Raw genomic sequence first — 71,656 nt, 5'->3', positions numbered from 1 at the left:
TGTGGACAACTTCTCAACTAACAGATAAGCTAGTTATATGTAGCCGGACGACAAATACAGCCTGGCTATTTGAAAAACCCTTAATATCAAATACCTCTTATTCAGTAAAGGACTAGATGTTACAATCCCTGACAATGCATTGCTTTAATGCATCGTCTCATAAAGAACTTGATGAGAAGCGTGTTAGCATACACAGCACAGTAAGACTGTAGCCAGAAGCTGGTTAGCTTGGTTACTCCACCAAAAACAGACTCACACACATAACTTCACTTAAAGCCTATTTGCCTAGATTAAAGAAAATAAATTAATAGTGTTGAATGAGTTTAAGTTTCTTCCTGTTTTTCCAATCTTTATGCTAAGCTAAGCTAGCCAGATTCTCCGTTTAGCTTGTTATTTACCTCCAGTCACGTAGCTCTCAGCAGTGATCTCTACTACCCAGATTGTTTGCAAGGATTTGATCCTGAAAAACGAGTGACCCTTTTTAACCCACATTCAGCAGTGAGATCACAAAGCAGCTTGAACTCACTGCCTGCCAAACATCTGCTCTGAGACCAGACAGACACCGGATGTTACTGTGAGGGTAATGCAAACTAGTGAACCGTGTGAAATTGCAGAAAGTGCCTCTACAGTATACTGGATAATGTGCTGACTCATGCCATCTCTTTTTTTCCTCTTTGGCACAAACACTGAGTAACCTGAGAGAGAGATAGTGATGAGTAATTTACTTTTGACACAAAGTACCATCAACAGAAATTCAGAAACGAGGTTCCCCAGAAGAACATTGCCTCAAACCTCCTCTCTCTCCTTCTGTTGCTCCATTGTCCAGTTCTGAGACTCGTGTGGCCGCTGTAGGCACTTTCAGTGATGGATGCTACAGTATCTGTTGTCAGTTTGCCCCTCAGCAAACTGTGATGCACTGTGTGTTCTGGCACCTGCACTATAAGGACAAAAGTATCTTAATTTTTGAATTCAAGGGCTTTTAGTCCCCACTTCTCACAAGTGGATAAAATCAAGCACCTAGTCACGCAGCTTGCCTTTGCAAATATTTATGAAAGAATGCATCATTCTAAAGAACTTGTGAATTTAACTCTGGTGTTGTAATAAGATGTTTGAAAAACGTCTCATCTTCTTCATAATCCAAGTGGTATTATTGCAGAGTGGAAGTTAGTGAGCTCCCAGTTTGGATTTGGGAGACAGACACCCTCTCTCATTTTATGATTAGGCTTAAAACTTTCCTTTTTGATAAAGTGAATAGATAGGGCTGAATCAGGTGAGCCTGGATTGACCCTGGCTATAGGCTGCTCCTTACTCACTATGTGTTTATACACCGCTCTGCAATTAATCATTAGCTATTATTAACCATTTTTTGCATGAATTATGACAACCTCAATCATTCTTTTCTTAAGTATTTTTCATCTTTAGGCATAAAAAAAGATTTTTGAACATCATTTTTTTAAACTTACTTTTCAAAGAGTTTTTTACATGTCCACTTAGGTGGACAACACTGGCTGACCAGTGGATGGCATGGTATTTAGTGACACATGAGTGTCCAATGTAGTGGTTTATGTTCAAGTACCATCAACACTGACAAAAATACAAGAAAACAGCCTTTGAATAGCTGTCCACTGTAGTGACCACTATGCATGAAGGCTTACTTCCACAGTATGTCTTTGGTCTGGAGAGTTCTTCCTGTTAAAAGGGAGTTTTTCATATCCACTTTTGCCAAGTGCTTGCTCAAAAGGGGTCATCTGATTGTTGGGATTTTCTCTCTATTATGTAGGATCTTTACCTTACAATATAAAGCACCTAGAGGCGAATGTTATTCTGATATAAATAATATTGAATCTGCTCTTTCTAACAGTCCATGTTTTGACCGTCACCTACGAACAGCTGCAGAATTAAGGCACTTTGAAATCGGGTGATTTGCCTTCTCAGCTTGGGCACCTCACTCACTCACTGGAGTCAACATTACACTTCAGTTAACATCACTGATGCAAACTGTGCTGCGTTTAACTAGTAGCATAAAATGACATATGTGTCACCATTTAAATCTTTTCATGATATCCAGATCTTTGTCCTAACAAGGATAAAAACGACGGCAGATGTAATGACGGTAAACGAGTAGTAAAGGAGTGATTACACTGATCCATCAGCAATATAAATGCAGGGCCATCTGTTATTTTGCGGCCACGATAAAATACCATTTGCTGCTTCTAATGTGAAATCTTTGGCACAGACATTTTGGACTGTTGTTGCTGATGTTGGGCTGATGATTATAAGCATTATTAACTGTCTTGGCTTCACATGCTCATGCAGCAAGGTACTAATTTTGTGAAGCTAGGCTCTCGTGGAAGACTATGATTACCGCCCAGACCTTAAGAAGGCATAATACGAGTGCTAATAATCGAAGAGAGCAGTGTCAGTAGAGCAGAGTGTCATTATAAATGAAAAAAAAAAAAACATACAAAAGAAATCTCCCTCCTAGTCCTTTTCATTAGTTGACAGTTTATTCTCCAGTGAGAGGACTAAATAAGGACTGTGTCATTGGCTGCTGAGGCTAAATAGTTTGTGGGCCCAGCTGGTCAGTCACAAGGGAGAGAATTAAAGGCTAAAAATGGAAGCAATTTTCTTGCAAGATTAGCCTGCGAGGAAACTGAGAAAGATGAGTTTAATGAAGCTTTATGTCACAAAATTTACCCATTCAGTTATTTGGTGGTGGATTTCATCTTAATTTTAATTTGGTATTAAAGTCTTACGTTGTGATTAACATACAGCATTGTAATTACTTTGCAACACAGCAGAAAAAGAAATCAGGAGGAAGAGTTGGAAGCATAATAAACTTCCTGCACTCTGCATAAACGATTCAGAGCGAAGAGATTTTTATTGTGCTGATAAAAAGATTTCTATAAGTCAGTTATGTAAAAGTTTCTCTGGAACTGTATTTGTAAAATGAAAACCGTGCCCTCAATAGAGGCTTTCATTGTTTACTAAAGAGAGCCATCTACTGGAGAATAGCCTATAATGAACTGTATTCAAACAGATGTAAATTGCATAGTTTTGGGCTTTAATTTGGTGTTTTTTGTCAGATTCCACATAGAAAAATAAGAACAAACACACACGGTTATACTTGCTCCAAAATAAAAGACAAAACATATTATCCTTTCATCTGTGGTTCTTGTCCCAAACATCTGTGGCCCTTGTTTAGTCATTACTGTGACACAAACCAGTGATTAACTTGCTTTATAGTCATGCCAGTTCCTTTCCCAACCCATAACATCCTTGGCTCCTGTTTTTTCCACTAAAATGGAAATTAAGGATTGGCACTTTGCAGTAGATGATGTGACAGCGGCAACAGTTGTATGAAGGTCAGTGTGATAGAAATGCGTTTTACGACGCTTGCAACCTGAAAACCATGCATGGAACACACCATCCAGTAAAACGTAATGGGCTATATCATGTGATATTTCAGGTTCTCAGGCTGTTCAAGTCAGCAGCATCCAGCGTGTGTCTATGTGGCTCTACATGTATTTGATCCCTGTGTTCTGTCTTTATACATAAAGTCCAGTACTGGATGCAAGTAAGCATCTAAATAAATGTGTAATAATAAAAAATATGACAACAAAAAAATAGCTATTCAGACGGTGCACTAGCTCCCCGAGCTTTTCTCTCAATTCAATTGTGAAGCTTGTGACAAAAACCAATTCATCACACATACCATTGCCCCTCTTTTCCCCTCTGGCTCATTTCCCCAAATAATTTAGGATCTACTGCCAAAGATGTTGGCGATGTGTTTGGAAAAATAAGCATCTTTTCAAGGTGATGATGACCCTCTCTGAGAAAAGGAAGGGAAGCCTCTGAAAATCCAATTATCCAAAGGCCTGCCTTTTTTTTATTGCCATCAGCAATGCTGGCCCATCAGCAGCATAGCAACTGTTTCCAACAATTGCCCCCACACTAATTCTATCGCTGTAGCCAGACTTGCCCAGGGTGTGGACATTAAGCTCAATTTTCATCTAAAAGTGATTGCATAATGTCTGACAATGCAGTTGAGAAAATTGGGTGTTAAGGTATAAATGGGATGATAAAAGGAGGCAAAACTTGATTTGAGAAACAAAAAATGGGAAAACTTTTATTTTATTCATGCATGTAAAGCAAATGTTTTCACTTCCATTTAGTAAAATCTCAGACTGTTAACTAAGGAGTGGGTGCATTCGAATGTTGACATCACTACAGTAATTAATGAACAAGAATAATTAATGACAATGTTAGTAATTTAGATACTTTAAGCAATAAGGGACCAGCAAACTGATGAAGGCAAAGAATAGACAAATACAGGACTACAGGCTATGAAACCATCACTGGTGGATGTACATTTGACAGAACTTACTCCTTATAGGACATATATCATAGATTATATACTATAACTTAATCACTATTCCTCCAACGCGAACATAGAGCAATTTATTTAAACATATCCAAGTATACATGGAAATACAGTATATAAGGCAAAAACAGAACTTTTGAAGGGCAATATTTGCATGACTATCTTTATTCTTTAACACAGCCTGAACTCCCTTTGGCAGTTTCTTTAAGTAGTCTTCAACAATAGTTCTGCAGGGTTCTGGAGGACAGTGGCTTTGGGGTCATGTTGAAAATTGAAGCCATTGCCAATCAGATGGTGCTTCATGGTGAATCCAAACCTGACAGCGTTATCCTGTGGTCATAATACCATAAATTTTAACAAGATTTCCAACACCACTGGCGGAAATGCAACCCCAAACCATGACAGAGCCTCCGCCGTGTTTTATAGATGACTGTCGACACTGTCATACCTCTCTCCTGACCTCCTCTGTACATACTGATGATAATTTGAATCAGAAATTTTGATTCACCACTCCATAAACTCTTGCTACTGATTTTCAGTGATGTTTTTGTGCAATTTGGCATCGATCACTATTTTCTCTCTGTTTGAATAGCTTATTGAAAGCCACCCTTCCACTGAGACCACTTCTGATAAGGTTTCAGTGAATAATAAATGGATCAACTGAGGAGCCAGATGCATGTTTTGGGTCCTGTGTCAGGTCTTTGCTGGATTTTTGCCTGGTTTCCTTAGGTTTTTAAAGGATATGCTGTATGTAGATTCAAATGCAACTTGTTGGTGCAAAAATACTATTTTACATGCATCAAACTGTGTTACTGTTGGTATTTTTCATAGATTCAAGTAAAGAAATGAAAACAAATGTGTTTTTGTGACAGGCTGCCTGAAGATACAATTTAAAATATATTTTGTTCTTTTGTTGTATTTTATGTGTAGACACAACACTGATTCACACCTCGAGTTGTCTTTTTATGCTCGAATGATTCACAGGTCAGTGTTAAGTGCTTAACAACAAAAGAGAAGAAGCATTCCTCTGAAAATGGTACATTTCAAGGACTTTACTATTTTGTCAAAGGCAAAGTGACAAGAACAGGGGAAGGATTAAGCTTAACGAATCCAAAGAAAAGAAATAACTCAGAAATTAAGTAGAGAGTAAAGAAGTTTTTTTTAAGAAATCAGATCCATTCAAACTGAATTCATTCATTAAACACTTGAAGGCAAAATAATAGTAAAACGAGCAGTCATTGCACTACAACATTTACTGAATGAATGAACAACCTGTTATCTTGGTCTTATGGAGCGAGCAAATATCAAATATGAAACCAGTTTTCTGTGGGAAATCCAGAACAATCAGTAATCTCTACTGAAATACTTGTTTACATAGCAAACACTCACATAGACAACTAAACTGATGAGAATAAACTGCTTCTGTTCATTCATCTTCACAAGCCTCATCTTCACCTGGATGTCAGAATCCTGATAGTGGATCAGGTAGTGCTCACCGTCATAGTCGTAGCACACAGGCGTCCTTTCCAGCTCCGCTGAAACGGGCGAGGTGACACACTTGAAGGGCTTCTTAAATTCATCTAGCAGAGTCAGACTCATAATGCAGCAATTCTACAAGAAGTTGAAAAGTAAATAAGTGCCAGTGTGTATATTTCCTGCCTGCCACACCACTGCTGGGAATTTTATGCTCGTGTAATACCTCCACTGTGCCTTGCAGGGCCTCACAACACCAGGGCAGGGTGATGTCACCAGACAGAGATGTGTGCTGGGACAGGTTTGTGCTGCTAATGACTGTTAGCTGGATCAGCCCATCAGAGATCTGAGCTAGACAGAGAAAACACCGCGTGTAGACATTTATACCCAATTTAAGACAGCTAAGCAGTTTAAGTCTACAAGCGCTGTAACCATCAAACACAAATAAACACACATTTTTTATTGAATTTAGCTAAAATTTAACAAATTCAGAGGCTGTATCATATCAGTAGATTATTATATATAGCAGTTCTTACACCTAAAGAATGAAAGTTAGACTATGTGGATTAACGCTTTAAAATACTGAATGAAGACTTGAGTAAAGAAAGTGTTTTTGTGTCCCTTTTTTCTACAATGATCAACATTTTCTCTGCATTTTTGTTTCGTTGAATGAATTACTCTTAATGTATAACAATAATGGAAATCCTTAGAGTGAAGTAGCCTCTAAACTGATTGTATTGTCTGGTGTATGACTAGCTGTTAATAAAAAGTAAGTACTAAGCTGAAATATTCCAAACAGCAATTCAGAAGTCTCTTTTTTTATGACAAGAGTATAGATCGCAGGCTCACAAAAGTATTCAGTATTCTGAAATACCTTTCTGTATAACCTCCCTTTTATTCCACATATCCAAGTTTCCTGCCATATAGCTGAGGTTTAATTAGTTTGAAAAAGCAAGCCTGTAAGTGTTTGTCACACATGTGAAACAAACTATGGAGGCACATAAAAATAGTGCTGTACATGCCTAAATACAAATCGATTGGTCTTAGGAAATAAATACAGTCATAAATTTGCAGAAAAAAATGGGAGGAAAAAATCACAGCAAATGAATTCTTGATATTTAGGACTCTGTTTTGTATCCCTCTTAAAGTTACTATACATGTAAAACATAGGTATACTGTGGTTTTTTTTTATATTACCCACACAGTACAGAAGATTATTCATATTTCCTTGGCATAACTCACAGTGCTACTTAATGAATGTGGGTACAAAATGTGGGTATGAATGGATTACTTCTGCGGCAGAAGAGCTGGGAAAAGCTTCCGGACATGAGCTCGCATACAGTGTTGTGGAGAACAATGTGTAGCTGGTAACCATGGAGACCGTATTCAGGGTCTATATCACAGAAAGGGGGTTGGACCACCGGCTCCACATAAGAACTGAAAGGGGAAAAAGGGAAAGAGTTGATAAAACCAGAAAGTGTAAACTCTGTCTAGTGGGGGGGGGGGGGGGGGGGGGGGGGGGTATCATGACAAAAGCATTTTCCTAAAAAAAGGCAAAGATCTATTAATTTTGTGGAGCATAATAAATAAAAGTGCTGTACTCCCACAGGAAACCAGGAGAGGGTGCTATATCCTTACTATGCTGAAGTACGGTATCATTAACACTGTGTGGTCCTGAAAATGTTTTTGTTTTCACGTGGATGGAAAGTAAATTACTGTTGGGTAATAACTCATAAGCCTCTGGAGCACCTGCGAGTCTGAGTGTAGACAAGAGCTGTGAGCAATTCCACCAGACAGCAGAGTTTGTACAATTCTAATCCTGAAAACTAATTAAATTGTTAGTTCTCCAGGCTTCTTAACCCTTCGATGCACAACCTACCAATACGTACACTCTTCCACGAGTGGGGTCAAAAATGACCCCAAATAGAAACAATGCATTTTGCTATAAACTCGGTTGTTATTCTTCAAAATCTTTAAAACAAAGAGTTGTAACATTCTCATATTTGAGGTATTCCTCATAAAACATGTTTGTGACATGAGGCCTTTTGCATTTTTATTTATTTTTTCATTAATTTTAAGAAAGTGCAGTTTTTGTATCACTTGTACCACTTCTGTATGCTTGCTCTGCATATACTGCAGAAGCTGGGCCTTCCCTCTGAAAGGCACAAGTTGTTCATCCACTGTAACACAATCACTGAGGATGAATTTCTGCCTGCAGTTGACCAGGAACAGGCCCCATATGTAGCAGAAAACTGCCATGTGGTTTGTTTTCAGTCGGTAGGCTCTGGTCCTCTTGTCATCAAAGTGCAAGAAATGGCGAATATCTTTAAATCTTTGAATTGACATAGTGGCCTTGTACAATGGGTTATGCAGAGGACTCCCAAAAACACACCAACTGGTACATCCCAGTTCTTCTCACTTCCTACAAGAATGGTCAATCAAATGAAGGCCAGGAGCTTTTGTTTGATTACAGTACTAGACCCAGGTGCAAGCCCTGGCCGACTAATTCAGAATATTGTGGCTAGAGCAGTAAGAGGGGCTCATACTGTTGGACTCAATATCCATTTCCTCTTCAGAGGACTCATCAGAGGACTCCTCTGTATCTGACTGGCCTTGTTCAGTGTGGGGGACAGTAGTCTGGATACTCTATATGTTAGATGTCAGATTCTGAGTCAGTGCCTCTGATGGGCTCTTCATCCCATCCGTCCTGGATCATTTGTAGGGCCACAGGGATCCTAGCTGGCCTCATAGCAGCCATGTTAAATATTTTTAAAAAATCAGAAAGGACAATGTTTGAAATGCACAGGAAACTATAAACAGGGGTGTACATAAGTGGTCCTCAGGTGCGCATTTGCTGTCAAAATAAAAGACGCATACCAGATAAGAAGTTGGAGCGCTAGTTTGCGTACATTAGATGTTCTGGAGGAGGATAGACATTTGTTCAGAACTCTTAAAGATGTTGAAGAAGCAAGCTCCGTAAGCAATTACTTTGGTATTCCTCCACCGCAAAAGAAGCGTGTATTCTCAGAATTTCTGGGAATACTTTTATTTTGACAGCGAATGCACACCTGCGGACCACTTATGTGTAGCCCTGACTATAAATCGTGTATGTTACTGTGTAAAAATTAATTCTTGATCCATCAGAAGTTTAAGTGGGACAGACAGAGTTGCTAAGAATGAAAGTTTCATAGAAGATTCCACAGGAACTGCTTCTTGACCCCACTTGTGGAAGAGTGGGGTAGTGATACAAAAACTGCATTTTTTATAAATGAATGAAAAAATAAATAAAAATGCAAATGGCCTCATGTTACAAACATATTTTATGAGAAATACCTGGAATATGAATATATTACAACTTTGCATTTTAAAGATTTTGAAGAAAAACAAAACACGTGTGCATCTAAGGGTTAAAGGACATTCAAAGCTCTTCTTTGGAAGCCAGCTGACCTCTTACTGACGTACTGACAATGACTTGAACTACAAATTTCTAATCTGAATTCATCACCCCATAAAACCTGTTTCCAATGAGTTTCACTCCAGTTCTTGTGTAATTCTCATACTTCAGCATTTTCTCCCTCTTTCCCTTTGTTAAGAATTGCTTCTTGACAGCCAGCCTCCCACTGAGACCATTCTTTCTACCATGTCTTTGCTGAATGTTTTGCTATTTCTTAAGCACATGACTTTGAGGTACTGTTCATCTGCTGTCATGATTTTAGGTCTAACACTTCTTCTTCTTTTGTCCTTGTTGAGAATTTTCATCTAATAGCTCAATTAGCCCAATTTAAAATTGGTTCTTTGCTAAGCTGTCTGTTATGTGGAGAAATCACACTGAATCGTCCCCTGAGTTGTGGGCCCTTTCTGTGCTCGATTGATTCGGTCAGTGTTAAATGGCTTAACAAACAAATAAAGAAAAACAGTTTTCTGAAATTGGACTGCAAATAATTCCAAAGAAAAACTATTTCAGAAAATCAAATCCCACTGTATAGTGCATCACTGCAGGAGCAATACTGTCAGTCTATACATCCCTTAAATTTGAGACGCAGCACACCTTGTATGGATGTTCATAAGAGGGGGTGGTTATAGTCCAACCTACCAAACAGAAGATCCCTGAGTGCTTCTTTCCACCAGCTTGTGGAAGTGGAGGGTGAACATGATAAAGGCAACTGAGCACTGGTCCTAGAAAAAAAAGATGCTTAAAGATGTCACTTCTCCCTGTGATAAATACTGTGTATCTTGTTCTGCTACTCTAAGCCAGTGAATAATAATCAAAACATGGGATGAATGCCTGAAGTAATTACCCTCCAGACACCGATGATGATGCCAGGCTGTAGCAACTTAAGCTGCACCAATCTGTCCTGGCCAATGACTTGCATGTTCTTAGTTAGAGTCTGCATGTCTAACTTCTCCATGAGGGACCTACAAACAGGGCTGACAGAGGAAGCAAAGACAGCAGTTGGTTTTACTGAGACAAGAGGCGAAACAAAGGGTGTAGATGGATGTCAGCTGCCTTTACCTCTTTGGGCTGACGCAGGCTAGCCTCCTGACACCGTACAGCTGAAGGGTGGAAATCTGCCGGTAGTCGGGCAAGCGGTCTCCTCCGCTCCAGCACAGTGTCACTGAAGTCTCAGTGAACTGGGACCGGCTCTGCTCCAAAGTGCTCTTACGCCCTGACTTATCCATGACTGTCAGTTCCCAGGTGACGTTCAAGTTTCTAGAGTTAGAAAACAGAATGTAGAATTGTAGGAACAGGACTTTTTGCAGTTTTGCAATAAAAGCAAGAGAGAGAGAAGAAGAGAGCAGGTGAGAGTGAAGCTAAGCATGGCAGAAGTGAACAGGTTCTTTAATACCAAATACCACATAAATAGTCCAAATGAATCATTGAACAAAAATGTAATCCATCCATTTGTCTTCTAATTTATTACAGTGAAAATAACCGGGCAGTGTTTGGCAGCGTTGCTCTTTAAATCAGAAAAATTACAAGTTTATTTGCTGTTACATCTCATTTGTCAGCAGAGGGAAGTAGTAGGACTCCAGTTAAAGCTGTTCTTGCTAATGAAATGATATGCAACGAATGAAATTAAAACTGCAGCTGTTGTGACGAATCTCTTGATCCAGTGCTGTCTAAACTGTGATTCAGGGCTGCCCCTACTGTGATGCAGCCGGCGCCTCGCTGAGACACCATCCAATATCAATTAGGTGGGGGAACAAAGTTAAAAACTGGAGCAGCCCAGGGGGCTCCAGCAGCTGACCCCAGGGATTTCACTCTGCACTGCCTGTATGCTTGACGTCTTGTGAAATGATTATTACCAAGGTAAATCGCATGCTCCTCATGGTCTCTAACAGACAAAAAAAAGCCCTATAGGGAGTTGTCTGAGTCGGTGGGAGGAAGGCTGAGGTGTGCGTGCATGCATATGTCTTCTGTGGATGAGGGGTTGGGGGGCTAAGTAATTTATTTCAACAATTCAGACAGCCCCTGCAAGGAACACAATTATTTCTATTTCCCCTCTGTACCACAGCGACTGCCACAGAACTCAATATTGAGTGCAGCACAGCCTCTAATCAGAGGTTATAAAAACACAGCAGAATCTGCGGTGGAGGTGGCGAGGGAGCTCTCCCCTGCGTGCTGGCATCCCCCTGAGCAGACATCACGTTCAGAAAGAGACCTCCTTCCTCACCTTTAATAAGAAAGTGTCATTAAGTGTGACATCAAAAACAAACCATACTTTTTGTTTTTGATTACCAGCAGCTTGAACTATCCTCTTGTTGTGTTCTCCCCCCACCTCTCCAACCTTGAACTTTCTCAACAGCGAGGGTAGATCTCCAAAGTTTTGCTATTTGCTAACAGCAAACAATGAACAAAGGCTTCATACAGCTGCTTCCAAACAAATACCAAATCCCCGTTAGAGCACAGACACAGCACGGATCAACACACCTCCTTTCAACTAAAAGGATATAAAATTCACTATAAAAGTAGTTAACATGAGCATTTAGAGAAAGAATAATGACATATTTTTCTTTCAAAATGTGTTTGAGTAGGTGATACATAAAGTAAATGGAAAACCTAATTCCTTTGAACTAAACTTGGGTTTTCTCTCTTTATCTGTCTCACACTTCACCTGAGGACCCACTCTGTTTGGCTGGGTAGCCCTGTGTGAATACTGATGAGTCCAAGCCGCCTCGTCCACTTGATCATGTCACATTCGGCTACAGTCTTGAAGTACAGCCTCTTATAGTAACCTTCGGGTCGATCCTGCACCTCCATCGTGGCCATCCTCAACAGAGATTTGTCCATACACTTTTTATTCTTGCTGAAATCCGCAATGTAAAGCTTTCTCCACAGAGCACTGCAATGACAGCATCAGGAGAGTGACCGACTCGGTCAGAAAGGTTACAAACCAGTACAGTATGTCTAGTGTGATCATTTCTTACAGGGTGGCCAAGAAAAAAGAAGTTTAAGTTTTATTCATCAGAATGACAATATCAAAACATCAGCAGTGAAATTTCACGTTTGAATAAGTTCAATAGTGAATTCTTCCATTATAGGAATAATCTTTTCTACTAAGAGGAAACTATTTAACCCTGTGATGCCTGAAGCATGAAATCATTCCAGAAAGTTCTGATATTTTGGAAAACACGACTGTTTATTGAACCTTTTGAAAAAAAATTAAAGAAAGAAATTCATGTCAATTTGCATATAGTATAAGCTTCAGTTTGTATCATTTTTGCCACACTGCAAAAAAGAATCACACTGATGACCTGGAGCTCTCAAATACTCATGTATTAAATATGACACACTTGGCATTGCAGACAACACTGATCACCGAGTTCTTGGTATTCTTTGGTAGTTACTGGAGGACATTTGGATTCTGATTGTGGTTCTGACCAACAACAAAAAAATCAATGTGTCAAGACTGTTGAATTGACCATAGGCTGCAATCTGGCTGGCTTTTTTACATTTCAGAATATGTCCTAAATGATATATAAATATATATTTTGATTTGTAGGACATGTTTTTCACTAACGTGAAATGTGTTAATGAACTAGACCTTTAATAAAACAAGTTTGTGCATCCACAGAGTGTCATGATCCTTGCCAAATCATGCAATCACAAAATCACAATTTTGAAATGTAAACTTTGTGCATTTGGATTGCCTCCAAAAGGTGGAGAGCTAGATGCTTCAGTACATAAGCTCAGTGAGGATCTCTAGATATGTGGCTTGAATTTCAGGCCAGATATCCAGAGATATGTGGCAGGATTAAAATTGGAGTAAAAGACCAGTGGAGCATAGCAGGTAATTTTTTCTAAATATCTAAAAAGAAACATGAACCTGAATATCAATGCACCACATATGGGTGCCGAAGCTTTTATGTTTAAGCAGTTGAGGAACTTGGGACCATGCTGTAAAGTTTCCTCTTTCAAGGTCTAATGCTTTTTCTCAGAAAAACAGAAGAAGAATTGGGGCAAAAACCACAGAGCTCCCGTGCCTTGGACTTAAAGGTTCTGCTGTAAGATTTGGAGGCATACTGTCCCTTTGCTATTGGATTAATTAACATAATCGTGTATTTAATAAACTGTGGAAGATGCACTGACAAGATGGTACTTACTTGCTGTTGGCAAGCTGATAGAAGATCTTATTGATGTGGTTTATGCAGCAAAGTGTAGAAGCATCCAGGTATGACAAAATCTTAATCAGGATCTCAGATGGCAGTCTATGGAAAAGGTAATTAGACGTGACTACAAGGATGTGACAGTGTGCCTTCATGCCTCCTACTGTTCAGATTTCAGTCTATGAGATAAATGTGTTCTGAAAACACTGCTTGGAAATCGTGTCATACACTTCTGGCAATAAAGTGAAACTACTTATCTCTATGTTCTGTTTTAGTAGATATGGTGAAAAAACATAAATATGTAAAGAACTCAGCTGAGATTTTTAGATCTAAAGGTCTAATGAAAGCCATACAACCATCCATCCATGCCTGCTAATTACAAATACTGCTAGGTTTGTTGGCTCACAGCTGTCCTGGTTAATGATGCCATTGCTGTCCAATTAAATCACTTGAGTGAGCAATAAATTCATCTTCCTATCACCTGCCCGCTCAGTCACTGTCATTTCACTACATATCAACAACCAGATTAAATTACTTCAAGAATAAATTAATTAAGAAACCAGATTGGGCGTTGTTTTAACAAGGCGAATGATTTCATACGACAGCTTTAAAGTTCAGATTATCCAAACAGCCATCCTCTCACTGACTAAATTCTTGCAGCTGTAATAATAGTTAGCAAAAATAGATGTAACATGTGATATTAGAGCTCAAAAGTTCAGCTTAAGTCTACAACCATGGCAGTACAGAGCAGTGCTTTGAGCTGCATACGACTGTTACCTACATGCTTACTTTACAATGGGCTTGCATCATCTCACAGTGCTAACATGCTCAGATTTTGTCATATGTTAGTATTTCTGTATTGACTGATTCATGCTAAATACAAATACACTGAGGCTAAAGGGAATGAAAATTTATTTTTCAGTTATTTAGTTAGAAATTAGAAGGAGCAGAAAAGGAGACATGAGCATTTCTGCACCTCCCTTTTCTTCTTTGCATGGTAGAGTTTTAACTTGAAAGTGTGATGATGATTTTCAGTGATGTGGTGCTTTCAAGGCCAGTCTCCAATATCCGATACAAATAGTTTAACACAAATGATTGAAATAATTCAATTGTTTGATATTTTTTTCTTAAAATGTTACAATCAGATTTAAGATGTGCATATAGTTAAAATAAATAAATAAACAAAGGGATCTGAAAAATATAATGTCTTTAGACCAACTGAATTTGGTCACAACCGTGATTGGTATTTTTATTTTATTTTATTTTTCTGTATATTTGAATCAGTGAAAAGATTATGAAAATAAATCCGGGCTGCACTCCAAACCTCTAAGACTCTAACCATTGTTGAGTGAAACAATTATTTCTGCTCGTTGAGGCGTTCAGACTAAAACAAATATTAAAAACAACGCTGTTGCTAAATATGAACGATTAGCTGTTTTAACAGAATCATTTTGGTAGTAGAGGCAGCAACCGTCTACTAACTGACCTGTTTTTCTGTGTTGTAACTGCCTACATTTAATGGGAAAGAATCCAACTGCTTAATTCATGTAGTAAAGTGTTTTCCACTTGAATTGATTTACGCTGTGCTGTTATTGTATTTGTTGCTACAAATCCTTTTACTTTGAAGTCTATAAACAGCAGATCCACTGTTTGAGCGCTGAATGCCACAAAGATTAAGAAGAAGAAATGGCATGAACCGTGTATAGTCTCTGCATGCACTGACAGATTACCTTTCCATAAAGCTCTGAGTGGACGCTGGGGATGATTTGTCAGTTCTTTTGGACGTCCTTAATGTTCGCCCGGGAACGACTCCTTTCGAAGCTGCCATTTGTTCCGCTGGTCTTGACAACTTTGTGACAGTTACAAGATAATTTATATTTGCAAGGTTTTAAGGTCGTGAAACTTTAAAAGAGCGTTTATTTGACAGCTTTTTTACTTAAAGACCGTGAAGATAACATCCGGGATCCAAAATGAACAGCTGGTACTGTGTTAAATCCATGAGTAGGCTACATTAAATGACTTAATTCTCCTTGTGTGCTAACGAAATTCCGTGAAAGCATCCGGTCACCTTGGTGACATCGGGTCCAACGTCTTCCGGTGGGAAGAAGCACAAATGCCTTCAAAATAAAAGCAGAATTTAGATAGATAGATAGATAGATAGATAGATAGATAGATAGATAGATAGATAGATAGATAGATAGATAGATAGATAGATAGTCAATTAAACTTGATCTGGTCATTTAAGTAGCAGAGGGGTTTTATAATCAGTTTTAACTGCTTCGCATTGATTACATTAACAGCAGATCCACTAGAGAGGCAACAATGAGACAACAAAACAAAACAGGATTAGTTTAACAGATGGAGGCCAATGACATTTTCACCATCTTCATCCTTTTAGCTGATACTATCAGCTTATTAATTTAAGGTAAATACAACCATGTTGACATATTCAAATAGGCACACATCTTAACATACTATAGTACAACATCAAATAATATTATGTAACTCTCACTGTTAATGTGTTAGCTAGATTAACAGTTAGCACCCACAATGTGTTAGAGAGTTGTTAGCGAGTTTACAGTTTTACACAAGTTTGGCTCTCATTTTCAACATGTTTGAATCGATAATTAGTCACCCTTTAGTTTTTGTTAGCCTCACAGACCAAGAAATGCTATCAGCTGTACACACTCCACAGAGGCCCAGAGTTATTGTAGATGAACATTTAAACAGTTTTACAACCATTACACATGTACAAAGAACTCTGCAGACTGTAAACATTGAAATATAATAGAAAACTTTAAGATGTTATACGTAAAACATTGGGAGAAGGTTTCATGTAAATGTAATTTGTTCTTCTCATTTAAAGCATGACGCAAAATCTACATTATTATCAATGACTACATTTACAGTGGGCAAAAATGTGTGAGGAGGAGACCATCGGGGCCAAGCTGGATCTGGATTTCTGGATCCAGTGGTTTTTAGAAATCTCCTCCTCTTCTTTCATCACAGCTGTCCTGTCCCAGATGTGCTGTTGATCCACTGAGGTAGATGTCTTTTTAGAAACATCAGGAGGACTGAAGCTTAACTCAGTAATAAAGGAGGACATTTAATCTTCACCAGCAATCTTCAGCCGACTGTGCAAAATATATGGATTTATTGTTAACAGTGTTTTGATCAGCTGCCCTGGGCGTCTTCTATTAATGCTTCATTTTATGTTTCTCAAAGGATGTAGGCTACAGAGCATACAGTCATTTAGTCTTTCATATAACTCTAATAATAATTCAGAATGCTTTTTAACCTGAATATTTGAAATAAAAACTCTCACTTCCAAATCTAGACCTATAAAGAGCTGGTGAAAGTCAGAAATGTAGGCATAAATTTTAGTTTCAGCTCATATGTATTAAGCTTTGCCATTTTCTTTTGACATATTTCGCTGAGTAAAAGCAGCTGTAGTCACTTCATAAATGCAATAAGAGCTCACTGGAAAGTATCTAAAATACAACTAATGATATTTTAATATCTGAATACTGACTGAAGGTGAAGTTGTATTTACATGCAAAGAAAGGATGGACCCTCCCTCTCAGACTGAATTTATGAAACTTAAATTAGTTTTAATGTTTGCTACAAATGGGGGAAAACACCTCAGCCAGACAGCTGTGGTTAAACCCTGTTCACTTTAATTGTGTGTTAAACATCTGTGTTTTCAGTATTTAGAACACATTTCTGTGAATCACCATCAACAAACTGAGATATCAGGTAGAAACTAGAATTACAGGCAATTTGTGAATGTGAAAATTTCCAATCTTCTTAGTAATCCATCTTTGCTTAATGCTGTCTTAATGTTATCGAAGTGCTCTTTTTTTAAAGGCAGCAGTGTTATTGATTACTTAATTTATTGTACTGTTACTGTCCATTCAGATGTGGAAAGAAACAGAAACATGCTGCTGTTTGCAGATAGTTAATAATCAGCTCTAAACAGGAGCTGAAGAAGAGTCCAGCCTGTTACTCTTACAGTACATAATGAATGACTTTTCTCTGTTTCTCATATAAACCGTTTCAGTGCCTCATCTTTGGCAGCCTGCTGCATGAATTAACATCCTTCTGTTCGGTAAGTCAGAGCAGCAGAACTAATGTCTGAACTACAGCGCTGACTTTTAATTAACATTCAAGCTCAACAGAGTGATTTCTTTAGTCGGGGTGAATTCATTCATGTGCACAGATTAGCCACCGAACACCGGCTTAGCTTACTCCTCGTCGTAGCTAGTTATAGCTAAGGATGCTAATTTACTAGTTAGCTTAAAATCACACATTTTACTCATAGAAAAGGTACAACAGTGCCTCTGATCACTTATGTTGGTTAGTTCAGTTTACTGCAGAATACAGCATGCTGTTAGCTTTAAACAGAGAGTCGTGGTTATGGGAAGTAAAGGTTGGATCTTCTCTCAGTCTTCATCTGCAATTCACAACAGAGATATGAGAGTTTCTCCTGACAGGAGCTGTCAATCAAAGACATCACCGTGATATCACACCCTAATTTTACAGCTTTGGGTGAGTAATTTGAAGCATAATCATGAGAAAAGTGACCACCCTTGAACCCAAATCAGCATGATGAGAACTACTCATCTTTGGGAAAACCTTTTTTTTTTGTTTAGTTTGACAGCTCTGTGTTTGACAGCGAGTGTCTGTGGTCATCTGTTAAACACAGTGGAGGCTCTGTCATGGTTTAGGGCTGCATTTCAACCATTGATGTTGGTGTTTTTTGCAATTATGAATGCAGAAAAGTACTTTCAAATATTAATCCATCATCCAATGCCATCTGGAAAGAGCCTGATTGTCAGCAGCTTCAACTTTCATCCTAAACACACTGGTAATGCAGTAAAAGCATACCTGGGTAGAAAAACACACAGGGGAACCTTATGAGTCATGGATTGGCCTCCCCAGATTCGGGACCTCAACATTATTGAAGCGGTGTGGAATCACCTTGACACAGAACACAACAAAAGGCAGCCAACGTCCAAAGAAGAGCTTTGAGTGTCCTTCAAGAAGCCTGGAGAACTATTCCTGAAGACTACTTAAAGAAATGACAAGAAAGCTGCCTGGGTTCAGGCTGTGTTATAGAATAAAGATGGTCATAACAAATATTGAATAGCAAGCTGATTAGAATTGTACGAACTCTGTTTTTGATTTATATGCTATATTCCAATGTATATTTTCATTTTTCAATAAATAGCTGGAAGGAACCCTTCCACACCGCAGGTATGAGACATAGTTCAGTGTTTGTGTGGTCAAGAATAGTGTTAAGGTCTAACAATGTGCCACTGTGATCTGAGTCTTCTGTAACAGTTAATGGCTTCTAGCCAGAGTCCATGTTCAGGTTGTTTGAAAGCAGTTTAGGATTTATGCGATGTTTGGAAAACAAGAATTACAATAAATGTGCATTTTTGTCTTATAACACAGCTCACCCAACTAATCTACCCCAAAACACATTTTCCAACTTTCCAGTAACTGTTTCTCTCATTTATGAGGTAATTTAAATTAAGGTATATTGCATATTACAGAAATTAAGTTGACTTCTCCTTTATGATAGTGATGCTGCGTCTAAATTTTCTGAAGCAATGAGTTTGCACACTTAAGTAAAGCCAACTTGTAAGATTTTACCTTGTAGTTCCCACAGGGCCGTAAAGTAAACTGTTGACGCATGTAGATGTACAGAGTACATATTTACACATACTGCACAGATTTACTTTCATTTCCTGGGGGGCTGAACACATTTGACCTTTACCCCTAAACCACGATTCAAACTGCACTCCTAAAATTTCTTAGTTTACCTGAGAGAAAGCTACCTTTATCCTGCTATTGAGATTCCAGTCTCTACAGTGTGATTAATACAACTGTGGACACACACACACCACACACACAAATTAATAGCTGTCACTGTAAGCTTTAGCAGGCACAGTACCGCCTGCTGTAACCTTTCCCTGGATTACCAATATAACTCCTCATCAGGGTGTTAGCTCAGCACTAGCAGGGGAGGAAAAGGCAAGATTGATGCTATTTGTCTCCTCACACATGCTAAGATAGAGGTCACATCTTACTGAACTAAGACAAGAGAGACAAAACACAGTCTCTTTCTCCACATTCATTCATTCTCCAGCAGTGAGAGAGAGGACTCAAAAATGAAGCAGTTTGAGAGCCTGACCTCATTTCAAAGATGAAGATACAGAGTCATTTATAGCTGCACATAGACAGATGGACTGGCAGAAGGATGGACTGGCAGATATAGTGGGTATTTTAGATCTGATGAAGCATATAGTGGCATGAGCACATGGAGTGGATCTTGTTTAATTTAATTCGTTATATGCCTAATATTTATAATATTTGTGACAGAGGTATTGATATGTAGTTGTGCACAAAAAGGGACACTAAAAGTATACATGCATGTGTGTTATGTACAGAGAAAACATGCAGAAAGATGATAAGTCATTTTCTTTGCAAAAACAGATGGCTCACTTTAAGACCCATCCCATAATTGACCTCCCCCTTTTCCTAGAAGCCAGTAGGCTCTGCTAGCTGTCAGGGAAAATCACCATAACCCTGTTGTCACTCTAGCTGATCAGCTTGCCTGATGAAAGTGAAGTCCCTTTCAGGGCAACAGCAGCCCCTGGTATAGTAATGGCATGTAGGCCACATCCTTTTTGCTTGCTTGTCCCCCGTACTTGACATTTGATGATTTCTGTAGCTATGTGTCCTTCTAAAGGCCCGAGGACAGCTGTGGCTCTTGGATACCTGATGTCACTCTTCCGCATGGTTTGTCAGTCGGCTGTGACAGTGCAGTGTTTGTCAAATGGGAATGAAGGGAGCAAAGGATTAACCATGATTAAGCCTAAAATAATGTATTTTTAGTAGAGGACTTAGCATGTACAAAGGCATGTGAAACACACTGCACAAGTCACATATTCTTCAGCTGTGTCTGAGCTTTCAACACTTATTAACAGTGATATATTCTCTACCTGCTCATCTTATCCAATCGCTTACTTGCGTGAAACCCTAAAACAAATTCCAGCTCTGATAAATCAAAAGTAACACAGTCTGTTCCTTTACTTGAGTGGATAAAACAGCTGGCCTACAGTATCTGCTGTGTACATGTATAATGCAGCCACTTAGCACTTGGTAGGAAGTGTGAAAACGACAGCTCATTAAAGGTCCAGCGTGAGGTTCGATACTTGTGAAGCCCATCCTCAAACCATTCAGAAGTGTGGAGCACTGATAGGAACCCTCTACAGCTCTTCAAAGGATGATGGCATGTCAGAAGTTGAAAAGAAGAAGGCTAAGGGTGGAACAGAGAAGTGCGGGTCATACTCGGTGAAGTGAGCTTTGTTGAAGCTTTACCTGCTTTGAACCTGGTTGTGAGATCTTTGTTTTATTTGTGATGTGATGGAAGACTGTTGACAACCATGTGTCAGTGGAGCATGCAGGTGAGATGCCACACAAGTTTATTGTCTTAATCTCTTAGATTCTTTGATTTTTTTTTTTTTACCCCCCTTGTGTATCTCTAATAACCTGACAGCCCTTATGCACAATTTAGATCCGCCACTGGGTGGCGCACGAGTATCTGTATTTGATTCATAAAAAAATTGCTTTAAGTCCCAAATTAGTAACATATACATGCATGCTGAATGTACCATGTAACTGCAAGGTTACCCGCTGCATTCCCCCTTCATTTCGGATTAATCAGACAGAGATATGACAAAACCAGAGCATATAAATGATAGTCCCTAAGAGCGAGTGATCTTTGCCAACCTCAGGGGCCCCCAAGCTCCCAGCATAGCACGTATGACTGTGCAAACAAACCTATTAGTCCACGCAATGTGTCTTAATTGTGGGGCACTTCTGAGAAGTCTCGTTGCAGTGGCCACACACAAAGAATGGGCGTGAGTACTCCCTCGAAAGGCAGCCCAGAGACTCATGCTTTTTTCTGCAGCAGTAGCAGCAGCAGCAGCGATCTGAGCGCTCAATTTACAGTCTTGGAGGGTGGGACAGAAAGCACACCAGCGGGATGGATAACGCAGGTAGGTCGTGGTTTATCGTTCCTTTATAGAAATGCCAGAAAAGTGCTTGTTTCATCACAATTATCAGCCAGAACGAGGATAGAGGAAGGGAACATCTTTTTTTGGACATTTTAATTTGGTACAAAGTGCTGCAGCGCGCATTCCCATCAGCAAACACGCAGCTGAAGCACAAATAATTGCTTTGATAGGATAATTATAAAGGATGATCAATTTCTACACCATGCTTATTAGGATTGTGGTATTTAACGATCAGTCTCTTTTCCCTTTACGCACAAGTCCTTTTACGCACGCTGGTTACAAGTTTATTAAGTAAACTATATACGATCTCATTGATGTTATTGTCTTACAAGAGAACTATTTTTCTCTTATATCAGGAATTGCAACCGCAGATGTCTGAATACTCTCCCAAAATCAACTAAGACGTGCAGGAGGGAGGGGAGTCTCAGTCGGAGAGAGTCTGAGTGCGTCTGTGTGTCAGAAGGTGTTTGAGAGAGTGAGGGAGCATCACATATTGAGGAAGAGAGAGGGGACGATAGAAGGGACCGACTCTGGACCAGGTGATCGAGAGCTAACAAACCTCCAAGGGGCTACCGGGCTGTATCAGTGTGCACGGGATCAGCGATCCAACCATGGTGCCAGCGCGCTGCCCGGGACGCTGTGCCATACTGGCACTGACCCTCCTCTTGGGATGCGGCGTGGCTTTCTGCCTTGGCCAGAACGACACGGAACCCATAGTTCTCGAGGGGAAGTGTCTAGTGGTGTGCGACTCGAACCCTTCTTCGGACGGCGCAGTCACCTCCTCACTTGGCATTTCAGTCCGCTCCGCTGGGGCAAAGGTGGCTTTTTCAGCCGTGCGTGGAACCAACCATGAGCCGTCAGAGATGAGCAACACGTCCATGACCATCTATTTTGACCAGGTCAGATGTCCACTGAATTTAGCGTCAACACACCCATATCCAATACAAGTCCGATTTTATTCTAAAATATAATTTTCTCTTCGTACAATCTGTTGGGTGGGTAAAACTTATGATCTTGCTCGATATTGATTTTCTATTACTTCTAACGCTCTGTGCGATCCGAGCCAGGAGGTTTTCTAAAGACTTCGGCGTTATTTTATGTTTCAGAAGGATTCGTGTGCGTAATTGGCGTGATCTGGAGATGCGCCGCCAGACGATCACCCATGCACGATCATTTACCGCATGCGTCTTAGGCCTCGGCCGCATTTAGATATGCAATGTGTTGCTTTTGATTAGATATTCCAATAAGTTTTCACGGCTGAGGTCTTTGGACAGCGGCCTGTTATACGCCTCAAATTGGGATCCTTCCCAAAGTGCGACTGAAGTGCTGCCTGAAACATTTGGCAAAGCAGCACCAGGCTTACTGGCTTATACGCCTCTTTTTTAGTCACTGCGCACAGCAGACACAAGCAATACGTTTCCACAAAACCAGCTGTTGTGTTGAATTAAGCATGCACATAAAAAATAATCATACTAATAAAGCACTGTCTTATTGTGCTCCCTTTCTTATCACAGGTTTTAGTGAACATCGGCAACCATTTCGATCTCAAAACGAGTGTTTTCCAGGCTCCAAGAAGGGGAATCTATAGTTTCAGCTTTCACGTGGTGAAGGTCTACAACAGACAAACTATACAGGTGAGAAATTACGAAAAACGTGGGGCGCATTTTTGCATTTCCTGGGTACAAGACTCAGCTCCAAGTTTCTCGTTGCTCTTAATTGCAGGTGAACCTGATGCAGAATGATTATCCGGTTATATCAGCATTCGCCGGTGACCAGGACGTTACGAGAGAGGCGGCCAGCAACGGAGTACTGCTGATGGTTGAACGGGAGGACCGTGTCTATCTGAAGCTGGAACGGGGCACCCTAATGGGCGGATGGAAATACTCCACCTTCTCAGGCTTTCTAGTCTTTCCTCTATAATCTAATCTGCGATGACTCACGTCGCATGGGACTCTGCTTAGGTTGAGGAACCAAAAAAGAAAAAATAGAAAAAAACGAAAAAAACATGCCATTTATTTTTAACTAAAATAACTGTCAGCCAAGGAAGCCGACGAATATCTGTATACCTACACTCGTCCACTATCTAGTCAAATCTGAACGTTTCCTTGGAGTTTCATATATTCAAATCCATCAGCCAACTCTAACGCAATCTGGATGATTCAACGTGGCCCGTACTTGTCGGGTACGTGGATTTTTTTCCCCCCTTGCTTGGAAAACAAACTTTGCCGACAGACAAACGGGTGTACCTGAGAGGAAATGGACAAAGGAGAAGATGGGGGGAGTGGAGGAACTGACACCTTGGACAGGCCGAGTGTGTTATGCTCTATTTTATGTTTGTATAGCCTTAAACAATTTATGGTTTCCGTCCAAGTGAAGTATATGGAATTATATGGACAAACAACAGAAGAAGTGCTTTCACGCCCAAGGCATTTTTTTTGCACGAATGGAAGTTTTATCTTTATGTTTTGTGCTGTCAATGGTGTTGCGTTTGGATGCTGAACATATTGAAAATACGCCAAATGTAGGCCGCCGACGAGTTTATTTAAAAGAGAAAAAAAAGGCGACATATTTCAGCCACCGAAGACGACTTAGAGCCCTTTTATTTAAAAAAAAAAAATAGTAACAATGATATAATTTATAAAGTACATATTCACATTATTGTGTGTTCTACATTTCGGAATCTGCGTAGCTTTGACTGATTTAATGTTCAGTGACGTTGCTCACCAAATGTACATTGTGGAAATTATAGAAGAATCCCTATGTCCCGCTTAATAAAAGGTATTGTATTGTATAGGCTAAGTGCATTTATCAGTTTTTGTTTGCATATAGCTTTTCAACGAAAGGGGATCTATCTGTGTATACAGACTGTAGGAAAAATACATGTTTGCAAATGAAGCTCAAAGGCCTCAAGAGGGAGCAGAGGTTGAACTGTGAGCAGCTCACTCTGGTCGCTGTCCGAGGTGCTGAACCTATGGGCTTTTTTAAAAAAAAGGAAAAAAAAAGTCAGGCAACAGCTTCTTAAGTCAAACACTTCAGTGAAAACACTTGTTGTTGCCGGCTGGAAACTGCGATTCAATAACTGGGAAATAAGAAATATCTGAAATGCGCATTTATGAATGCACTGCTGAGGAGAGCCAGGGCAGCTCCTGAGCGTGAAGTTTCAGCACAGCACGACCGCACACCGCGGAAACGTCCTTCTTTGTGGCAGAGCCGAAGCTCACGTAAAGTAGACATATATTTGGAAGCGTTAGCGAGGTGGTTTGCAAATGTGGGTTAAAAAGAGAGCGAGAGAGGTCGTAGTATAGACTGTGTGCAAAGTTTGTTTCTTTTCCTTTCTTTCTTTCTTTTTTTAAATCACGTGACTGGATGCCATCTTGTTTGAAAAAGGACGTTTTGGGGATATTTCAGCCCACACACTAAAATATCCCCCCCCCCCCACTTACACGCAGTCAAAGTTATACCACATACCCCCAAACCCACCACCCCCACAACCCCTCCCTTCCCAGTCTAGGAAGGCCACACCTGAGTCAAGATGAACTGCATGACTCATACAAATTAAAGAAGAAGAAAAAGAGCAGTGCCAAGAGCAAATATTTGCTCATTTTTTAAATTAATATTTTTTTGTTTTGTTTAAAGCTATCCCCTTATCAGATACTACACTTAAGAAAAAAAAATATCACGCTTTTCCCCGGGCCAGTGATAATGTATTCAACAAACACAGAAATATTTTACCATGCATATAGTCTGAAAAAGACTAAAAAAACATCCTGTGGGAAAACATATGGCAAATGCACAAAAACACGAGAGGAAACTTGCTGTTTCTGTGGTTTACAGTAAATGAGGTGGACCAAGGTGAAAGCCTGATGTTTCCTTGTTAAGTCTGTGCCACTTAGAGATAACACTTTGGGGACAATACAGATGTGAATTGAGCAAAAGCAAAAGCGCTACAGAGAAACTCATCCCTGTTTTAACAATGTGGGAATCTGCAAGTTTTCTTGAGTCTTTAATATTCAAAGTCCAGCAATGTTTTTCCTCTAAAGTCTTTAACATAAAAGTCTCTAAACCTAATGGCTAATTTGGCAAATGTGGCCCTCTTTTTAAGTTCTGAGGGCCTTTTTTGCATTATAGACTTTGGAGTGTTAACTCTGTGGATGCAGCCCAGCACAGAGTAAATACACACCTTTGATTATGGAAGCTGTGACTTGGTGTGCTTGGATACAGTATGTCTGTAGAGAAGGAGTGTTGGAGGAGATTTGTAAAGAAAAACACAAAGGACAATCACAGCATAGTTACTTAACCTAACTAAATGTCACACCTGTTGACATCTAAAGAAGTCTTTTATTTCTTGTCCTAGGTAAAGGTCGGTAAAGTTGGTTATGCCAGAAACTACTCTAGCAAAAATTCCGATATTTGTAGGACAAATCTGCATTGCTTTTTTCCAGTCAAGCATAAAGTGCTCTCAATTTAGGTTGCAAAGCTTAATAAATCTCTCATTCGCCGCTATTTTTTCTAGACTTTAGAATAAACAAAGTTCTTACGAGCCTCGGTGAAGACTGTCTGATTGGTTGAGCATCATAAATCTGATCCTCACCCTTACGGTGAAAGTCATTGTGCTGAGGAAATGTCAATTTAGCACAAAGCCAGCATGACATTGGCAGAAAAAACAGTTACGAGTACTGTACAAAACCTGCCAGAAGAGTTGTGAGCCAATTTGTAGCAGTTTAAGATCATCCTGGGCTCGTAGAAACATATTAACACAACACCATTGTTCTCTGTCAAACACACAGAGAAGAAAACATAAAACTAACTGTTTGTGCAGCTGAGGGTTAAAAATGAACACCAACAGCTGCTGGAAAACATTTGCATGTATAATTGACAATATCGTACACGTGAGCAGCTGGGAACCTTTTTTTGTTCACTTGGTTGCTTCTACCGCACGGATATCTGCTTTGGTCTTATTTTTTTAATATACCTTCATTGTGTTTATAACAGAACACAACAGCTGAGAACAAAGATAAAGACCTGCTGATGAGCAGCTGATGCCAGCAATAGGACTGCACAAACGGCAGAAAGTGCCAGCAAATCATTGTGATTTTGGAGAGTGTATTAAACTGGCCTATAAAGTACTAATTGTGCCCATACTGGAATGAGAAATCTGCATCCAAATGATCCCCTTAGATAATTAAGATAGCCATTGAGCACGTAGCAAACAAGACATGAAAAATAAAACCTTTTCAAGATTATTGCACGCAATCAAATAAGTTAGACTAAATCACTTCTTTCATGTAAATAACACAACTTCCATAGATGGGATTATTAAAGCGTGGATATATTTGTTGAACTCCTTGGCGAGTAAAGCTGTTTGCAACTTATTAGGCACAACAGAGTGTAAATGATACCATAATGCTGCCGTTATTGCTAAATATTAGTCATCCTAACAGGATTTTTTTTGTGTTTGTTTGTTTGTAGCAGTAAATACAGAGTCACCCACACTGTCAAAGCTCACAATTCGTCCACTCTAATTGTAAAACAGACTTGAGAATGTTTTTATTGAGGCACAGATGGCATTTTACTGTGCTTAGCAGCTATACACGGATAAATAAATAAAAAATTATAGATAAATGCAAAAGCCAAGAACTCATAGGAACTTTTTTTTAAAACTTTTTCATCTATAGTCTCCTAAAAAAATCCTCCTCATGAGGGCTGGTCCTCTCATTTGTATGACTCTGAGATACATGCATCTGCAGTAAGATCATAGGCGGGCTGCACCGCGGGCCCATCGACGTGAGGGAGGTGCAGCCGTACATGCATTTGAATTTAAATTATGTAATAGACTCATGTCAGTTATTCCTTAATGAGGTTGTTTTAGAGAACTCCCACTTACAAAACACACATTTACACTTATAACCATTCTGAACATGCATCCACACCGACACACGCACACACATGCACGCGTGTCACTGCTCATTCAGCCTTGAACAAAGTGGCTTCCTATTTGGAAACATCTAAACAAATCTTCAATCCACTGTAGGGAAAACAACATTAAAATCGTTTTAGAAATAAGAATTAAAGTTGTTTGGGGGCTGATTTGAAAGCTGTCCTCTGAAGATCAAGACGGCTTTCATTTCAGCTCCTCTTGTAGTCTCTAAACATTTAATTACACTGCCTTTGCATATCTTCAGTGGGTGATTTGTTCAGTCTTAACAAGGATGATAGTTGGCAGGTAAAATGTCATCTTCTCTCTATTTTGTATTTATTTATTTATTTTTACCGAGGTAACAAGAAAATAATTACGCGTCATTTGAGCAAACAAAACGAAGGCCAACCTCTTCCTTTTCTCGTTGCACGAAAGCTCCACCGATTAAAACTCTTGAAGTGTTTCACTGAAAATTTTGTAAATATTAGACCTTGCTCTTGCTTGATGGAAAAAAAAATCCTGCCCTAACCTTGCGTGTAGCACAAGCTGATGTCGGCTCTTTATTTATTGATATCATGATACTGATATGTTTCCTTGTGCATCAACAACAGCATATAATACAGCAGTTTTCATACTAAATTAACTAAACTGTTACACATACATGTATGCTTTTACCTCCATAAGTATTTTCACTTGTGCATTCACAATCTGATAAAAGCACATATTGGAAACTAAGTTTAACCTCAACTGAAGCGTCTTCTTTTCCACTGCTGAGCAAAGCTTTCTTTTTCAGATCCAACATCTCCTTTTCCTTTTCTGAGAACCGAAGTCAAGAAAACATTTTGATGCTGTTGGCCCACAGTGAGACCTTTAAGAAATGTCTTCCTGACCCATCTTGAATTCCAACCTATGGTTAAGCAGCACTGGAGTTCACCACTTTGATTCACTTCTGTTATGAGAAAGCCAAAGAGAGCAGCACAACAAAACAGATATCAGCCAAGAAGTCAGTATTTTTTACCAATGAAGCCAAGTGTTTGTGTTTTGGGCGTTTCCTGAATTTCTATATCTCATTCTTCTATTCTCCTCCAATGGCCGCCTGTGCGTGGACGTGCTTTGTACCTTCTTCTAGACTCCCAATGCCAAAGGAGAGAGACCCTAACAAGATTTTTAACCTTTCCTTTTGATTGCAGATGAGTTAAATACATTGGTATGCATGAGAGGGGAAAAAAACCTTCAGAAAAGGTGTCTTTTGCCTTAGACTCATTTTCTCCCAGTCCTAGTCCCTGTTATGGGTGAAATTGCCTTAAGTGTGATTGTGAGTGCGAATAAGCCTTTCACAGCATTATTTTTATTCAAGCTGTTCCCAGGCAAACCTACAGGCAGTTCCTTTTGGGTCTGAAATGACGCTTAGGGGCCCACTCAATCTAATATCTAATGTGACTGCGAGTTAAAAGGAAATGCATACTGAATGTCAGGATTTATCACCAGTTTTAATGGTCCATACCTCTTTAGATCATATTAAAATGCTCTTTTCATAGGTTCCCCCCTTCAAATGAGCCCTTCTAATTTCATGGGCCACAGTAACGGACACATTTTGTCATTCCAAGCATGGAGACATAAACCACCATGAAACATAAGACCACCTGTGTGCTCTGCAACAGAGGAGCACTTTCACCTATTGCATTATGTCCCGTCCCCCCCCCCCCCTCAAATATTTAACTTTAAACCGCAAAACGACATCAAATCTATGTATGTATATAAGTCGCACATCCTGTTGAGTCAGACGTTTCACTTAGGCTTTGGTATTACAATCGTGCAGTGACCTAGCTAATTTGCACTTGAATAGAGCGACACTGATGCAAACGGAGAATACACTGAGAGGATAACATGTGGCAGTGGCTTGTTAATAATGCATTTGTTTGCCAAACAAATAAATAGACGCATAACACAGGCAAACATCAGTCACAGAACCGCTTCTGTGAACAGGCCCATCCCTGAAGAAAATGGGGGTTGAGGGGGTGGGGGGGTGGAAGAGAAAGTCTGTTTATTCCTTCTGCCACTGCCTGCAATATCCATACTGCTGAAACACGCAATTCCCCAAAGAAAATACAGCCTCGTCCAAGCCCACCCCTTCAGCACTCCCCCCTGCCAACCCCCACCATCACAAGAGACAGTAGGCAACGCCGAGCTCGGCATCCCCAGCTCATATGAGCGACTCCTTGATGTGATGGTTCCAATACATCATCTGTCTATGCACTGCATTCAGGCACAGCAAGCCCAAGAAAGCATCCTGGACCCAGCACCTAACCAGCTAAACTACATTCATTAGAATAGGAAAAACTGCCTCAGCACAACCAGCTGCAGTGGAGGACAAAACACACACACACATACACACTGTGAGTTGTTGATCCTGTGGATGATCAGGGGCGCACACACACACACACACACACACACACACACACACACACACACACACACACACACACACACACACACACACAAATGCATACAGATGTGCAATGTGCGTGTGCAAAGTGACAAACGTAACAGCACAGCAGAGGAAGTAAGACTATTTTTACCAGAGGTGTGGACTCGAGTCACATGACTTGGACTCGAGTCAGACTCGAGTCATTAATTTTATGACTCTAGACTTGACTTGAAAAAATGTTGTAAGACTTGTGACTTGACTTGGACTTTTACACCAATGACTTGGGACTTGAATTGGACTTGAACCGGTTTACTTGAAAAGACTTGATATTTTACCCCAAATATAAAATTTAACATGCATATTATATAGAGATTGAAAATGTGACGTCATTCACGGGTAGAACCGCAAAGGATTCTGGGAACTCGTGACAAGAGTTACTAGCGCACGCAGGCTTTCAATTGAAATCAGTCACACAGCGATAAAAAGAAACACAAAAATGTCAAGAAGCTGTTGTATTATTAACTGCAATAGCCGGTCGCATGACAGCCACGGGAAGCCGACAGGTAAAGAGATCGGTTGTTATCGGATTACGTCGTTGAAGAGAAATTGTTCGAGCCGTGTTTGCGAAGTAACAAAGACGCGACGGATGGCCTGGATTGCAGCCATTCAAAGACCAAATATAACGTCCCAGAACCCTCCAGCTCACAGGTTAGTCTGCTCCAAGCATTTACACGAAGGTCAGTCTGCTGTTGTAGTTAATGCGTCATTTTCATAACATAACTGGTGATATAGGTTACAAGCAAGTCTGGCGCTGAACAGAAATTGTCGCGCTATGCTCCTTTATTTATTGTGCATAAATAGTGAATTGTCCTGACACAATATTGCGTTTCGCTTCTGTTATTATGGTACATTGACAAAAACATATACTTTTATTCACAGGGTAAAACAGTTGTTTTGTATCACTAATTGCCCAGTGCGATTACAGCATACAGTATTATTGTCACTGCTACATTTCTGTGATGGCTACCAGAAATCATTTCCACTACTAATTAATTACCGTTGAGCTCAAAGGTCCTATTAATAAACGGTTAAGGAATGTGTATTTATGACGACGATTTGTGAGACTGGTAAACTTACCTTTGTTCGTACGATGGTCTTTACTTTCTACACGGTGCATTTCAAGGTCGTGCACCCATCCGTCGGTAAACTGTACCTGGGCTTGTTGCAGTGACCGTAAGTTACTAAACTTCACGAGTGTATGCACTCACTCCAAGAACCGTATAATTATAAATATGCATATAAATATGCTACGATGAGATAGCTGACTTCATCTAACTAGCAAATGTTTTCCAGGCTACGTTGGTGATGCAGTTTTTTTTTTTATATGTATGATATTTTTATCATGCGATTTTAAAGCCGGTCCTACAACCGCATCCAAGAATAACATGCAGCTTATCTCAGAACTGTCGGTGAAAATTATTCTTGGAGCTAGGTTTAATTGAGCTGCATTCTAAAGAGGTGCAATTTCACAATTTGTGTATATTTTCTAAGTTCACTATTTTGTCATGTGTTGAGGAAAAACACAGATTTAAAAATTACATGGTCTAATATTTACATTTAGCATAACTGCAACATGCTTTTTTTCGTTTTTTTTTAATGACTCGAAAGGACTTGAAATTCAAAATTTCAGACTTGTGACTTTACTTGGACTTTTACACCAGTGACTTGAGACTCGACTCTGACTTGCCTGACATTACTTGAGACTTGACTTGAGACTTGAGGATAAAGACTTGAGACTTACTCGAGACTTGCAAAACAATGACTTGGTCCCACCTCTGATTTTTACAGGTGTAGGTGTGGATTCTGGTTATGGTAATTTTATAGATCATGTGGAAATATAGCCGTGGGCTTAATAGGGTTCCATTTGTACCCTCAGTAAATTCAAATCACAAACCACAGTAAAGACACCTGAGCACTGTATGTTATACTGCTGAGTTTGACATGCCTGAGTTTTTGGCATGTCAGTTTGATTTCTAAGCAGATAGGACTAGAAAGACCACCAATGAGATGTCAAACACATTTCTGTCCACTTTATTTTTATGCATACAGCTTTATAAAAATAGTAAATGCGCTTTATAAAATGCAGTAAGGAAGGAGAAAATATGGGACAAATAAAAGCACAATCATAAACACATCTGAAGAGTCAGACTCTCAGAAACGTGTCAGACAATCCCGTAAAGCCTGTCAGGTGAGTCACGTCAACGTCCAAATGATAATAGCACCCTTCCCTGTAAATTATTGCAGTTACCCAGCTCTGTGGAGTGCCGACAACTACCCAAGACTTGTTGTTCTACACTGACAGAGATCTGAGCATAGTGCTGTAGTGCTTTATAGACAGACCAGGCAGATATCATCTAAGTCAGGGGTGCTCACACTTTTTCCGCATGTGAGCTACTTATAAAATGACCAAGTCAAAATGATCTACCCACTACAAAAATCCAAAACATATACTTATTTATAAATATATTGAGGATTCTTTATATCTACAATGTATATACATGCATAACCGCAATATCCAATATTTCACAACACAATTAACTATGTAAATTTTTTGTCATTACCTGAGTTTACTCTGATGACTTGCACTGAATTGAATCAGCCAGGGATGCATAGTCCGGACAGTAGCTGCTGACGGCCAGGTTTAAGAGAAAAAACCGAGAGCTAAAAATTGGAGTTAACTCGCTGACTAGCTTGTCAGTTTTACTACACTTCGCGCCGCTGTTTGCGCATGCGCAGCGACCTAAGCGTCAGAAAAAATCTGATGTCATCTGACTGGCTTCCCTGTATCAATCAAGTGACGGGATGGATGATAGGCTGGCATCTATTTTTTTAATGCCATGCGATCTACCAATACTACCTTTGCGATCGACTGGTCGATCGCGATCGACGTATTGAGCACCCCTGATCTAAGTCATCCCTCTAAATAAAACACAAACGATGTGATAACAGTATAAAAAGATTTCTTCCCTTTGACCAGACCTGGCTGCTTCTCTTTTTCTCTTTGATATTATTAAGGCGACTCATTTCTACATTTTTAATTAGGTTAAGTGTAGCAGCCCTTGGCATCAAGAACGACAGAAGAATCTCTAACGGGTGCAGCCATTTATTTCCTCACCACACACGGCTCATTCTCTGGACGTTGAGCACCGTGAAAACTATAAAATAAGAAAAAATTGATACCCGTACAGTACCCTTTGAACTATAACAATGAGCTTAAGTTAATTCAGGCAAGTTCAAACAAGTAATTCTGAGATATACAGTCACAGATTAAATAAAACAAAAGGGGTTACTTCAAACAGCATCAAGGGATTACACAGTTCAGTTAAATAAAATATAACAACAGATCATCTCTCATCACATACCTCAGTCCGCTTGCCAAGGGTGCAAAACTCCGGTAAACACTTAAACACTTCGGCCCGTTTCTCATGGGGTGCTGCTAGCTTGCATGACACACATGTCTAGCTAAAAAATAGCACATGGATGTAAGTAACGTAAATAAAGAATAAAAGGGTTTTCAGATAGCTCACAATACAAACGCAGCAACATACCTTACATTAGAAACACACTTATCATACTTATCAAAGTATTATCGTAACTTACGTGGACTTTGTACAACTTATTCCTGCCACGACAGACTGCTCTATACGCGTTACGGGGCATGCCTCTGATCACATCTGTCCTTAGTGCGACTGCGCATACAGTTCCGACAACCCCCGCAAGGATGACTTATGGTACAGATCAGCGGTTCATTACACTCCCACCAATCATGCTATGATTTACAAACTAGCTAATCATACATGATTTGAACAACAACAAAATGAGACCACTTCAACCAATATACAGGTGTACAAACATCATAGAGCAGGTGCCACCTGGACTGTTACATTGTTTATGTCAGTATGTCAGTTCCTCTCAGATAATAACATGGTTGTTATTATTCTCTTTCAACAAGAACCACCAGTTTTTGAATAGGCCGCTCGATGATGGGGGGCTTGAAAGCACGGTCCTGTTTCTTGGTCTGACTTTGGACTCCTACTTGAACTTTGACCCGACGGACTAAACCATCATCGCCTTCGATAGTTTCAACGATACGCCCCAGTTGCCACTGACACCTTGGTAACATATCTTCCTTGATGATAACAATGTCATTCACTTTTAGATTACGGCGGGTTTTGTGCCACTTCTGTCTTGTGGAGACATTCATGAGGTATTCTCTTTTCCACCTACCCCAGAACTGCTCAGTTAAGTATTGTACTCTACGCCACCTCTTCGCTGCATACAAGTCTTCTCTCACAAATTTCCCAGGTGGTGGTAGAGCAACTTTGGACGTCATCAGTATAAGATGGTTCGGAGTAAGAGGTTCAGGTGCCTTTGGGTCACAGATACTGCCCACAGTCAAGGGGCAGCTATTTACAATAGCCATGGCCTCATAAAACAAAGTTCTAAGAGAGGCATCGTCTAGTCTTCCTGCACACTGAGCAGTAGTGGCATTTAGCACATTACGAATGGTTCTAATTTGGCGTTCCCAGATGCCACCAGCATGACTTGCAGAAGGAGCATTGAAAACAAACTCACACTGTTTGTCTGCCAGGAAAGCCTCCAGTGCCTGCATGTCACATTGTTTGAGAGCCTCTCTGAACTCATTTCTGGCTCCTACAAAGTTTGTGCCTTGGTCACAGCGGAGTTGGCAAACAGCTCCTCTGAGGCTGATGAAGCATCTAAGGGCATTGATGAATGCATCTGTTGATAGGTCTTCTAGCATCTCGATATGAACAGCACGTGAAGACAGGCATGTAAAGATAAGCCCATACCTTTTGTACTCCTTACGGCCCCGCTTGATGGAAAATGGACCAAAGCAATCCATACCAGAGTACGAGAAAGGAGCGGAGGCTTCAGTCCTTTCTTTCGGGAGCTCTGCCATGCGTTGCTCCTCGGTGGGGCGCCGAAGTTTTCGACATTGCACACATTTATGTATTAACTTGGCAACTGCTTTGCTTCCCCCAAGCACCCAAAACCCATTTGCTCTGAGTTCTGCTAGGGTTTGACTGCGACCCTGATGACAGATGGTGGCATGGTAATGAGACAGTATTAGTCTTGTAATGTGACTTTCCTTTGGAAGGATAACCGGGTGTTTTAGTTCTCGACTGAGCGTTGCCTTTGTCAGTCTTCCACCTACACGAAGAAGTCCTTCATCTAAGATGGGATCAAGACAACTTAGGGGGCTAGAGCATGGAAGAGAGTTGCCCTTCTGAAGTGTCTTTATGTCTTGCAAAAAGGCTTGTCGCTGAACCAGACTGATTACTAGTTCACAAGCTTTTCTCCTAAAGCGGCAGAGAACTCCTACTAGAGAGTTTATCAGATCAGGGCCAGTCAATAAGGTGTCATTCAGAGAGATGCCCAGAAACTTGGCTGAACAGTCGAAGACCACCCTAAGTTTATCTGGTTTCCTAGGATGGTACACCCCATGATGTGGGATGTACCAAATTGTCTCTCCCTCATGTGCTGGGGGGGCTGGTTCTGCAACACCTTTGCTGATGGTTTCCTCCATGAATGCTGTGTAATGGTCATGGTACTGCCTGTTGGACCTTAACTTCCTCTTGAGGTGTTGCAAACGAGCTTCAGCCAGTCGCTTGTTGTTTGGCAGCATAGGTGGAGAGCTGCCCTTGAAAGGAAGTGGCATCTCATAGTGTCCATCCTTCCTTTTTGTGATTGTGCTGCTGAGGAGTTTTACAAAATGAACATCATCTTGAGAAACATATTTATCTTGATAGTTTCTTTCGCTGAAATCCATTTCTAGGACCTTCAACACATCATTGACCGGAGGCAATGGCATTTCCTTTACTGCCACTCTGTGTACAAAGCTTTGATGTTCCTTTCTATCAAGATATGGATTTGCTGATCCTATGATGCTCCAGCCAAGCACGGTTCTTTGAGCAAATGGATGGTTTTCTGACCCTACAATGACTTCTAGAGGGGCCAGTGCTGATGGGCAATCATAGCCAATCAGCAATCCCACTTCACAGTCTTGAAGTGGCTGCAGCTTGTTTGCCAGTTGCCTCAGATGTGGCCACTGAAGTGCGGTGTCCTTTGTAGGAATGTGAGACTTATCGACTGGGATGAAATCCCTTGTATATGCCTGGCGTAGCTGAACATGCGACTCACTATGGAGCCCACGAACTTGCAATCCACAAGCCACTTTGCTAGCTATGACTGTGTCTACTGCTGTCATTGTACTGAGCCTTAATTGCACTGGCTGAGTCTTCACATTTAGTGCAGAGACCAGATCTCCCAAGATGAAAGTTGAATCGCTCTGTGTGTCGAGCAGAGCATATGTGAGAATCTCACTGTGGGAGTCTTCTGCCAATGACACAAAAACTGGAACAATGCTAGACGTAGCTGAGGAGTATCTTGTCAATGTGTGTGACATGACATTGCGGACTTCCTTTGTCTCATTTCCTGCAGATGGTGAATCACTGTTTAACATTTCACTGGCTCCCTCAATTCTCTCTATGTGCAAGCAAGTTGGATGATTTCGACCACATATAGTGCATGTGTGCCTTCTTTTGCATTCTTTACTAGTGTGACCCTTTCTTAAACAGCCAAAGCAAAGACGGTTTTCCCGAATGAAAGCTCTCTTTTCATCAGGAAGCCTTGTGGCAAAGGTTGGGCACTTGGCGACACCGTGTGTTTCATCGTTGCAGACGAAGCATGGTGGTCTTGGCTTTGAAATTAAGGTCCCTGGTTTACCTGCAGAGTGCTTAGCTTGAGCATTGGTGCTGAGTGCCTTGGTTCTCTTAGGAAGCCTTTCATCTGTAACTTTAGTGGTTAATAAGAAGGGAGAAGCAATGGGGTTGGTTGCAGGCTATTCTAGCTTCCCTTTGTAGAAATCTGGTGAAATGAGCAAATGGTGGATACTCTTGACATCTGTCTAGTTCATCCACAACAACACGACCCCATCTGCGTACCAGCCATTCGGGCAGTTTTTTGAGAAGTTTATGATTTTCTTCACAATCATTTAGAATTGCCAGCCCTTTAACATGAGGGATGGCCTCGGCACAACTTTGAAGGAAATCTGAAAACTCTCTGAGGGCTACTGGGTCATTGGGAGCTATTTTTGGCCATTTCATCAGTTTATCCCTGAAAGCCTTTTGGACGACAAATGAACTTCCATACCTCTCCTGAAGAATCTCCCAGGCACCCTGATATGCATCTTCTGAGTTTCGATAGAAGAATCCTTCGACCGCCTTCCGTGCCTCACCAGCAAGATAACTTTTCAAGTACAACATTTTTTCGCCTGCGGGGAGGGGTTTGTGGCCAATCAATGCCATAAAGGATATCTTCCAGTCTATAAACTTTAAAGGGTTACCAGTGAACACTGTGGGTTCAGGTGCAGGCAGACGGTTGGAGACGAACAAGCTTGCAAGCTCCTGTGTTAAGCTGACCTCCTGTTGCCTTTGCAAAATCTCAGGTGGTGCACACTGAGGTCGAAATGATTCAGCCTGTGGATTCAATGGATTCTGAGATTCAATGATTTGGCTATCAAGTTGTGATTTGTCATCTGCTTCATACTTAAGGCTTTCCAATCCATCGTAGTTGTTGTAAGCTCTCACTCTGGCTGCTGCTACTTTTACCTCATTTTCTGCCTGTAGCTGTTGCAGTTTAGTTCTCTCTTCCTCTAGCTTTGCTGTCATTTCTGCAATCATTTGTGCTTCCTTGATTTTCCACTCATGCTCTAAGCTACTCAACTTGGCTTGCTGTTCATGTATTCGTTGCATTGCCTTCGCCTGTTCTAGTTTAGCTGCAAGGTCAGCTTCGGCATCCACACGTTTGCTAGAAGTCGTAGATGTGGCTCCAGAGTATGAATCTGAGCCCTTTGAATGCTCTGAAATAACTGTTTCTGTTTCAGTTTTCCCAAAAACAGATCCATACTCCTCCTTACTTAATATCATCCTTACACGCTCCTTCTCGAGCCTGTCATTAAAAGTCTTATCTATATCTTCTAGTCGTTTACTAATGAGATCACAAATTTCTGTTGTTAGGGCAACACACGCATCCATTTTCTTGACAACATCTGGAGTAGAAGTATGATTACGTCGGATAGGCTCATACAGTTCATGCATTAATGCTTCTTTAGCCTTAATGTCCGTTTGTGTTCTAACAAGGTCTTCGTTTGAGCAGAAACCTTTCAGCCTTGTTCTAACTCCTCTTGCTAACTCCTTCCAGGACTCATATGCCTTGCTAAATGACCTTTCATTTTTCTTGGCCTCCTGTTCATGCATCTCCTGCCCCTTTTCTGTTAGTCTTCGCTCTCTGGAGCTGGACCTGGCCTCTTGTGCCTCTGTAGATTTGTCTATTTCTTCAACAGGGGACAACATTATTATTAATTTTATTTTTGGCTTGTTGCACCTGCCCTTTTAAGTGTATATATCTTAACTCAAATGGGTTGAGTGGTGGTTTCAAACTTATTAACACTCAACTTAGATATTTACACCTTTAACCTCACAGACTGGCAACAAAACCAAAATAATACTGATGATGCCCTCAAATCAGACAATTTACCACTTAGGTTTTTACAGAAGTACAACTGATAGCATAAAGCCCAGATTCAGTCTTAGACATTCTGATGCAAGAAATGTGGGATATTCAGCATCACAACTTTACATGCTACTGTGTTAAATACAGAAGAGGTCTTTCTTTCTTGCATTACTTTAGACTGCCATGTTGAAGATCATTTGCTCACACAGCTTACAAGATGAAGGTGTGCATGACATTGTATTTATAATGTCCTTATTTTGAGTCCTTTACTGATCCAGTAGTCTCTAGATGATGCGATACACTCCTTTACTCACAGTTCGACGAAAGAATAAGATGAGTGTAGATGGCTGCAAGGCAGCGATGAGTTTTCACTGTAGCAGCCCTTGGCATCAAGAACGACAGAAGAATCTCTAACGGGTGCAGCCATTTATTTCCTCACCACACACGGCTCATTCTCTGGACGTTGAGCACCGTGAAAACTATAAAATAAGAAAAAATTGATACCCGTACAGTACCCTTTGAACTATAACAATGAGCTTAAGTTAATTCAGGCAAGTTCAAACAAGTAATTCTGAGATATACAGTCACAGATTAAATAAAACAAAAGGGGTTACTTCAAACAGCATCAAGGGATTACACAGTTCAGTTAAATAAAATATAACAACAGATCATCTCTCATCACATACCTCAGTCCGCTTGCCAAGGGTGCAAAACTCCGGTAAACACTTAAACACTTCGGCCCGTTTCTCATGGGGTGCTGCTAGCTTGCATGACACACATGTCTAGCTAAAAAATAGCACATGGATGTAAGTAACGTAAATAAAGAATAAAAGGGTTTTCAGATAGCTCACAATACAAACGCAGCAACATACCTTACATTAGAAACACACTTATCATACTTATCAAAGTATTATCGTAACTTACGTGGACTTTGTACAACTTATTCCTGCCACGACAGACTGCTCTATACGCGTTACGGGGCATGCCTCTGATCACATCTGTCCTTAGTGCGACTGCGCATACAGTTCCGACAACCCCCGCAAGGATGACTTATGGTACAGATCAGCGGTTCATTACATTAAGTGAGAACTTTTCAATGCATAATTAAAGAATCAAAAGTAACCTTTTACTGTCACGACAGAGGAAGGAGGAGCCCAGTTTAGATCAGTCTATCAGGAGCTTTCTCACCTTAAAGCGACTGATGCTCATTATACCGTAATGAGTTTAATTACAACTCCAGCTAACGCCACTTAGTTAAACTCTACATGCACATTACGTTCTCATCTTTCCTTTCCATACTCGGCATTAAAGCAGATATTTTAAAACGGAGGGTTTCAAATTCACTCGTACAGACTTTCAAATATTTTCTGAAAATGTTGCCTTGTTTGTTTATTAAAGGAAAGCAATGTCGTTTAATATCTTACAGTAAACTAAAATTTTGACGACCATTTAGGATGAATCAAAGGCTTACGAGCAAAGACCGCATAAATATTTAAATATCTTCATTCATTTTTAAAAATCTAAATTTTCAGGGAGGTTTAGAGGAATTTAGCATTGCGCTGCCATCATAAGAATAAATACGAGACCTCCGAGAGCGGCAAATACTTACAGCAAACCAAACAGACTTCTTTTGTGAAAAGATGGGCCAGCTAGGTGAACTGTGCTAACCAAACTATCTTTAAATACTGTAAAGGTGACGATACTAAACAGGCTGCCAAGAAAATAACGGTAACAGTGAACTGGAGGTTCATGGTAACACGTCTGCACTGTTACCAGGAATGGAGCTAAAAGTAGTTGCCCTCATATATGTGAACAGCCTCAGGCATCATTATTTCTTTCCTTGATAAGCTGTTGTCCTGGAGTCCTGGATGCTGCTACCTTTTAATAACGACAGCAGCTCACAATTTTAACTATACACTGCCTCTACCTGCTGTTGGAGAATTGGCTTGGACACAATCAAAGTCACGTCTACATGCAGTATTTCAGACAGTCATTCAGACAGTTTATGAAATGTAACAGATTTACAAAAGAACAAAGAACTTCACAGATGTGCTAGAAATCGAACCAAGTTGTGGAATTAGTGTTTTTTTTTTTCCATCCTTTTGCAGAAACCCATTTATTGGCAGATGTTAGGTCCTGACCCATAGTTCAGGCTTCACAGTACACTACACTATACTCAGAGGAATTGTAAGAGACAGGAGAAATAGGATGGATTTAAAGAGTTCCTCTATTTCTCATTAAACAGCTTTATAGGAAAAATAATATGTATTTCAAGGGGGTAAGTGTCATATTTTTTTCAATTAACTTGAAACTCATGTCATTATTTTATGCCTATACACCTTTTAAAAATTCCAGTATTGACAAATTGCATGTTGCTGCAGGTGAGATCAATGTCTCCATGGAAAAGGAAATAAAAGCCTGATCATGTCAAGCTCATCTTATCATAAACATATGGCTGGAGAGGCTTGGTGGAGGGATTGGAGGGAGCCTGTGTTCACTGGAGTTTCTCTACAGCCTCGGGCATCACAGGGGACCTTGAGGAATGCTACAGGCGTGTTGAAGGGTGAAAAGAGAGCGAGAGAGAGGGAGAAATCAGTAGACTAAAAAAATTTGGAGGTTGGAATAAGATCAGTCCGGTGTAGAGGAAATGGAAAATTCATCTCACGGTCAATAATCACCTTCATTTTCCCCACCTGACATGATAAATTCAAGACAGGAGTGTGCAGGGAAGGGAAGGCTATTTTCATAATAGAACACCTGTTTAAAAGTGTGTTGTTCGTGGGAAACATTCAAACCGAATGTCTCCAAATCCATGTGCCATACCCACTTACTGTAAATGAAGCACTGAATTTAAAGGAATAGCTTGGCATTTTGACGCATGTGCTAGCCTTTTTGCTAAGTGAGCTGAGCAGATTACTACTGCTACCAGGCCAGTATTACAAACGTAAAGCTAAACATAGAAGAAGAAAAGAAAGGGTGTAGCTACTGACATGTTTGGCTGCCACAAAGGTAGGTTTTTTGGAGAGAGAGGACACCCCAAGTTATAAGCTTACACTAGCAAGCTGCTAATTAGCAAGCCACATCTATAAACTGTAGAACTACTGAGCAACTGCAGCAACTAATAATTAAAGATGACGTGGTTGTAAATTAGATAAGTTAGAGGGTCAGCTATGTAACCGGAGCCTGGAATGTATGCTAGTGACCAAGTTATACCATCGCTCCCCGTTCAAGGCACGAACACATACTCGCTAATCAGTGCTAAGCAAATGAGTAAAGTGACGTATTGAAATACTTTAAACCTAAATTGTTATGAAGAAGTTATGAGGAAATTTCACCTGCTGTGTGAGGAGGAAAACTATCCACGGAGACCAAAGCTGTTTTTTGTAGCAGGCTGTAAAAATGTGTTTTATTACTGTTAAGTTGGGGGTTTTAACATGAAAATCTATGTGGACTGACTCACGTTTTGGAACCAGTTTTAAGTGGCCACTCCAAGAAGCGCTGTTTTTTGGCACTGCTGCGTTGGCTTCGTTCTCTTAGCCCCGAAGGTTGCCGCTTTGCCAGCAGCCAACTAGCATAGCTTAACATAAAGACTGTAATGGTGAAGGTAGAGCTAGCCTGGCTGTTTCCAAAGCACACAAAATCTGGCCATCAGCAACTCAGAAGCTTAGTATTCAACAATACTGAATTATGTGGCACATTTACATTAAAAATGGGTGTAAAAACTATTATCCCCTCTACTGCAGCCTATTCACTGAACTATTTTTCTCAGGGAGTCAGGCAACCTGGCAGAGACTTCAGGTAGTTATTTCTGCCAGCTAATAATAGTCTGGTACATAGCACACCTCAAAATGGTGACTAGATTAAGCAAATGAAAGTGGCCCTTAATCTTTTTTATATATATATTTTACAGTGGTGTATTTTATGGGCCAAAGTTCACCTATTTACTGTTTGCTCTGTGTCAGAGTTAGTTCTACTCCTGGGGTTGGCTGACATCAAATGATAGAGATTTCCCTATATGGTCTTTGCATCTTAAAAGTTATACTTAGGGGTGGCCCACTCTTTTTGTTTGAAAGTGTGTTTACTTTTTCTAAAGAAGAAAGCACAGTTTTCTAGCCACTCTGTATCGAGAAGCTAACAATAAGCTAACAAGGCTGCATTAGCTGACTAAACAGTCCTTCTGGCTATTCATTCAGGTGTAAATGTTTCTGGAGCTTTTGACAGGCAAACGGGGGAAGTGCTTACAAGCATGGGGACATGTTTGCAGAAGGCAAGTGAGGGGCAGCCAATCAGAAGAAAGTGGACTTTCTGGGACAGGAGCTAAAATTGCTTGTGCCAAAGAGGGGAAGAACTAAGGTGCCACAGAAAGAGATGTTTTAAGACTTTTTAAAAAAGAGTTCTTTGAATTGAAAGTCACGTAAAGCTGCACCAGTAAAGTCACAGAGATGCACTCAGAGTGCTCTGTAAGAGAAGAAAAGTGCTACATAAATACCAGTCCATTTTAGGATTACCATTTACCGTACTAAAAATATTTAAAGGGAAATGAGCATAATGGCTCCCCCTTAATGTTTGTTATTTGCTATAAATACTTGAGAAGGGCATCAAACCTATTACCCGAGTCTCTAAATGAAAGTAACATTTCCATTGATTGCTTAACTAACAGGGCTTATAGTTCAGGTGTAGAATTTCCTTGTTTTCTGATGCTCGCCTGGTTCCAGTTCTGCATTTCTTCATGCAGCTGATTAAATATCACATTCAGGTTATCTTATCCCACAACTTGTAATACATTCATCCTTCTGTCTGATAATGAGCTTGTGTGTTAACTGCGTGTGGTGTATGGCTCGCAGAAAGAGCCTCTTGTTGGAGGCCCAAGCGTGCGTTGGCTGAGATAACATGTTTAAAGGATGTGTTTGAGCCAATCCACTTTGGGGAAAACCTTGTGTGGGATTAACACTGGCATGCTGATGAGCTTTGCTCAGGTGTTGCCAGAGGCACCGTGATAATGGTCAGAGCATGCAAAATCATTCTGAGCGCTGATAATTCAGGAGGAGTTAATGAAACACACACCAAACTGCACAAATTGTCATGATGCTCAGGCTCATCATGTGTGACGCAGAGACATCATACTCAAAGGTGAGAGGTCAGAGACACTTTCTTTGTGCAGGAAATTAAAGGCAGCCATCACAGCTGACCCCGAGATTGCTTCTCCAGAGAGCTAAATCCCCCCTACAAAGCACAAAAACAAGGATGTACTCAACAAAGCGTACAGTTCCATGAAAGATTTCGTCGTTTTGAACTCTTTGATATTCGTGTATATTGAATATTAACTTAATTCAGAATTATTTAAAGCCATTTAGAATTACATGACAGCCTAGCAGCAGAGTGCTTAGAAGATCCATTTTGTTCTGATGCGACTGCCTGGTTTGTGTTGAGATTTGCCCAATCACAATCCCTCCCCATCCACTCTGCCCCAGTTCTCGAACAGTCCCCATCTGGTTTGACAATCTGTTTTGATGGAAATCAGTTGTTTTTTCTCTTCTCTCATCTCCACTCTCTGCTCTTGCGATTTTTACTTGAAGCTTCCCTGCGATCGTGGCTCAGACGCTTCAGATAAAACTTGGGCATGATCACAGCCTCTCCAGAACCGCCACCAGTGCCTCACACTGCTCGCTGGCCCCGGGGGACTTGGGTCTTGTACAACAGGATCTCTTATATTTCAGTAAAATAGGACTTGGAGAATATGGAGATGGAAATTGAAGTTTTGGGTTTTTGTGCCATTTTAAAACGAAAAAAGCTTTTTTTTTTTAACCATCAGATTTTTAAAAATCTTTTTCTTTTTAGGCTGTTTCATGTTATTCCTCTTTGTTAGTCAGGCTAATGGCCTTGAAGATCTTTACAGGAGCTGAATCATGTGCTCAGTTTTATTCCATTTTATCCAGATATATCATACTGTCCTCTTTGATTGCAGTTTCCTTCAAAGGGGAACAGTTAGTTAAAATTTTTGCATTTGGTAAACTGAACCTTGAATTTAAATCAGCAAATAAAATTAACGAACCGTCCACGCCAGTGTTCGTTTTACCCGTTTCCTTTTGTCTGAATTCACTGCTGAATGCGGGGTGAGTTAATGCACTAAAAACTGTGTTAAATTTTATCTGGCTGGAAAGTTTTATCAGCTCTGCATACCTTTGGATGTCAGCGTTGAAAGAGTAAACACAGTTAAGAGAGTCAGCAAGAAAACAAGAGAGGGGAGTCGACTCCCCCTCATCGCCCCTCCCTTGACTGTCTCTGTGGAATAACTGTGACTACCATCACAAACTCTGTCTCTGTCAACAACTGCCAATGCATCTTCAGACGGTAAACCGTGATCAACGTAGAGAGACTCTTCCCAGGCAGAGAGGCGAGGAAGCAGAAGAAACAGCGCCTTTTTTTTTCTCCCTCTCTGCAGAAGCATTGTGAATATTCTTTTGTGTCCTGCCTCCCTACTCCTCCCTTTTATATTGCAAAGTTTTTGGAGGTACTGTGCTTTTTCTACTCCCCAAGTGCATTCCCATCCCAAAACACTTTCTGTATCGGTGCCCCCTCCCCCCACTCCTCTTCCTCCTCCTCTTTCACCCTATACTTCTTGATTTTCCTATCTCCCACAGGTTCACCAGATGATACCACTGCTGCAACGCTCCTTTTGTCTTTCTGCTTCCCATCTTGGCACATGAATTTTTTGGTTCTGACTTTACTTCAAAGAGGTTTTAAGGCAGCCCATTCTGCTTTTCCTGTCTTTAATGTGTACGTGCAGGAAAAAGACACTCAGAGAGCTTAAGTACACTGAAAAAGCCTTGCAATGTACAGCTGTCAAACATGACTCAGACCTACAAGACATATATGCATGGATGCAAAGACAATCAAACACCTCTCTATGGGTATATTTCTGGCATATTCTGGCGCTGGCAGGCTTCCCTTTGTCTCGTGCTAGGGAGGAGAGTCACGGGGGTTGATGATACACCATATAGCACCTTAAAACATATTCTACATCAAAAGGTTTGCCTGTTCTTTCCTGCGTGGAACCGTTTGGATTCTTAGAGCACAGTAAAACAGTTCAGTTAGCATGGGCAGAAAAGGAATAAAAAGAGTGTTTGATCCACGTTCGACAGTGTGGGCTGCATTTAATCCTTCCTACAGACTAAACAAGAATCCTGTTAGATTCACATCTTATTTAAAATAGCATGGCTTTTAAAGTGGCGCCCCAGCCACTCCCACCTCTCCTCTGTATCTTCCTTCATCAGCTGTCTCAGGTGTTCCTGCATTCATGTGATTCAATAATTCAAAAAAAAGGGGGGGCCAGAGTAAGAAAGCGAGTCCTTGTGGCCACTCCCTGCACCCTCAGGCTGCTCTTCTTTTATCACAGATTGTTCTTCCTTTGCTCCAGCGTGTGTGATGCTATTCTTTACTTCTCTGCTGTATGGGCTGCTTGTGTTCAGCTAACAACAGTCCCCCACTGAATCAAATCAGCAGATTATAAGAACGTTCAAACGGACCAAACTGGCTTCCAGGAGAGCTTAAATCAATCTAAAGTTAAAACTGCAGAGAGAGAAGCCTCGGGATATTTGCAGAAAGAACGCAGATCTAGACACTGGGGGAGGGTGGGAAGGTGGGTGGGGGACGAGAGTTAACCAAGGCTGTTTTGGGTAATAACAGTGTGAAATGCCACTGTATCAATTACTGAATGATTGAGGGCAATCCGACTGTGTGTGCTGCCATTCAGCAGGATAGAGGGGGATATAATGGATAAACAGTGATTATGCCGAGCCCTCCAGATTGAGAATGTTCATATTTACAGTCTGACACTAGGACAACAACAGCCTGTCATTTATGCAATATGTATTTCTCTGCAGCGCGTCTCCAATTACCTTATTCTTATAAGGAGCAGAATACAGTAAACTGTCGCTGCTGAAGCTGATTGTGAGCTTTTCCAGGAAAACTGTTGTCATCTATAGTATTCGGTTTGGTTTGACTTATTTTCTCTGAATGACAAACTAATTGACCTGTATGCCACATTGCTACAGCAAGTCATGGCTTAATACAGTATTTGTCACTGAAATCCAGCTTTAAACCTGCCTCATTTCTGCTTGAAATTCCAAAAGGGGCAGCTTTCATCTGCCAGAAGCCAAACCTACACCTTCCCACCTCTGTCTCCCTCTGTTTTTGTCTTTGTCTCTCTCGCTCTGCCTAACCCACCACCCCCTGCTTAGTTAAGCTCGCTAAGTGATAGGCCGTGGAATGGGCTTCTTCGTTCAAAAGACAGGCACATCATTAGGGAGCTGGTGAGTGCGGTTCCTGCCCCCAGGGGAGGGATGACAGTCCGTCACTGCCGTGGGGCTTACCTTACTTTGGACAACAGAAATCAAAGATGGTGCCGTGAAATTTGAATAGAATAGGATGAAATACTCCCCCTACTTAATTCTACTGTTGGAGGAGAGGTGGAAAAAGCCCTGACCATTTTGAAGTGGTAATGATTAATCATTGAGTGATGGCCGGGCCACTTCTTAAAGTGTGCGTTTGATGTGAGTGTGAATTTTGGGAAATTAGCGTAAATGGGGAAATAGTGTCGTCAGCAGTAATTCAGGCGTAAATGAAGAAGTAAATATATTGATAATGCACATGCAGGACCTTTAACGCCACGCATAAACCCTCTTAAAATGCTTTTATGATGTCACAGCGGGACACGTCTTTTCTGGAGATGAACAAATCTTTTGAATTTGCCTTTTGTTTGAGTCTGCCATTGAGGATCTTTCAGCATCTTTGGTCTGATTGTGTCATAGTTTTGATCAAGCTTCTGTGCAATACAGTAGTGATCTGCTAGTATTCATGCCAAACAAAGACACTTATTCTGACTGAACAGCAGTAACACAGAAGGCAAGTACAGATCACAGACCTTGAATCACTTTACTATTGTATTGCTCCTTTCACTCCAATGAGTCAAAGCACTTACTAGAGAAACTAATACATATGCAAATACATGAGATAAGGATCTGGGGTATTAAAAATCATTGGGAAGGTTTTTCTACTGACTCTGGTCTGTGTCATATGTGGCCTAATGGTGGATTTACAGTTACAGCTCACAGGGTACTTTGCAGTTTTATAATATAATATGATATGATGGTCATAATACGAGCTATAATGTATTACTTAAGTTTAATAAACTTAGTTATGTGATGCTGGAAGACGAGGCAGGTTATGTTCTACTGAAACAACAAAATCTAAAATCAGTTGATCCTGCTAACTTCTAGCAGTATTTGCAGAACTACACTGTATTTAGTTGTGACTCGATGCAAATTTTGGTGACCGTTAAGAAAAACGGAGAATGTAACATCACGTTTGCAGGCTGACGACAAGATGGGATTCTTTATAAATATATTTTTTAAACTTATAGCATATTTGAGGTCATCGTTTTGTAGCAGTGAAGGTCCAGCCGTCATCGTCAGACAACATTTCTCTGCGATCTTCTGAATTCTCCATGCTTCTTTAATTCGCCTTTGCACTGATACATTTACAACAAGGAGGTCATGTTTTTGGTAGCCTGTGCATGTGTGTTATACTGTCAGTACTGTGAATGAATTCTGGTAAATTTTTTGGAAGTGTAGAGTGGGGTCATGATAACAGTCTATTAAAATCTCGCGTAAAGGTCATTTTTTACAAAAAGCCTTATAATCTAGAAACTTTGATTCTAACTGCAGTGTGCATTGTCAACATATAGAAAGTACAATATAAAGATTTAAAATATGATGTCACATTTGACCTCTCACCTCTCCTTCAAGGTCAGTAGATTGATTTGAGGGTCAGATTGATAATAATGCTATATTGAGCTGTTTATTAAAACTACCTTTCTTACTGCCATTGTTTGCATTGACAACATACAGACATTTAGGGTATGACGTATGGGGATTCAAAATATCGCTCTGTTTTATTGTGACTTTGTTCTGTACACTATTGTAACAGGCTATAACTGTTTAAATAAATAACATTTTGAATACATGTCAAATTTTTCTGAATAGATGTGTAATCAAAATATGTATTACTGAGCGATTAAACATTTAAATGAATGCTACGCATGCTGTATAATCGACATAGATGAAAATCATTGTACTCAAAAGTATGTCAAATATATTAAAATGGGTTTCAATGGGGCAAATAACAAATGCCTTAAAGTATGTTTAAAAAGAAAAAACTAAATGAACATATTCAAAATGTCAAGTAAAGTAAATCTCCATATTAAACTTTTTTTGTGTTGTTGTCTCTTCTTTCAAATTCCAAACTAGTCCTGATTCTTGGTGCTTTTCCGTTGTATCCTTTAAATTCTTTAACTTTAGTGATGTGTGGTGATATTTTGACCGTTATATTTTGATGTTGCACAGGATTTGTCATCATGGAGTTTTGCAGATTTATTTTTTGTTCACTATTGGGTTCTTTTTTATTTTACACTGATGTATTGACAAATTCATTTCCTGTCCCATGGTTCTCAATAGCGCTTTTTTGATTTCTCTTCTTTGTGTTGCTGTTTGCTCTTTTGCTGTCTCAAATGGTAAGACAGACTGAAACACAGGCTTGATGTCCACCGCTACTTTACTAGGTGTGATCAAAAAGTTTCACCAGCCAAAAGACACAAAGCAAACCAGTTTTAAAGCGATGTCCTCGTGAAGCACTTCAAGCATTCCAGGTTTTTTACCACATATGGATCGCTCTCTGGAAGTCTCTTTCTGATATCTGCAGTCTTACCATGGACCTCAAACTTGCGCTGAGAGCAAACATCAACTTCTTCAACAAACTGACCCAACATTCATGTCAAAGATCATTACTAGTGGTGAAAGCTGTGTCACTGGCTTTGACCCAGAGACCCAAGTCTGCAGTGTCCAAGCCTGAAGAAGGAATCATCCTCAGGTCAGGAATATCAAGAGTGTGTCTGCTGTTTTGTTTTTGTTTTTTTAACAATCACAATGACTTCATTCCCTGTGGTCAGGCTGTCTGTGCGAAGCTCCACTATAAGGTCCTGCAGTGCCTGAGCGAGAGCATTTGGCTCAAACTCCCAGCTTGCCATCTTGCTCCAGGTTACAGTACAATTTAAAAGAGAGAAGTTTCTTGGCTCCGATGCTTCATAAAGGAGCCCTGAAGCCACTGCAGTCAAATTTAAATGTGATTTTAAATTATGGAAACAATTCATTAAGAAGATACTCAATCAACCTGGCGCTTAATCTGATCACTCTTTCTATTTTTAGGTCCAAAACATCCATCTAGACAAACAATGTTGGTTAAAGGCAAAAACATTACATTACTTTACAACCTTATGTGACCCAAACTGCAGTTTCATGTGTCACATGTGCCTTTAATCATCTGCTCTATTCTTTCCCTTATCTAATTCAAATAATCAAACAATGCTACCTAAAATATTTTCAGTGGAATTTCAGCTTTAAGAAAATCTTCAGTTTCCAGATTCACGGATGAAAAATGCCGAAGCTTTATTATCTACTTTAAAACCTCTCATATATTACTCATTATCATCATCAACACTCTTCTTCAACATACTTCTTAATTAGTAGTTTGTTCCTAATATGGCCATTATTTTTCTTGGTAGCATATGTTTGTTTATCCATGCATAGTCTCAGAAAATCCCAAATCACACCTAACAACTGCACACTGAAGCCTCTGCACAGATAGTAGCTAACCAGTGAGGAGCTACACTACGAGGGTGACTGACTACACCACTGAATCTTGATTTAAAACATTATTCAGTGGAACAGTGGGGATTAAAGGACCACCAGCAGTGTGATCTATTTTGGCTTCTGAACGCAAACGTGTTCTCTGGGTGGTTCTCTGCTTGCTTATACACATGGGAGTCTTTGTCAATGTTAATTGGCCGGCATACCGACCAGCGAAGTGGAACACAGCTTCCCGAACACATTGCGCCTTGTTTGCTACTGAATAAATCCAAATGTTACTGTTCCTCAGACACTGGAAAAGCCACTGGCAGCCCTGACAGACCCGACAGGGCAGTTTAACCTGTGATTTTGCACCTACTTGCGGCACACTGGTCAGGGGGTAGTCGTCAGAATGCTGATTGCAGGTTGTAGAGAGAAATCATCAACCAGAACATCCTCTCCTGCACTAATAGCCAGATCTCAATTCCTTGACACTCAATTCATCTCAATTTATTGTGCTGTTTCCATGGAGAAACTATTAGCTGTGTGCCGGTTCTAACCATCACGAATCACAGAAAGAAATCAGTCCCGTTCTCAACTATTTCACGGCACCCTGCGTATTTGTCGGAAGCTGCTGGGTGGTTTTGGCAAGAAATGCCCCCGTTTAATGTGTAGTGATTCTTTCGGTGGCATTTTGCCTCCTCCTGTTGTCTCGCCTCTCTTATTAACATGCACTTAAATTCCCTTTGTTCTCTCAAGTGCTCATTAAAGAATTCAGTGCCTTCTGATGTCTATAGTTTTACATAATTAGAACCCAAGAGGGTTCCACATGTGCACTAAAGTTCTCCATTTGTTTTACTCTGCATTAGAGGAGCAATTTGTTTAATTTCTCTGGAGTTTAACCTTGCTGACTGTGATGGAAAAGCACCTGCAAATCTTGCATTCAGTCAGATCACTGGTGAGAAAACGCTGCTTGTGTGTGCTGTCTTCCTTCTGTGATATTATCCATACCCTCAGCACTCATTCACATATTCATCAGCATATGATATATATTTTATTATACATGTGTAATGCCATATCCTTAAAGGCGTTAAAGAACAAGTTGCTGATCTTTGTATATACATAGCTATTTTAGAATTGTGATACATGCACATTTATTTTTGTTAAATCAAAAATACATTTATTTTATAACATGCTGTCATTGTATCTGTGTGGTATAATATGGTGAATTCAAATTTGACCATAACAAACAGGCAAACCTTGTTCTGACCAAATGGACAGATATGTATTCATTTTTTCAAGTATGAAATCTTTTGGTGTTGATGTTAATTAAAACTGGAAGCTGTTAACATTTTTGTTTCTCATGGTCACACTTGGTAACTTTTGAAAAACCAAAGGTTACAACCGTGGTGTAGTGTTGTTGGAACGGTTGTCCGGAAAAAAATAAAATATGCAGCACACTGAAAACACTAAAAATTTGTATTGAGCTAACATCATTATTTAGTATTCTCATACATGTTCAGTGTGAGGATCCTCATCTATGGCTGGATTTGACATGGATGATCTTTCTGTTCTTACTTTTTTCATCTTTTGCTGTTATTCTGTAATTTAAATAAATAAATAAATAAATAGAAACATACCCAGGTAGCTACAATTGAAGACAATAGAACAACCACAGTACAGTGCAGTGGTCATTAGTGAGTAACTACCAACTAATTTAATGTATATTTTTCTAATAGCAGTAGAATCTGTGAGACAAATTAGTGTCGGGAGGTTGGGGTCACGGTGGCGCTGGGATCACGAAACTTTATTCACTCTACAGAGAAAGTTTGAGGCTTCAAAAGTTAAATTGACATGGTTTATAAAAAATCAGTGTCTTGTTATAAGCACAATACTTAACCTAACTGGTGCTGTTCAAGAAACATTTACCAGACAGAGGCGAGGGATTCCCTTCCATTGTTTTAATTTCAGATCACTGAGACTCAGCAGGCAGACGGGGTAATTCAGTACTTGGAAGATCAGTGGTTTCGATTCCTGGCTCCTTCAGTCTGCATGTCAAGGTGCCCTCAGTCAAGATACATGTTGCCTGTGTGTGACAGGTGTGTTAGACACTTAGACACATAATAAAAAGTCCTATATGAATGTGTGTATGATTAGGTGAATGAAACTTGTAGTAAAAAGTGCTTTGAGTGTTTAGTTAGAACAGAAAAGCACTATGCAAGTACCAGTCAGTTTATCGAAGCTAAACTGTGGCAGTCACTGACTCCAGGTAGATAGTTCACATGAAGACAGATGAGCTATAGAAGCCTTTGTTTATTCATTAGTAAAAAAAACAAAATATACAATTGCTTCTTAAACTTAAAATCATTTCTGTGGCTCGATTTTTCATCACTACAAGAAAAAAGGTCCACTTCTCATGTAAGCAAAGTCACTTGTATTCACATAGCACATTTAAATCAACTGGAGTTGACCCACAGCACTTTCCAGGCAGACACATTTACATTTCAGGTCTCCAAAAACTCAATTACAAAACATAAAACTCACTTGAGCAAATAATGTGATGAAAAAAAATGAAAGGCAGAGCAAAAATAACAAGGATGTGATGTGATGATGCGATATATACAAATTAATACCTAAAATAAAGCTAACAATAGAAACACCAGTTTTAAAAAGAAAGCGCAGTGAGCAAACATTCACACCGGACTTGACAGGCTTGAATAAAGCAAGTGAAAATACGCAGATCTTTAGTTAAAACTGTCAATTGGGCTGGCAGTCTATTCCAAAGCCTGGAGGCAGTAACAGCAAAGGCACAGTCACCTTTAGATTTTAGACAAGCGTGACAAGGGCACGGAGTGAAAGTGTTGGCAGGATGACCTTAGTGATCTAAAGGTAAAATATATAAGAAGAAATACATTTAAAAATTAATTCTACGTTTCACAGATAGCCAGTCCAACTGAGCTAAAAACAGGGATGACTTAATGTCTTATTGAACCAAATGTTGTTTTATTTGTATTTTTCTTCAGAAGTCAAGCAGCTGAGCTTTGTCCTCATCGCAGTGGAGAAAGAGTGGAAAGGGACAATCTCACATACAGAGAGTTACAGTAGTGCAGCTGTCTTGGTTTTAGTGAGGGTTCTCAGTTGGTAAAAGCTGCCCTTCACAACGTTAAAGTGTTAAAAGTGAAACAACTGCTCATAAAAACACCAAGATTTTTAAGTACAGTTAGAACATATGTGAATACAAGAATGAGTGCCTTTGTTAGGACAGTCATACAGCTCTGGAGGCAAATAAAAAAAAAAAAACTTCAGTTTTGCTCTTGTTTAGATCTGATCTATGATCTGAAATCATCCAAACTGCCAGAGTATCTACACAGAATAGTCACTGCCAGGTGTAGCAGAGGTTAACAGTAATAGTTAATATTTTGTTTCTGAAAGATAGAGCCAACCCATATGGAAAAGAAATAGTAAAAACTTATATGTGATTACTCATGAAAGTGGCCACTTTCTTATTACTTTCATACATTGTTTTAGTAAGTATTCAAAAGATACAAGTTTCATTATATAATTTTTCAAGGGATCTTATATCTGTTTTCACTCTTATATGCTTTTAGTACAAGTTTCAGACAAGACAGATACAAACTTTATAAGATTTATATATATCTTTTCCATATGGGAAGGGGCAGCATGTACGGTGAAAACAGTAGGCCCTAGAAAGGATTCTTGAGGGACGCCACATTTAGCAGAAGCTGGGGATGAAGAACAGATTCCTGTTTGTGAGGAAAACCAATGTAAAACTTAATCCTGGGAACAAATTTCATGCACGTGATGTTTTGAAAGAAGGTCCTGGCTGATGGTGTCAAACACTGCGCTTAGCTTGGGAGTGATATAGTGGCACCGGAACCAGAATCAGCAAATAAAAGGATGTCATTATAAACCTTTAAAAGTGCTGGGCCTGCTTCTAGAATTAGACAGACATTTGTTGAATATGTTAAAAATATTTAAATAAGAGGAGACGTGACGAGAGGAGAAAACCTTTTCTTAAATCTTGGCAAGGAAATGTAACTTGGAATGGGCCTGTAGTTACTGAGGACATCAGGTTTTCATTTCTTTTGGAGTGGCTGTACAAAAGTATAGTTAAAAAGGAAGGAATGACTCGATTGTCTAAGCACTCGTGAATTATACTCAGAATAATGGGGGATACTGTGGCAAAGACTTGTCCTAAATGACTGTGGGTGAGCCTCATGTGCGAAATCAAATAAGACAGCTGGGTGGATGAAGCTGGGTGAAAGCGATGGAGCTCGCTGACTGAACTGTGTGTGTCTCTGAAAGTTCTTAAACTGGCAGTGAAATGTTGGATCTAATGGCGTTCCTTTTGTCATTGAAGAAATCCAAAAACTCCAACCTGCATCGTCTTCGTGTCTGCTGAGCTCCCAGCTTCTCCTCATGGCACGTCTGCGGCGAGTTTGAACACAGTGCGTACCTCGTGAAGGAGCCATTCATTGCTTCAGCCAATATTGAAGACTCTCCCCTCGGTAAACTCTAAGCCAGGAGGAGAAAAGTGTGGTTTGCCTCCTTCTTTCCTCTCCTCTCTTCTCCATCCTGCAGGATGAATGAAAGGAAAACATTTGGCTTTGTTTGCCATCCTACCTCCGGAGCCAACATGACGAGCAGGGACACGGAATTTATTCAAAGCCATGCCCCCCTCAGCATCTTTTTAGCATATTTTTGATTTGTCATAATTTTTCTATTGAAGATTCAAAAACCAATAGACCTTTCACGACCCTTCCTTGTCTTACAGCTGTGCAGCGGTAAGGGTGAGCAGTACACTACATATATGTCTGTGTGTTTATGTCCTGTCACGCATGTGTACAGACAGTTTGACTGTAGTTCGTGCGGGGAGGTCTGGACCACTGAGATTGTGAGGTAGGGAGGGCATTGATGCCACGTTCCAAAGTGAGTGGCCCGCCGAGGAAAACAATAAAGCACGAATGACAGGAACAGATGGCCTTCTTTATTGTCCCCTGAAATGCAAACACTGAATATCTTTGCTTGGTGGGTGGCATCATTATATATTTATTTTCTCCCTCCTGTCCCTCTCGCCGCTAATAGCACTAGTGGCTGGCACCCACCCACAATTAAGACTAAAAGGCCTGATAGAGGGTTGGAGCCAGATGCTTATTATTGGTTGCTTGAGATTTAATGGGCAGTGACATAGAACAAAGATGACAAGGGGTGGCACAAATGTCCAAGCAGTTGGATACGTGCGCACAACAGACAGGGCATTCGTATGCAAAACACGCAACAGTACAGCATCACAGAACACTACGTCTCTGTCTAAAATATCTCACTACTTACTACCTAGTGCAATGTACCGTTTACTCTATGAGAAATAGTGGGGACTGCATCATGTCAAAATTCTTAATGTACTCGTCACCATAGAGTAAGTTAATTATGGTGGTTGAGATGTAGGGATTATGAATGAGGGAGGGACAGCAAAAATATCGGTGTCTTCAAAATAACGCTGGACTTTTGAAAAATATGAGTTTAAATCACCACCTAATGTTTGTTAGAAGCCTCTACAGTGCTTAAAGAACTTATATGTTATGGACCTAAGTTTCTACAGGATCCAATCCGGTCGTTAAGTCTGACGTCACTAGCCGTGTCTGGGCCTAAACTCCGCTGCAGGTCCATATATCAAACGATCACTATGGCATTACTGAGAGTTGAAAAACTGTCTAAAGTCTTCCATCTTTAATAAAATGATCAGCGTTCTGCTCTACCAGGTGTAACAACTGAGTTTAACATCCAGGCATCCATGAAAACGGAATTTATGACATTTAACGGAGTTAGAAGTTAGCAGGAAGTTAGCTCGCTAGCTTCTATCTAAATACAATATAGCATGTCCTGACTGCGGCGTTTTGGAAACAAATTAAAACGTCGCAGCTCTGCTATCACTTCCAACATAAATGAAGACAGAAAACTAAACAGCAGTGACGTTTGTAGGGTTACTGAAGTTTGGCTAGCTGGTATATAATGATGTGCTACGTGACCGCTAGCGATACAGCTATGTTAGCATAATATAAACAAGCTAACTTTTTTTCCACTCGATAAAAGTTAACGTGAGTGTTCTCAGTGGTCAGGAACAAATGTAATCGCATGGCAGGATGCTGTAAAAGGACCAAACTTCAGCCAGGAGAACAACTGAGATAATCCATCCACAATACGAGGTTAGTCATTCATATACTGCTGCATGGGCTGGGCTGTAGTTACATCCTAAGGTTTTAAAAAAACTGAGCTTAAATAAATGATTAGCGGTAATAAAAGCCGAGGGAGGTCAACGGTGATCACTGACTGTTTTAGGAGCTTTTTGAGATTAAATAGAAGAAAATACAAAACATTAAACGTGTTAACAACACAAAAGCCATATTAAACGCAGACTACTTTAGGCCCGGAAGTAGGATTCGTCACGTCATCACTAAACGACTGGATAGTAATCTGCAACACACGAATCTGCTGAATGACATATCTAACAAAGTTAAGACTACACTAGTTGTGGTTTTAGTCTGTTGTCTTTTTTTAGCACCCGGTTTAAAAAAAATCAGTCATTGCAGTTAGCGAAAAACATTATCTTTCATGGTGAAAATGAGGGACACTTTCTTGTCCTTGCTAAACATATTGCTAATAAAAAAAAGCAAACTAGCTTACTAAGCCCAGAGGATGGGCAGGATAATACTCCCATGCAGACACACACACACACACAACTGTGGACACCATAAAGGAACAGTTGTTCTTATAGTATTTTCAAGTCCCTGTTGAGTCTGCTTGGAGGACACTGGAGCCCTTGTAGTGTAGTTTCAGGTTGGATGGTGTGAGCCAGCCTTTTTCCTTTTTATTATTCTTCCAGGACAGTTAAAAGTCTCAGTGAAAATTCATTTTTTACACTGTTAAATGGAGTGCCCGTCCCTCAGGTTTTCTGTTGGACATTTAGAATAACTATTCCTTACTGACACCCTATAGACATCATAAAACACGATGACAAATGTTTGGAAATAGCTTGATAAAGGTTAAAAATAGGTTATAATAGTCAAATATTTTCAAAAAGTCAGAGACTTAACACAAAGACGTATTTTGTTTTTCAGTCATGGGCAGGTCTCAGAGTAAACAGTGTCGTAATCCTGCGTTTAAGTAAAGTCAGCTCAGTCTAAATGATACTGTAATATGGAAACAATTAAAGACAGCTTTGATTTGGATTATGGGGATTACAAGTTTAAGCTCTTCATTACAGAGTCCTTAGCAAAGATAACTTCATTTTACTGCAGTAATCCAAAAGGGGAATCCAGAGTGTGAGGATCTTTTCAGTCGTGTTATGTTAAAAATACAACATACACCCACGTTTCCAGTGATTTGTAAATTATTTAAAGCCAATGTTTAATTCATTTCAATCTCAATGCAATATAGTTGCATATAGTTTTCACATTTGTTGAAAACTATATGCTCGTCTTTGATTTTATGTTGGGAAAAGTTTACCACGGTGTTGTATCATCTCTTCTTCTTTTAAACTCTGTAACTGAGGAAAATAGTTGCTGTAGTATTGGAAGTAGAATGTTTTATACAGTGGAGGAAAATCTGAGCCCCTGCTGAAATTGTTTGCTCACTTCTAAAGAAATGAACACTCCCTAATTTTTAGTTTATTAGAGAGACAGAAGAGGAAAAAAAATACAATAAATAAATAAAAATCATTTAAAAAAACACACAAATTACATATTGATTTGCACGAAATAATGAAGTAACTATTTGATCATCTATACCCATGCAGTACAAAGATTACAATCAATGAATCAATCAATTACAGATGCTCTGCATCTCAACTTGTTACGTCCATAGAGCGCACCCATCCACAAAATCAATTTCTTCCATTCCAACCTCTCCACAAAACCTCCACCAAACCTGGCGGCCGACTACAAGAAATGTCTTACAGCGGTGCAACAAGGATTCCTCCACCAAGTACAGTTTCAAACTTTTATGTAATGTGGGGTTTATTTTATGGATTTTTGGTTCATAAGCTCTCTCTCTCTTCATAAAAGTGAAACTACCATAAAATTAGAGACAGTTCGGGGTTTTTTTGGAGGTGAGCAAATTTACAAACTCAGCAAGGGATCAAATAATTATTACTGGCTTTTGAGCTGTGCAGTGATAATAAGGTGATCTTTATTCTCCTCAGCCAGATATGGGTTGTGTGATTTGCCAAATGTATTTCAAATTCTCAAATTTTAATTTAAAATAACTTTTCATTTCATTTTTAAAGGAGCTATTTCCCACAGAAGATGACACCAAATCTAGATTTTTTTTGTTTACCAAAACCGATTTTCTTTTTTTTTTTAAATTTCCACTACAGAAATTTCGACTACTACTTTTTTTTTTCCAGCCTTTTTTTTCACTGCTTTGCCATCTCAAGGACTGGAGATCACAGTGAATCTATACTTTTTTTTGGTCTTTTTCTCCATATTCTCTGTTTTTTTTAAAGATATTATGTACGATCAGTTGCATAATCCCCACAATATTGCAAAGTTACACTGAATCTGTATATTCTTGCATTCAGTATTTCACAATGTGAACTTTTCTCCAATGAGAGAAAAAGATCGGTGCTTCCTCCAGTCCTTACATCAGCGTGCCCTTGGTCATGATGTTGGAGACAACCCCAGTGCATCCATTGCATTGTGAGTGTGCGTGTGATAGCCAGAAAACTCTTAAAAGTACACAATAAAGCACTGCGCTGTATCAATGTGTGTGCTCAGTTAGTGTAGAGGACTAGGGGGCTTTTTATCCATTACCAGTCATTACTTCTGAAAGACTCAGTCTTTTGGACAACATTAACATAAACATTTTAGCAATTATTCTAATTAGTTCTGAGATGTCCCCCCCCACCCCAAGAAAAAAATTAAAAAAAAGTTTCAAAATTTGATAATGTTGATCACATTTTATTGATTTTGTACACATTTTAAACTGCTTCCCAGCTTTGGGGCTGCAAAACACACCGTCTTCACAACCATTTGTGATAACAGTTGTTAATTATGGGCTGAGAAAAGTAACACAATAAACAAAGTGATTAAATCCAAGAGGAACCTTTACAAATACCCACGATTTACACACGAAAATGTTTACAACAACTACTCATGCTTATTTGTGTATGGTTGAACACCATCCATTATATTACTTTTGTATTTTGTTTTTATTAATGATCAAGCAAAATATGAAAATTCAATAGAAAATCTATACAACTTCACTTTAGACACACTCCTGTCCTTATTTAAACCTTTACCATCGATCGCTGCTTTCTTGTCATGGTTCTCAAGATCTGGAGAGGTCGTGGTGTGTGTATTGTTTGTCTTAACCTCTCCCACCAGGGCGGAACTGGACCTTGGTTCCCCGCCTCTGAACCCACCCTGAACACACACCTGTGGCTCATTCACACTGATCCTGGCAGACTACTTAAGATGGCAAGAGAGGCTACTTCCTCGCTGGATCGTCACATTACCAAGTGTCAGTGTAGTGTAACCTATGAAAATGTTCCTTTGATCCCCTAGAGTTTCCTCCTGACTTTGTTTTTTCCTCTGTGTACAGGCCTTCTAGACTCCCTGCCCGTCTTCCCTGCCGTCTGGATTTCTGTGGATGTGTGTGAGTGAGCGTGAGCTTCTTAGTGTGGACATTTTTGAGTTACGGATCGAGTGGAAGAAGAGCGTGTGTGTACCCCCGTCTTGGACCTTCCCTTCGGACCCCGCCCTACTCCCTGGAGCCCCGTGTTATCTGTTCCACTGTATATATGTATATATTCTCACTTGGTGTCACATTTCAAATAAACCCTCACCCTCTCTCTAAACTTCAGAGTCCTGCGAGTGAGTCCTCTACCTACTAATCTGTGACAGAACGATCCAGCCACTATGGACTCAGCGGATTCTGACCCTGTTCAATGGGCTCTCCTCACTCAGGAAGCCCTGCTGGAGCGGCACGAGAAGATGCTCCACCATATCAATAAAGAGCTCTCCGCTCTTACACAGGCTCTCGCCCAGCGCACACCCCTGGTAAGCTCGCCCTCTCCGAGCGTAAACCCATCTCCGCGTGTAAGTCCCTCTCCATCTCCGAATCCCCAGGCCGCTGCTGCACCCCCCGACCCTCCCGCTGCCTGGCTAGAGGCCCCGGGGAGGACGATGCCTAGCCCCGAGCCGTTTACAGGAGAGCTGGAAAAATGTTCGGGTTTTCTTGCCCAAGTCTCCCTGTTTTTCCGTCAGCAGAACAGGACGTATGCCAGCGACGGTGCCCGGATTGCTTTCTTTGTTCAGCTGTTACGAGATCGCGCGCTCCAGTGGGCTCAGGCGCTATTGAAAACCCTGCCGAATATCTCCTACCTCGACTTCCTGACTGAATTCAAAAGCGTGTTTGAAAGGGATGGCGGGCCCTCTGCTGCTGCACAGCGTCTACTAAATCTGAAACAAGGTAAACGCACTATGGCTGACTTCTCGGTTGACTTCCGCATTCTCGCTGTAGAAACCGGGTGGAAAGAAGAGGCAGTAAAGGAGGTTCTGCTCAACAATATTGCGGAGGATTTGAAGGATGAGCTCATGACGAGGGAATTACCATCATCTCTCAGCTCATTAATGTCCCTGTGCATTCACGTTGACGAGCGCCTGCGAATGCGCCGTGGGACGCGCCACTCAGTTTCCCAGAGTGCTCCGCTCAGTGTTGGGATTTTTGCCGGTAGTGCTGCTTCACCACAACAGCCGGCCTCGGTGGATGTGAGCCCCGGCGAGGCAGAGCCGATGCAGATTGGACGTGCCCGGCTTACACCAACGGAGAGGCAGCGCCGTTTCATGGCTGGTGAGTGTTTATACTGCGGCCGTCACGGACATTTCATCGCCGTCTGCCCCGCACGAGCAAAAGGGCGTGCCCGCCAGTAGAAACGGGGGTACTGGTGGGCGAAATAAACATCTCTCATTCCCCTGCTCATCTTTTGTTACCAGCTAAGCTCACTGCTCACGCCACCACTCACTCACTCAAGGCTTTGATAGACTCGGGGGCCGAACAGAGTTTTATTGATGCATCACTCGCTAAGAAACTGGGCCTAACTATTGAACCTCTGCCCCATGCTCTTCGAGCCTAATCTCTGAACGGACAGCGTTTGCCTGATGTCACCCATGTTTCTGAACCAGTCACCCTGTGTTTGTCTGGAAATCACACTGAATTAATCAGTCTGTTTGTTTTCAAAGCTCCGCTGACGCCTCTGGTTCTGGGCTATCCATGGCTGTTGCAGCATAACCCACTGATTGATTGGCAGGCGGGCTGTGTGTCTAGATGGGGGGAGGGTTGCCATATGACTTGCTTAAAATCAGCCATTCCATCCATTGGCTCCTCCACATCACCCCCGCAGACTCCTCCGGACCTAACAGCAGTTCCTTCAGTGTACCATGAACTAGCGGAGGTGTTTAGTAAGGATCGCGCCCGTTCCCTTCCCCCACACCGGCCTTATGATTGTGCCATTGACTTGTTACCAGGAGCTCCGTTGCCTACTAGCCGACTCTATAGCCTGTCACGGCCAGAAAGAGAAGCCATGGAGGAGTACATTACTGATGCTCTGGCTGCGGGACTCATTCGGCCATCTACCTCTCCCTTGGCATCAGGATTTTTCTTCGTGGACAAGAAGGACAAGTCCCTCCGGCCATGCGTTGACTATCGGGGCTTGAATGCAATCACTGTCAAGAATAAATACCCGCTGCCCCTGCTGACCTCAGCGTTTGAGCTTCTCCACGGGATGAAAATGTTCAGTAAACTCGACCTCCGCAGTGCTTACCATTTGGTTCGCATTAGGGCAGGGGATGAGTGGAAGACTGCCTTCAACACCCATCTGGGACATTTTGAATATCTTGTAATGCCTTTTGGATTAACAAATGCCCCGGCAGTCTTCCAAGCCCTCGTAAATGACGTCCTCAGAGACTTCCTCAACCACTTTGTTTTCGTCTACCTGGACGATATACTCATCTTCTCCAGGTCAGTGTCAGAGCACGAAAGACATGTCAAACTGGTGTTACAAAGATTGTTGCAAAACCGCCTTTTTGTCAAAGCAGAGAAGTGTGAGTTTCATGTAACCACTGTTTCTTTCCTTGGATTCATAATTGAGCAGGGAAACTTGAGACCGGATCCTGGAAAGGTCAAAGCGGTTTTGGAGTGGCCCACACCCGTCCTCTCTCAGAATACTGAAGGTAAACTCCATCCATGCGCTTACTTCTCTCGTCGGCTTTCACCCGCAGAGCAAAACTACGATGTTGGCGACAGGGAGCTACTCGCCATCAAACTGGCACTTGAGGAGTGGCGGCATTGGCTAGAGGGGACGGCACAGCCTTTCATTGTGTGGACCGACCACAAGAACCTCGCCTACCTTCAGGCAGCAAAACGCCTCAACGCACGTCAAGCCAGGTGGGCGCTTTTCTTCACCCGTTTCAATTTCTCCATTACTTACAGGCCCGGGTCCCGAAATGTCAAACCAGATGCTTTATCACGTCAGTTTTCATCCTCTGAGGGGGATCGGGAGGTGGCGTCGATCTTTCCTCCGGGCTGTGTCATAGGAGGCCTCACTTGGGAGATTGAGTCAATGGTGCGGCAGGCCCAGCGTACCGAACCTGATCCGGGGACAGGACCCCCGGGGCGGCTCTACATCCCTTCGTCCGTACGATCCCAGGTGCTCCAATGGGCCCACACAGCAAGATTCTCATGTCACCCTGGAATCCAACGCACCATTGCCTTTCTGGAACGCGCCTTCTGGTGGCCATCTTTAGCCCAAGATGCCCGAGAATATGTTAAAGCCTGTACTACCTGCGCCCAAAATAAGTCACAAAACACTCCTCCCGCAGGCTTACTTCATCCAATCCCTACCCCGGGTCGACCGTGGTCACACATTGCCCTCGACTTTGTTACTGGACTTCCACCTTCAGCAGGTAACACAGTAATTCTGTCTATTGTCGATCGCTTCTCTAAAGCAGCACATTTTGTAGCATTACCCAAGCTTCCCACAGCCCTAGAGACCGCCCAGCTGCTTACCAACCACGTGTTTCGCCTTCATGGAATTCCCTCTGACATCGTCTCTGATCGTGGGCCGCAGTTCACATCCAAGTTATGGAAAGAATTCTGCTCATCCATTGGTGCCCAGGTCAGTCTCTCTTCAGGGTACCATCCCCAAACCAATGGGCAGACGGAGAGGCTGAACCAGGAACTGGAAACAGCCCTGCGATGCGTGGCCTCGACAAACCAAAACACCTGGTGCTCGCATCTAGCCTGGATTGAGTACGCTCACAACAGCCACACCTCCTCCGCCACTGGAATGTCGCCTTTCGAGACCTCGCTTGGATATCAGCCGGCCCTTCTCCCATCTGTGGAAGGTGAGCATCTCGTTCCCTCTGTGCAGCACCACCTCCGCAAATGTCGGCGACTCTGGCGAGCTACCCGTGCTGACCGTCGGAGGTTGCCCGCACCCACCTACACACCGGGGCAAAAGGTATGGCTCTCCACGAGGTTCGTCCCTGTCCACACAGAGTCTAAGAAACTCACACCCACCTTCATTGGACCCTTTACCGTCGAGGCTGTTGTTAACCCAGTCTCGGTCCGTTTGCAGCTCCCGCGTAGCATGCGTGTCCACAACGTGTTCCATGTGTCTCAGTTGAAACCACACCTGTCCAGTCCTCTGTGCCCTCCTTCCAGGCCCCCGCCACCCGCCCGGCTCATTGATGGCCTGCCCGCGTATGCCATTACGCGAATCATGGACTCGCGGCGCCGTGGACGGGGAGTTCAGTATCTGGTGGATTGGGAGGGCTATGGCCCGGAGGAACGCTCTTGGGTCCCTAGGTCGGCCATCCTTCACCCGGGTATGGTCCGGGATTTCCATCGCGCCCATCCGGACAAGCCTGGTGGGTCACCTGGAGGCTCCCGTTGAGGGGGGGGTACTGTCATGGTTCTCAAGATCTGGAGAGGTCGTGGTGTGTGTATTGTTTGTCTTAACCTCTCCCACCAGGGTGGAACTGGACCTTGGTTCCCCGCCTCTGAACCCACCCTGAACACACACCTGTGGCTCATTCACACTGATCCTGGCAGACTACTTAAGATGGCAAGAGAGGCTACTTCCTCGCTGGATCGTCACATTACCAAGTGTCAGTGTAGTGTAACCTATGAAAATGTTCCTTTGATCCCCTAGAGTTTCCTCCTGACTTTGTTTTTTCCTCTGTGTACAGGCCTTCTAGACTCCCTGCCCGTCTTCCCTGCCGTCTGGATTTCTGTGGATGTGTGTGAGTGAGCGTGAGCTTCTTAGTGTGGACATTTTTGAGTTACGGATCGAGTGGAAGAAGAGCGTGTGTGTACCCCGTCTTGGACCTTCCCCTCGGACCCCGCCCTACTCCCTGGAGCCCCGTGTTATCTGTTCCACTGTATATATGTATATATTCTCACTTGGTGTCACATTTCAAATAAACCCTCACCCTCTCTCTAAACTTCAGAGTCCTGCGAGTGAGTCCTCTACCTACTAATCTGTGACATTTCTTGCTTTGCTGATAGATGCAGAAAACATGGGATTACTGTAAACTGGATCATCTACCACAGTTTTTCAGTAGGTGAAAAATGCCGTCCACTTTTGCATTATGGAACAGATGAATGTTCAGCTACAACTGAAATGTACACGTTTTCACATTCATTACTGTCTACCTCAGTTATGAACTTAGATGTACAAGCACTGAAGGTCGACGTGATGTGCTCTGTACCTCATATACCACTATTTCTCTCATGCATGATTCAACGTTAAAGGCAGACCTCAAGGGGACTATGTTCTTGTAATGTGTTAATAAAGTTTAAAAGAAAAAAGACAAATACTCTACTGAAGCTTTATGTTTACACCGCATTTTGTTTGATTACTTCTTCTTTAGCCTTTACTCATCCCTCTGCCTCCTAACGTTGCTCATCTGTTTAACACAACTGCCTTGCTTCCTTCTGCGCATTTTTCTTTCCTCCTCTGTCTTTTATCTTTTGCCTGCCCTCCCTCTCTTATCTAGCTCGCTGTCCCGTTACCTCTGTTTCCTATCTCTCATTTTTGTCCCTCCCACTCTTTTTACACCTTCCTCTCGAGCAGTAACATAGAGGTGGCCGCCCTGGTTTCTGCTGGGTTCATTGCTCCTCTCCCTGATAATTCCCCTGTATTAACTGGCTGGAGTTATTACCCGTTATATGAGATGTCTACGTTGAGAGCGCTTTATGAGATCCTGGTCCCCGTGGATAAGATGATGGAGTTGGTGAGTGCTGTCATCCCCCAGCCGTATAATGGCATCAGTTGGGAAATACACAATGCCATGGATTATTGATAGAGCCATATCTGCACTTCTGCTGACAAATTCTTGGCCTGGGTTGAAGGGGCACATAATCCTGAAGAATATCTCTGCTAATATGGCCGCCTCCATACAGTCACACCTCTGCTCTCTTTGGAGTACTTTGGTTTCTCTCCTCCCATGTGACGAATGATCAAGCATTCCCAGCGAGTCAAATGAGAGGCTGAAGATTTATTCCAACAATAGACTCTCACTGCTGCTGCCGCTACTCCACCACCACCACCCCATAAAAGATAGAATTTTATAACGAAAAGAAGAATGAAAGTATGTGAATGAGGATGGCGTGCAGACCTTAAAGATGAGTCATTTGGTTCTCACAGGTAAATCTCAACATATGGCGAAAACATGAAGGTGACACAACAACGTGGCGAGGCAGGGATGCATCCTCTCATTAGCAGTTCACCACACATCCAGACAAGTAGCTAAGAAAGAAGGTAAACAATCCCTATAAATAGAGTGTAGTAATTCTCCCGGCTCTCATTACATGCCTCCTCCCTCACTATTCCTCAATCTGTCTGATGTGCTGTGGTGGGATTCCAGCTCAACTGCGTTTAGTCGGCGTGAAGACCACAGGCTGGATTCTCAGTTATGGCCTTGATTTTTTATTTTTTATTGTATCCCAGATGCAAGCATTGCTCTCAGAAGTGTGTGTGGGGAGGGTGAGGGAGGGAGCAAGAAACAATACCTGATCAAACGCAACAGTTAACAAAGCTACCCCAGGGATGCTATGAATCTAATAAAAGAAGCCCACTTCTAGGGTTTTCGGATGCATCAGAGGCCGTGCCGTTCACACAGGTGCACAGGTCTTCCAATGCCTCCTCACCAAACCGGTCGCAACATATTTGCGTATTTGTTTCCGAAATGATATGCAAATGACCAGACAAGCATCTTCTTGTGAATTGCTCTTCATGGCTCATCTCGAGACTCGAGCCTCAGTAGCCATGCTGCTTTTCAGAGGAATATGAAATTACTATCACATTGAGGGAAATCAAAGTCTTGTTCTGCTGCAGTCCTCTGGGCAGCATTGTGCAGTATTGCTTTGGAAACAGGCCTAATTGGTATGTGTGGGCCAAACTCACCCCACTGCCTGAAACTAGCTGGCTTCATGTTCACAACAATTGAATTTGGAATCGGTGCCCTAGATTGTTTGTGTTTTGCAGTTAGGGTGTGTGCATGTTCCATAAAGAGCGCAAAGCTAATCACAGTCTCTCCTGCGTCTATCATATTAGAATGTATGACTCTTGTAATTGCTTGATGTCTATTATAGCCAATAGCGTTACCCTTATATTTTTAAAAGTGGTGGGTGGATGTGGTCTCCTAAAGAAAATGGAGGGATTTGAGCTGAACAATTAGTGGCAGCTCCCATCTGACAGACCATATTTCTGCCTTTTAGCTCAGTGTATGGCCTGGCAGCACACCAGAATACAGAGAAAAAAGGAACATTAAGTCACCTATAATTTGCTTTCAGACAGTCAGAATGTGAAACAGACACATGACAGCTTAGTGATTCATCTAGTCCACGCACCATGTCTGCCGCCTGAACGATGATTGGCTCTGGCACAGGGCTTGACTCCACTATACAACCCAGGCGTGCAGGTTCGTGAGTCAAAACCTGCAATGTTGTCTCCTTTAATATGTTTTTTTTCATTAACTACTGTTAATGAAATATCTCATTTTGAATTATGGAGAAAGGGAGGTTTCTTCTTTGCTTGTGTTTGCATTCTGTGGTCTCAACACAACCTTGCTGCGAGTGGTGCTGAATGAAAGCTCCCCTGTCTGCCTCTCACATCTCATCTGAGGCTGTAAATGCACAATGTGTAAATAATTTGGGAAACATATTAACTCTCATTCTGTTGTTCAGCAAAACCTTAAGCGCTGCTGGTAGTGTGCACTGTGCTCACCTCCAACATGGAGGTTTGCCGAATTAGCTTGCGCCAGTAAATTTCTTCCTCCCTAACGCACCATGGTGCAATATAGGGAGAGGGAGAATGTGATTACAAACAGTAAGTTATTGCCTCGGGCACAATTAAAACTTTGCAGACGAGCATTCCTGATTGCAAACTGAATCAGGTATGGTGTTGGTGGGACACGTTGCTTGTTAATTGGTTAATTACGGAGCAGGAAGGCTTGCTGTACCAGTATTAACTGGAAAACCTGCTCTACATTTTCTGTCAGTCCCACATGTAAGCCAGACACTGGGGCAGCCCCTTGACTAAAAATATGCTCATCAGCAATTTGGAGCTGTGTGGGCTGTCTCTCATCATGATGGAGGAGCTTTCACAAATGGGCCGCTTGCTGCTCGCGCGCCACAATGCTGTTCTTCAAAACATACAAAGATGTATTTGTTGCTGAAGAATCACTGATCCGTTTTTTTTTTTAATTCAGAAAAAATAAATGCATTCATCTGTGTAATTAACCAGAAGAATAGTTGAGTCGTGTTGAGTTGTTTTTCTAGTAATTTTGAATCGAATGAAATTTCTGCAAAGCTCCTTAGAATTTACTGGAGGTTTTTTTCTCATTTTTTTGTTATGAAGCTGTTCTCTGCAAGATAAGGAATAAATCTGGTTAACCATGGACTGGCCTGAGGATTGTGAAGTGCACAGCACCAATGACTTCACACCATGACTTGCAGGTGTATTGCTTCATGCAACATGTTTCCGACAAAGTCTGGAAAAAACAGCCCAAGGCACGGATTCGCCACAAGGACAGTCCGTGCACCCGCACACATTCGCGGACACGCATGCAGAAGTGCACACCTCATACCTCTGAGGAAATGTTAGGATTTCTTAGTCAATGCCCTCACTGCCACAAATCCTACAGGTCTTACTCAGAGCCAGTGTTCACTGTTGCTTGAGTAAATCAGAAGTGTTTTCTGACTGCAACTGCATTTGGCTTTGATTAAAGCAATGCCATAGGCTAAAAGCTGTCCACATCCCTTTACGAGCATGCTATTCTGACCTTTCTGTTCAGCAACTCTTCTTAGGACTGAGGACTTGACACAACATGACATGTTGCCAGGTCAGTAAACATGGTGTTGCTGGCAACAGCAGCGAGTAGAAAACACACTGGCGATTTGATGTACACTTTGATTTCTTTTGGTGTTTTGGTGGAAAGATTGCATGAGGTCTGGTTGCCGATTGGCATGCTGATTATTACATATATACAGTATGTATGGAAAACTCATGGTGACAAATGCTTTTATTTTATAATTTTAGTAAATGTTTTGTTGCTAATAGCTTGGATTCCTGGCTCATGGCTTTTTATTCATGCACCTGCTCTCAAATTAAAATACCAGTATAATTAATCAGTTTTTAACCCTGTGAAAGCATGTCAGACATGTCAACACACTCTCCACTTCAGATTTGTAGAATATTTTTACATAATGAAGCAAAATTATGTTGTTTTTTGTATTAAAAAACAGAGTTAGGAATTGACATAATAATTAAGCATTTTATATTTTTATTTATTTAATATATTCTCTATTTATTTATGCAAAGATGTAAGCAGTGCATTAACTTCAGCTACCTGAACTAATGTGCTATCCTTGTATGTAAATGATGAGTCTTTAGGCAAGCATTTGAATTCAACACCAGCATTATTTAAAGTTTTTAATGACAAGCTCTGAGGCCAAGCTCAATATATAGCTGATATATTTTCTTTATCTGACAGCAATCAGGAAAAGGGGTCAACTCGATAAGCCAATCCAAGGTTTCCCAGTTATCTATGAACGTGTTCACATGAAGAAGGTGGCACTGGCAGTATATGACCAGTCAGAAAGATGGATTATGTGCTGAAAGCAGGACTGCTGGCTTACAATGGAAGATAAACTGTAATGTTTGAAAAATATGAAGAGGCTAAATACATAATATAGGCTGAAAGCAGCACGGTGGCACCAGACAAAGAAGCAGAGTGTGTATGAGAGGAAACGTATAGTATTTAAAGTGTCGTCTGCTTTAAGCACTCCAGTCAGTAGACTGGAAAGGCAAAAGTATATTAATAAAGTCTAACATGTTTGAAACCAGAAAGGAAAGACGTAGAAGTATTAGAGCTCTTTCATTAAACATGGGAGAACTGAATTATAATGGCGTAAAAGAATTACAAAGAAAGAAAATTTTAAATTAAAATTAAAAAGATAGAAAGATGTTTGTGAGAGAATTTCAGCCAAATTTTTAAAGCTGTATCCTGGTGGTCTGAGGGCATGTAAAGAATAAATGATTTGGACATAGGCTCAACTTGCTTGCAAATTTAAAATAGCCAAATGTCAGAGTTTAGAAGTGCTGAAAAAACTGTAGACCCTCTTACTATCTGCAAACCAAGATCTGAGGGATATTCTACGATATGAAAAATAATTTTCTGGATATCTGATTTGTGAGTTAATGATGATTTCATACATGTCTTAAACATGAATGCTCGTGCAACTATTTGCAAAACTTTGCAAATCTGTCAGAGAGTGATTCCAGTCAGTCTGAGTTGTGCCGCAATACTATAAGTTGCCTTCCACCAGGCAACGTATAGTATTGCCTCTGAGCAACCATTTGGTCACTGCAACTACTTGCAATTGCAAAAAACAAACAAACAAACAAACCAAACCCCAAAACACTGCGGTTATTGGGAAAGCACTGAGCTTTCCATCCTATGTTTTATTGTAGTGTGACTGAGCAATAACCCCGAACACATTGTTCAAACCTCTGGTATTAGCTACTAACACCTAGCTAAACCACTACAGAAATCTGTTGAGCTAAGATTAGCTACATATATAGCATTTATTTTCTTCTGACAACACATTTGTTCATTTAGTCAAATAATTTGTTTCAGCACAGTTGAGATTGGCTTATAAACAGAAGAAAAGAGAATTATGAATTTTAATTAAGGGTTTTATAGCAAACTATAGCTCATTTTTAGCTTCTAAGCTCTCAGCTATTACAGACAGAAGCAGTTAGCGACCGGCTGGTGCACACGATGGCTAATTTGGCAGTTAAATAGCGAGTTATAGTTAAATAGAATGAGAATTCATTTAGAAATGAATGATATTTATATGTTTTATAACCTAATAGTGGGATGAAAACAAACTGTTCTCGAACAAGTTTCATCAGCTCAAAAGGTGATAATTTTTCAATCAGTGCTGGCTAAAAAACCCCCCAAAAAAACAAACAAACAAACAAAAGAAATAAAGAAAATTGTTTTCTACTGCTATTTTTCCTGGCTTTGATACAAGTCAGGGCTGAGCAGTAGATTCAGGGCTTGTTAGTCTATTCGCTCATTAGCATGTTTGTATTACTGCTGATGCCTGATGATGATGGTTCTTATTAGACTGAACCATTCTTTAATTTAGGGTTGTTATCATTTTTTGGTTTTGTGTAACTTTCCTGATACAGCAGCATGTCAGAGAGGTCTAGTTAGAGAATTATTTTTTCCATAAGCATCTGCAGCCTCTGTGCGTGTAAATAAGTAATTACTGACCTTTTAATAAGGCCTGTTATTTTAATAAGATGATGCCAAATAATAAATTCTGTCTTTTTTCAGCAGGGATTCAGAATCATGCTTTATCCCCTCTTTAGCACAAGCATATACTCCTCACTGTCTCATTTCTGCTACATGAGAAGTAAGCAAATTAGTAATTACTAGAAAACCATCAAGTTATTTAGCATAGCATATGTGTGCATACTTGTAGTTTACTTTCGGTCTGTAATGTTAGATTAGTGATACATTTAAGGTTAATAGGGGATGATGACAGAGATTTAGCAGCCAATGAATGGATAGTCTAGAAGCAGTTATGCTTAAATGTGGATGGAGGATTGCACTGCAGATTTATGTTAGAGGTCAAAGACTGTTTTTCTGTCTGGTATTCACAAGTCTTTGGGAAATGCTTGTTTCTGGATGTTGACAGTCAGGCAATAAGTGATACTGCAACTAGATGCTGTAACCCCGGAACCCTTCAGTCTCTCTGTCTCACTCGCTCCTCTGTTCAGTTGGAATTATTATTTCCACATTTCTTTTCTCTGTCTTTTTTTGTTTTCTGAAGAGTCATGCATTAGCTTACAAACCTGAGTGTGATAATGTCTTTGCCAGTCGGTCT

At 40.9% G+C, this 71,656-nt stretch overlaps 3 protein-coding genes and 3 long non-coding RNA genes across 8 annotated transcripts; 2 read left to right on the top strand and 4 right to left on the bottom strand.

The window, feature by feature from the left end:
* Positions 1 to 5,421: 5,421 nt before the first annotated feature.
* Positions 5,422 to 15,567, bottom strand: fbxo15 (F-box protein 15). Of its 3 annotated transcripts, XM_085468530.1 has the most exons (10): positions 15,402 to 15,567; positions 15,196 to 15,314; positions 13,463 to 13,567; positions 11,974 to 12,201; positions 10,371 to 10,568; positions 10,156 to 10,285; positions 9,951 to 10,033; positions 7,149 to 7,294; positions 6,084 to 6,208; positions 5,422 to 5,995 (listed from the first exon to the last, which is right to left on the bottom strand). In XM_085468530.1, the coding sequence occupies exons 2-10, from the start codon at positions 15,291 to 15,293 to the stop codon at positions 5,729 to 5,731; spliced, it is 1,380 nt and encodes a 459-aa protein (XP_085324656.1). In that variant the 5' UTR covers positions 15,294 to 15,314; positions 15,402 to 15,567; the 3' UTR covers positions 5,422 to 5,728. The 3 variants fall into 3 exon arrangements, with proteins under 3 accessions (XP_085324656.1, XP_085324657.1, XP_085324658.1); XM_085468531.1 differs by having other exon boundaries at positions 11,986 to 12,201; positions 15,196 to 15,567; XM_085468532.1 differs by having other exon boundaries at positions 5,792 to 5,919; positions 15,196 to 15,567.
* Positions 15,568 to 15,586: 19 nt separating this feature from the next.
* LOC146702040 (uncharacterized) lies at positions 15,587 to 18,071 on the top strand. Its single transcript, XR_014922269.1, has 3 exons — positions 15,587 to 15,890; positions 16,375 to 16,509; positions 17,526 to 18,071. It is a non-coding gene; the product is annotated as an uncharacterized LOC146702040 (long non-coding RNA).
* A 3,092-nt stretch (positions 18,072 to 21,163) lies between these two features.
* On the top strand, positions 21,164 to 24,343 carry cbln2b (cerebellin 2b precursor). Its single transcript, XM_085468529.1, has 4 exons — positions 21,164 to 21,534; positions 21,909 to 22,451; positions 23,067 to 23,186; positions 23,275 to 24,343. Exons 2-4 carry the CDS (start codon positions 22,164 to 22,166, stop codon positions 23,470 to 23,472), a joined length of 606 nt encoding a protein of 201 aa, XP_085324655.1. The 5' UTR covers positions 21,164 to 21,534; positions 21,909 to 22,163; the 3' UTR covers positions 23,473 to 24,343.
* An 8,701-nt stretch (positions 24,344 to 33,044) lies between these two features.
* On the bottom strand, positions 33,045 to 36,593 carry LOC146702038 (uncharacterized). Its single transcript, XM_085468528.1, has 2 exons — positions 33,320 to 36,593; positions 33,045 to 33,112 (listed from the first exon to the last, which is right to left on the bottom strand). Exon 1 carries the CDS (start codon positions 36,439 to 36,441, stop codon positions 33,892 to 33,894), a length of 2,550 nt encoding a protein of 849 aa, XP_085324654.1. The 5' UTR covers positions 36,442 to 36,593; the 3' UTR covers positions 33,045 to 33,112; positions 33,320 to 33,891.
* A 2,310-nt stretch (positions 36,594 to 38,903) lies between these two features.
* On the bottom strand, positions 38,904 to 39,563 carry LOC146702037 (uncharacterized). The gene is made up of 2 exons (XR_014922268.1): positions 39,179 to 39,563; positions 38,904 to 38,971 (listed from the first exon to the last, which is right to left on the bottom strand). It is a non-coding gene; the product is annotated as an uncharacterized LOC146702037 (long non-coding RNA).
* A 12,545-nt stretch (positions 39,564 to 52,108) lies between these two features.
* Positions 52,109 to 56,909, bottom strand: LOC146702036 (uncharacterized). Its single transcript, XR_014922267.1, has 3 exons — positions 56,876 to 56,909; positions 54,573 to 54,769; positions 52,109 to 52,259 (listed from the first exon to the last, which is right to left on the bottom strand). It is a non-coding gene; the product is annotated as an uncharacterized LOC146702036 (long non-coding RNA).
* Between the last annotated feature and the right edge of the window lie 14,747 nt (positions 56,910 to 71,656).

The sequence above is a fragment of the Copadichromis virginalis genome, linkage group LG9 (genome assembly GCF_057382275.1).
Source record: "Copadichromis virginalis isolate Kocher_CV1m ecotype Utaka linkage group LG9, C_Virginalis_male_GT1.1, whole genome shotgun sequence".
NCBI classification, from domain to species: domain Eukaryota; kingdom Metazoa; phylum Chordata; class Actinopteri; order Cichliformes; family Cichlidae; genus Copadichromis; species Copadichromis virginalis.
The sequence above is the reverse complement of the archived record's forward strand: the minus strand, read 5'-3'. Positions and strand labels throughout refer to the sequence as shown.

Bases quoted from the DNA above. Each gene is read 5' to 3' on its own strand.
- fbxo15 (XM_085468530.1), bottom strand. From the start codon at position 15,293: ATGGCAGCTTCGAAAGGAGTCGTTCCCGGGCGAACATTAAGGACGTCC. The intron at 10,286-10,370 runs GTAAAGGCAGCT...TTCCTCTGTCAG, and splicing joins GCCTGCGTCAGCCCAAAGAG to CCCTGTTTGTAGGTCCCTCA. The intron at 10,034-10,155 runs GTAATTACTTCA...TTTTTTTTCTAG, and splicing joins TCATCATCGGTGTCTGGAGG to GACCAGTGCTCAGTTGCCTT.
- cbln2b (XM_085468529.1), top strand. From the start codon at position 22,164: ATGGTGCCAGCGCGCTGCCCGGGACGCTGTGCCATACTGGCACTGACC. The intron at 22,452-23,066 runs GTCAGATGTCCA...TTCTTATCACAG, and splicing joins TGACCATCTATTTTGACCAG to GTTTTAGTGAACATCGGCAA. The intron at 23,187-23,274 runs GTGAGAAATTAC...TCTTAATTGCAG, and splicing joins ACAACAGACAAACTATACAG to GTGAACCTGATGCAGAATGA.
- LOC146702038 (XM_085468528.1), bottom strand. From the start codon at position 36,441: ATGTTAAACAGTGATTCACCATCTGCAGGAAATGAGACAAAGGAAGTC.